Source organism: Lithobates pipiens, unplaced genomic scaffold (assembly GCF_037356315.1).
Source record: "Lithobates pipiens isolate NorthernLeopardFrog02 unplaced genomic scaffold, aLitPip1_a1.2 Scaffold_6, whole genome shotgun sequence".
NCBI lineage: Eukaryota > Metazoa > Chordata > Amphibia > Anura > Ranidae > Lithobates > Lithobates pipiens.
Window position 1 is genome coordinate 9,619,125 of NW_027507881.1, and position 72,089 is coordinate 9,691,213.

At 46.5% G+C, this 72,089-nt stretch overlaps 1 protein-coding gene across 1 annotated transcript; it reads left to right on the forward strand.

Moving 5' to 3' along the window:
- The first annotated feature begins 2,016 nt into the window (after positions 1-2,016).
- Positions 2,017-35,158, forward strand: LOC143958221 (protein mono-ADP-ribosyltransferase PARP16-like). Its single transcript, XM_077467718.1, has 7 exons — positions 2,017-2,147; positions 5,218-5,395; positions 8,755-8,892; positions 15,765-15,971; positions 18,101-18,272; positions 24,918-25,062; positions 31,235-35,158. Exons 2-7 carry the CDS (start codon positions 5,243-5,245, stop codon positions 31,374-31,376), a joined length of 957 nt encoding a protein of 318 aa, XP_077323844.1. The 5' UTR covers positions 2,017-2,147; positions 5,218-5,242; the 3' UTR covers positions 31,377-35,158.
- Positions 35,159-72,089: the final 36,931 nt, after the last annotated feature.

Here is a 72,089-nt window from a genome sequence, read left to right on the forward strand (position 1 = left end):
GCATTGATGGACACTAGTGAGGCTGCATTGATGGACACTGGTGACGATGCATTGCAAATCTTTTCAGGTGTGCCACAAGATTTTTTGGATCTTTTTGGTACGCCGCAGGACAAAAAAGTTTGAAAAACACTGTGTTACAGTTACCCCAAACCCTGGAGGGTCAGACATGGTCCTCAGCTATCACTAGGGGGGGTCAGTTGGGAGAATGAGGTGCAGACATGGTCCTCAGCTATCACTAGGGGGGGTCAGTTGGGAGAATGAGGTGCAGACATGGTCCTCAGCTATCACTGGGGGGGTCAGTTGGGAGAATGAGGTGCAGACATGGTCCTCCGCTGTCACGGGGGGGTGGTCAGTTCAGGGAATGAGGTGCAGGCATGGTCCTCCGCTGTCACTAGGGGAGTCAGTTCAGGGAATGAGGTGCAGACATGGTCCTCCGCTGTCACTGGGGGGGTCAGTTCGGGGAATGAGGTGCAGGCATGGTCCTCCGCTGTCACTAGGGGAGTCAGTTCAGGGAATGAGGTGCAGACATGGTCCTCCGCTGTCACTGGGGGGGTCAGTTCGGGGAATGAGGTGCAGGCATGGTCCTCCGCTGTCACTAGGGGAGTCAGTTCAGGGAATGAGGTGCAGACATGGTCCTCCGCTGTCACTGGGGGGGTCAGTTCGGGGAATGAGGTGCAGGCATGGTCCTCCGCTGTCACTAGGGGAGTCAGTTCAGGGAATGAGGTGCAGACATGGTCCTCCGCTGTCACTAGGGGAGTCAGTTCAGGGAATGAGGTGCAGACATGGTCCTCCGCTGTCACTGGGGGGGGGTCAGTTCAGGGAATGAGGTGCAGACATGGTCCTCCGCTGTCACTAGGGGAGTCAGTTCAGGGAATGAGGTGCAGACATGGTCCTCCGCTGTCAGTAGGGGAGTCAGTTCAGGGAATGAGGTGCAGACATGGTCCTCCGCTGTCACGGGGGGGGGGGGGGGTGGTCAGTTCAGGGAATGAGGTGCAGACATGGTCCTCCGCTGTCACTAGGGGAGTCAGTTCAGGGAATGAGGTGCAGACATGGTCCTCCGCTGTCACTGGGGGGGTCAGTTCGGGGAATGAGGTGCAGACATGGTCCTCCGCTGTCACTAGGGGAGTCAGTTCAGGGAATGAGGTGCAGACATGGTCCTCCGCTGTCACTGGGGGGGTCAGTTCGGGGAATGAGGTGCAGACCTGGTCCTCCGCTGTCACTGGGGGGGTCAGTTCAGGGAATGAGGTGCAGACATGGTCCTCCGCTGTCACTGGGGGGGTCAGTTCGGGGAATGAGGTGCAGACCTGGTCCTCCGCTGTCACTGGGGGAGTCAGTTCGGGGAATGAGGTGCAGACCTGGTCCTCTGCTGTCACTGGGGGGGTCAGTTCGGGGAATGAGGTGCAGACATGGTCCTCCGCTGTCACTGGGGGGGTCAGTTCAGGGAATGAGGTGCAGACATGGTCTTCCGCTGTCACTGGGGGGGTCAGTTCGGGGAATGAGGTGCAGACATGGTCTTCCGCTGTCACTGGGGGGGGTCAGTTCGGGGAATGAGGTGCAGACATGGTCTTCCGCTGTCACTGGGGGGGGTCAGTTCGGGGAATGAGGTGCAGACATGGTCTTCCGCTGTCACTGGGGGGGGTCAGTTCGGGGAATGAGGTGCAGACATGGTCCTCCGCTGTCACTGGGGGGGTCAGTTCAGGGAATGAGGTGCAGACATTATGGATGGAGGATGTTTTTATATATGAAGGGTCTCACATAAAACAAGAAAGTGAAAAGAATGTTTTATTACAATGAAATGCTTTATAATACACGGTGACTACACTGAATGTCCTATGAGGGGTTCCAGCCATTAATCAGACTCTCAGGTTTCTCTGGGAGGGGGAGGGGCTCTGTCACCAGGGCAACGCTTTACTTTCACTTTACCACGCAGCTCTGCATGTGAGTGTTTCGCCTCAGAACTACAACTCCCAGACTGCTCCGTGGTGGGGGGCCCTCGTTGGGTCTGTCTTGGGCTGCCTGCAGCTCGCAACAGCCCGTATTCAAGTGTTAGAGAGTGACAGGCAGTGCTGGGGACAGCCGGACACAGAGAGGACACGTCACCTGTGAGGGGAATGAGAGAGATCAGAGTGTGAGGAGAGGAAGGAGAGGTGAGAGGGATCTCTATGGGATCCATATATTGTATATATTGTATGGGAGATCATGTAGGGGGGTGTATGGGGGGAGAATTACTAACAGATAAAATTGGAGAGTGCAGAATGTGGTGCAGCTCTGCAGAGTAACCAATCAGATTCCAGGTTTTATTGTCAAAGCTTTACTGAACAAACTGAAGCTGGAAGCTGATTGGCTGCCATGCAGAGCTGCACCAAATTTTGCACTCTCCAGATTTAGTAAATCTCATCCCAATGTGTATGGCATGGTTGTGATCTGTGGGAGATCGGCGGGGGGTCTATTGATTTGTGGGGATTGTCATGGCTACTGAAAGTGCTATTTCATCACTCGACCTCCGGAAGATTTACCCCCCCTTCATGATCAGACACTTCCGGGGCCTGGGGGCGCACACGCTCGCTGTGATCGGACACGTCTGGGGCCACACGCGCCTGCTGTGATCGGACACTTCCGGGGGTGCACGTGCTGCTGTGATCCGACACTTCCCGGGGTCTGTGGACGCACACGGCCGCTGTGATCGGACACTTGCGGGGTCTGGGGGGCGCGCGCGCCCGCTGTGATCGGACACTTGCGGGGTCTGGGGGGCGCGCGCGCCCGCTGTGATCGGACACTTGCGGGGTCTGGAGGCGCACGCGCCCGCTGTGATCGGACACTTGCGGGGTCTGGGGGGCGCACGCGCCCGCTGTGATCGGACACTTGCGGGGTCTGGGGGCGCACGCGCCCGCTGTGATCGGACACTTGCGGGGTCTGGGGGGCGCGCGCGCCCGCTGTGATCGGACACTTGCGGGGTCTGGAGGCGCACGCGCCCGCTGTGATCGGACACTTGCGGGGTCTGGGGGGCGCGCGCGCCCGCTGTGATCGGACACTTGCGGGGTCTGGAGGCGCACGCGCCCGCTGTGATCGGACACTTGCGGGGTCTGGGGGGCGCACGCGCCCGCTGTGATCGGACACTTGCGGGGTCTGGGGGGCGCACGCGCCCGCTGTGATCGGACACTTGCGGGGTCTGGGGGCGCACGCGCCCGCTGTGATCAGACACTTGCGGGGTCTGGGGGGCGCGCGCGCCCGCTGTGATCAGACACTTGCGGGGTCTGGGGGCGCGTGCGCCCGCTGTGATCAGACACTTGCGGGGTCTGGGGGGCGCGTGCGCCCGCTGTGATCAGACACTTGCGGGGTCTGGGGGCGCGTGCGCCCGCTGTGATCAGACACTTGCGGGGTCTGGGGGGCGCGTGCGCCCGCTGTGATCAGACACTTGCGGGGTCTGGGGGCGCACGCGCCCGCTGTGATCGGACACTTGCGGGGTCTGGGGGGCGCGTGCGCCCGCTGTGATCGGACACTTGCGGGGTCTGGGGGGCGCGTGCGCCCGCTGTGATCGGACACTTGCGGGGTCTGGGGGGCGCGTGCGCCCGCTGTGATCGAACACTTGCGGGGTCTGGGGGGCGCGTGCGCCCGCTGTGATCGGACACTTGCGGGGTCTGGGGGGCGCACGCGCCCGCTGTGATCGGACACTTGCGGGGTCTGGGGGCGCACGCGCCCGCTGTGATCAGACACTTGCGGGGTCTGGGGGGCGCGCGCGCCCGCTGTGATCAGACACTTGCGGGGTCTGGGGGCGCACGCGCCCGCTGTGATCAGACACTTACGGGGTCTGGGGGGCGCGAGGGCCCGCTGTGATCAGACACTTGCGGGGTCTGGGGGGGCGCACGCGCCCGCTGTGATCGGACACTTGCGGGGTCTGGGGGGGCACACGCGCCCGCTGTGATCGGACACTTGCGGGGGTCTGGGGGCGCACGCGTCCGCTGTGATCGGACACTTGCGGGGTCTGGGGGGGCGCACGCGCCCGCTGTGATCGGAGGCTTCCGGGCTTTGGGGCCCCACGCGCCCGCTGTGATCGGACACTTGCGGGGGTCTGGGGGCGCACGCGTCCGCTGTGATCGGACACTTCCGGGGTCTGGGGGCGCACGCGCCCACTGTGATCGGACACATCCAGGGTCTGGGGGTGCATGCGCCCGCTGTGCTTGACACAGCGGGAGCCAATCAGCGGGACCCGCCAATTGTTCAGGAGAAAGACAGACTATGTAAACAAGGCAGATCGGCGTTCTGTGAGAGGGGAATGCACTGATCCTTTACCAAAAATATGTAGAAGAATACATATTGTCCTAAACTGATAAAAAAAAAAAAAAAAAAAGTTGAAAAAAAAATGGGGATATTTATTATAGCAAAAAGTACAAAATATTGTTTTTTTTTTTTTTTTCAAAATTGTCACTCTTGTTTTTGTTTATAGCGCAAAAAATAAAAACCGCAGAGGTGATCAAATACCACCAAAAGAAAGCTCTATTTTTGGGAAAAAAAGGACGTCAATTTTGTTTGGGTACAACGTCGCACGACCGCGCAATTGTCAGTTAAAGCGACGCAGTGCCGTATCCCAAGAAGTACTCTGGTCAGAAAGGGGGGTAAAATCTTCCCGGGCTGAAGTGGTTAAATAAGGTCTATCATGATATATATTTTGTTACTGTTCAGTCCCCTATGGGACAAAGTTCATGTGGTACTTTGTCCCATATTGCCAGGTGCTACCTAAACCTAGCTATGCGATCCGAACTGCACCCCCTCCCCCTCCCCTTCCTGTCACGGCTGATCTGACAACAGCTAGGAAGGAGACGGACTTTTCATAAAGGCGGTTTGTCTGGGCCCTGAGCACTTTCCTGAGACAAGAAGTGGCAAGAGGAATGCAGAGCCCTTCATGTTCTCCGTCCCTGTGCATTCCTCTTGCCGCTGCTTGTCTCAGGAAGGTGCTCAGTGCCGAGACTAGTGGCCATTATCAAATGTCCGTCTCCTTCCCGGTTGTTGCTGGATCGGCTGAGGCAGGAAGAGGGCAGTTCGGACCTCCATAGCTAGGGGGTGGGCAACGTGGTACAAAGTACTAAATGTACGTTATCCCATAGGGCACAGAAGAATTGCAAGGGTAGACGTTTTCCAAGCTCTCCTGTCCTTTGCTTCTTTAGCGATCACTGTTGGTGTGAAGCCCCTTCTTGTCATTTTGTGTTTCTCTTTTTGCAGGGACGCCTGTGGCTGGGATAAAGCGATGGTGGAGCACGTTATCGCCAGGGACCCACTAGCGGCGGATTTGAAACTTAGCCTCTTCATGTCTGCCCTTAGGAGCTATAAAAGAGACTCGGTGCTAAGGCCGTTCCCTCCGTTCTATGCCAGCGACCAGTACAAGGATTTCGATGCCCTGGTAGGAAACAACAACTGAAATGAATTCCTATTATTTCCCCGAGATCTCCGCTTTATCGCAGATGTTTTATTTCTGTTCAGTTCCAAATCTTTTCCAAAAACATTTTGTCAATATGCCCACAAACTACAGCGCTATCCACAACCTGAAAATTGGGAAAAGGTTAAATAAATTGAAAATGTATAAAAGTGAATACATTAAAGACCACAATATGTATAGACACTATATTACCAAAAGTATTGGGACACCTGCCTTTAATGGCATCCCAGTCTTAGTCCGTAGGGTTCAATATTGAGTTGGCCCACCCTTTGCAGCTATAACAGCTTCAACTCTTCTGGGAAGGCCATCCACAAGGTTTAGGAGTGTGTCTATGGGAATGTTTGACCATTCTTCCAGAAGTGTATTTGTGAGGTCAGGCACTGATCTTGGATGAGGTGGTCTGGCTTGCAGTCTCCGCTCTTATTCAACCCCAAGGTGTTCTATTGGGTTGAGATCAGGACTCTGTGCAGGCCAGTCAAGTTCCTCCAACCCAAACTCACTCATCCATGTTTTTATGGACCTTGCTTTGTGCACTGGTCCAAACCATTTAGTGGGGGGGGGGGATTATGGAGTGGGGTTGTTTTTCAGGAGTTGGGCTTGGTCCCTTAGTTCCAGTGAAGGGAACCCTTGAAGGGACACTAAAGGTTCCCTTTTTTTTTTTCTTTTAAAATAACAAACATGTTATACTTACGTCCTCTGTGCAGTTTGTTTTGCACAGAGTGACCCCCCATCCTCCTCTTCTGTGGTCCCACCCTGCGCTCCTGGCTCCTCCCCGCCCCGTGACCAATCTGAGAAGCATTTTTCTTCGGGGGAACCTGTGCGGGTGCGCTTCCGTGTCCTGCTGCTGCGTCCATAGACACAGACAGCAGGACTCGGCACCACCCCACGGTGCCAACATCATTGAATTTGATTGACAGCAGTGGGATCTAATGGCTGCGCTGCTATCAATCTATCCAATTAGGAGCCGAGAAACCAGCCAGAGAAGGTGTGCGCATCTCCGGTGTGGGAAAGCATGGACTCAGGTGAGTAAACTGGGGGGGCTGGTGTACTACAATAGGTTTTTCACCTTAATGCATTGAGTTAAAAAACCGGGAGGGTTTACAACCCCTTTAAGGCGTCAGCATACCAAGACATTTTGGACAGTTTCATTCTCCCAACAGGTATTACTGCAAATGTTAGAGCAAAAACAATAGTTCTAGCACTAAACCTTCTTTGTAACTCTAAACTGGTAACCTGTAAACGTTTTTAAAGCGTCTGCCTATGGAGATTTTTAAGTAGCGAAGTTTGTCATCATTCCACATGCGTGTTCAGTTTTAAAGTGTGACGTTTTTGATATCTTCTTACTCGGAGTAACATTATTAGCACCATTATTTAAAAAGGGTCCAAAATACATCCCTGGGAATTACAGACCAGTTAGCCTAACATCAATAGTATGTAAGCTCTTGGAGGGGATGATAAGGGACTATATACACGATTTTAGTAATGAGAACGATATCATTAGCAGTAATCAGCATGGATTCATGAAGAATCGTTCTTGCCAAACCAATCTACTAACCTTCTATGAGGAGGTGAGTTGCCATCTAGATAAAGGAAGACCCGTAGACGTGGTATATCTGGATTTTGCAAAAGCAGTTGACACAGTTCCCCATAAATGTTTACCGTACAAAATAAGGTCCGTTGGCATGGACCATAGGGGGAGTACATGGATTGAAAACTGGCTACAAGGGCGAGTTCAGAGGGTGGTGATAAATGGGGAGTACTCGGAATGGTCAGGGGTGGGTAGTGGGGTCCCCCAGGGTTCTGTGCTGGGACCAGTCCTGTTTAATTTATTCATAAAAGACCTGGAGGATGTGGATGGGGTAAACAGTTCAATCTCTGTATTTGCGGATGATACTAAGCTAAGCAGGGCAATAACTTCTCCGCAATATGTGGAAACCTTGCAAAAAGATCTGAACAAATGAATGGGGAGGGGCAACTACATGGCAAATGAGGTTTCGTGTAGAACATGTAAAATAATGCATTTGGGTGGCAAAAATAGGAATACAATCTATACACTGGGAGGAGAACCTCGGGGGGAATCTAGGATGGAAAGGGACCAGGGGGTCCTAATAGATGATAGGCTCAGCAATGGAATGCAATGCCAAGCTGCTGCTAACAAAGCAAACAGAATATTGGCATTAAAAAGGGGATCAACTCCAGAGATAAAACTATAATTCTTCCGCTCTACAAGACTCTGGTCCGGCCGCACCTGGAGTATACTGTCCAGTTCTGGGCACCAGTCCTCAGGAAGGATGTACTGGAAATGGAGCGAGTACAAAGAAGGGCAACAAAGCTAATAAAGGGTCTGGAGGATATTAGTTATGAGGAAAGGTTGGGAGCACTGAACTTATTCTCTCTGGAGAAGAGACGCTTGAGAGGGGATATGATTTCAATTTACAAATACCATACTGGTGACCCCACAATAGGGAGAAAACTTTTTCGCAAAAGGTAGTTTAACAAGACACGTGGCCACTCATTAATATGAGAAGAAAAGAGGTTTAACCTTAAACTACGTAGAGGGTTCTTTACTGTAAGAGCGGCAAGGATGTGGAATTCCCTTCCACAGGCAGTGGTCTCAGCGGGAAGCATCGATAGTTTCAAGAAACTATTAGATAACCACCTGAACAACCGCAACATACAGGGATATACAATGTAATACTGACATATAATCACACACATAGGTTGGACTTGATGGATCTTTTTTTAAACTCGCCTACTATGTGATCATGTTTTATACTTTACCAACAAATTGAGTTATATATTGTGTTTTTTTTTTGCATTAAAACTCATTTAAAAAAAAATTGCATTTTGAAAAACCACTGAGCAAGTACCGTGTGACATAAAATGGTGGACGTTGCAATTTTTTTATTTTTCAGGGTCTCTGCTAAAAAAAAAATATATATATATATATATATATATATATATATATATATATATATATATATGTTTGGGGGTTCTAAGTAATCTAATTTTCCAGCAAAAAATATAGATTTTTACATGTAGGAGAGAAGTGTCAGAATAGGCCCGGTCTTCAAGTGGTTAACGAGCGGATGATCAGCACCTCTGTCTACCATAAAAAACAATCAGTGGTTCCTTTGGTGGTCACATCTATGTAATGTAAACTGATGAGGTAAACGCAGCGGATTCTGTCAGGTTTCTGAATGTAAAACCTAAAAAAAAAAAAAAAACGGATTCTTCCAGACATGAACATTCAATTTTTCTTGTGCACACTTCATGTTGTACTCTGTATTTTCCAGCGTCTATTAATGTTGATGTCTTCTTAGATCGGCGACACGAACACCCTGCCCAACCTGCAAGAATTCCTCCAGAACAAGACAAAGGTAGATCAGAAAGTCCAGGATCTGCTGAGCTGGGTATTGTCGGAGAAACTCTTCACTATAAAAGGCCTTAAAAAGGAGAAGGTGAGATTATCAATCAGAAAATGTCCCTAGATACTATTAAATAGCTAACTGCCAATTACACTTTAGATTCAGGGAGGGGGGCTCAGACAGTGGTCATCAACCCTGTCCTCAGGGCCCACTAACAGGCAACATTTTATGTATTACCTTGGGGGGGAGATGCAGACTAGAATACTGCAATCACTGAGCAGCAAATGATATCACCTGTTATGTATTTCAGTTATCTTGCAAACCTGGCCTGTTAGTGGGTCCTGAGGACAGGGTTGATGACCTCTGATTTAAAGGATTTAGACCCCTTTCACACTGGGGTGTTTTTCATGCGCTTTAGCGTTGAAAAAAGTGCCTGAAAGAAGCTGCAACTGCAATCCCAATGTAAAAGCCCGAGTGCTTTCACACTGAGGCGCTGCGCTGGCAGAGCGTCAAAAAAAGTCCTGCAAGCACTTTCTTTGCAGCGCTTTTGGAGTGGTGAATACAATGCTCCTAAAGCGCCCCTTCCCATTGAAATCAATGGGAAGCGCCTGAAAAACGCTATTGGCAGCAGCGTTTTGTGGGCGCTTTTAACCCTTTATTTGGCCACTAGCAGGGGTTAAAAGCGCCCCAATAACGCTCAAAAAACGCTGGTAAAGCGCTGCTAGTTTAAGCGGCACTTTACGAGCATTTTTCGGGCGCTGACATTGTGAAAGGGCTCTTAAAGCACTTGGGCTTTCACATTGGGACTGCAGATGAGGCTTCTTTCAAGAGCTTTACAGGCGCTTTTTTTAACGCTAAAGCGCCTGAAAAACGCCCCAGTGTGAAAGGGGTCTTAGGGTGTAACATGCTTTTACTAACCTGCTACCAAAGAGCCCCCCCCCCCCCTCCCTGTGTCAGTGGGTGGGGGTTCCTCTACCTGCACCTACTGTCACATTTTGAAAACAGCGGGGCTTCGCTTGCACAGCTGCATCATTCATTTACAACAATCTGTGAATGAAAGATCTACAAGTCGCCGTCTTCCACCACGGCAAGCAGACTTGTAGTTTCAATGTACTGTAAGTTTGCTGATCAGCGCGGTTGTACTCCATTCACACTCCCTACAGCTCTGTAACTGAAAGTCACAGTACAGAAGTACGTTGTGTTTTTTTCCCTGCAAAAATATGTGCATTTATTTTTTTCATGAACTTGGTGTTTAAGGCCGGGTTCACACTATTGTGAATTGGATGCAGAATCTCTGCATCCAATTCGCAATAGCAGGAGATTGTGACCGGCTCACATATCTCCAATGCAGCTCCGGTGCGAAGTTGCACAGGGGTCCTGTGCGTCTTTCGGTCTGTCTCAGGTCCGAATTCAGCCCAAATTTCGGGCTGAAATCAGACCTGAAACTGTGAACCAGGACACACCGGACCCCTGCTGGGAGCCGCATTAGGTGTGAACTGAGCCTAAAGGCTAACAGAATATTTGGAAAGGCAACTTACCCCAGCCCACTCAGCCGCTCTTCTGACAGAAGGCCTGAAGTTGTTTATACTCCCAGATAACTTCTCCTGCCCTTAGAAACGCTAATTACAGGAGTAACAGTGTGAATGAGGCATAACATGTATTTGTGAATGAATTCTCTTTAGGGTTGATAGAATTTTTACTTTTTGCGTTGTAATCTTTCATACAAATGTGGCTTTTACTATCTTGTGTCTGTGGATAGCCTAGACCAGTGTTTCTCAACCAAGGCGCCACTTTGGGGGGGGGGGGGGCACGAGCACGAGACTCAATTTCCTCTGGATCAGAGATGGATGCATGGGGGACTCGATTGTGATAGGGAAACTTTGCCATAGGGGTACTCTTATGGGATGGGAGGCTGTCATGTATAGGGGGGACTTTGATGTGATGGGAGGCCTCTGACTCAATGATGAGAGTACTGTATGGTAATAGGAGGCCTCTGATGTATGAGGGGGACTTTGTTGTGATGGGCGTCCCTGAAGTGAGGACCCCTGATGTGATGGAGGAAGGAGGGCTCAGATATGATGGGAGACCTCTGATGTGATGAGAGAACGTCTGATGTGATGGCGGGGGGGGGGAACCTCTGACGTTCTGGGGGACCTCTGATGTGAAGAGAGACTCTGGATGTAATGGGGGACTTTTGATGTGGTGGGTGGGGTCCTCTGATGTGAAGGGAGACATTGATGTAATGGGGTGACCTCTGATGTGATGGGAGGACTGTCTGATGTTAAGGGTGACATTGATGTGATCAGAGGACGTCTGATCTGATGGGGGATCTCTGATGTGACCTCTGATGTGATGGGGGACATCTGATTTGATATGGGGGGGGGACCTGATGTGAAGGGGGAAATAACAAAAACAGTCTGGCGACAGGAAACTGGGGCATATGCTGCATGGAAACCTTGGGAGTATCCTGCAAGAGCCCAAAGAGCAGCTGTGTGGATGAGCACAGGAGGGGGTGTGAATACAAGTACAAACATTCAGGGGCAACCACAATTAAAAGCACTGATCGGGACAGTCTTGTGTGGACAAATGATCGAAAAGCTCAATGGGATAAAAACATGTGCCAATTTATTGATAACATGTGCTTAAATTACCAATTAGCTTAAAATCTCCTTGCATAGATGGAACAACTGGAAAGCTTGCTCCTCATTGTAACCACACCTTGAGAAGCGGTCGGTGATGGACTGGCTTGGTAAAGCAATGCCGCGATGGCAAAACCTTCATGTGTTCCTGGATGTCACTAGGAGGAAAGAAACCAGCTTATGCAGAGCTGGATGGACAACGTGAGGCCTCGATCGAATCCCCGGTGGTTAGTGGCGAGGATGATAGAACAGCCACGGAACAAAAAAGGACAGAGAGGCTTGAACAACCACCGACAGGAGGTGGTAGGCGGAAACACCCGAGCGTGAAGTCATATGGTCGGGGAACACAGGCTTGAAACACGGGTGAAGAGCAAGCCAAGGTAAATGGGGAGGGAGGATAGCTGTGGTCTTGACAACGCGTTTCAGGGCGTGGCCCTTCTTCAAGTCATGTGAGATAGACAACCAATGGGATTTAAATAGGGGTGGACCGTGGGAGGAATTGTATATTTAAAGGAACCATGGCTGGTTTCTCCACCGCAGCAATACTTCCATTGTTGAAGCAACCTGATGACAATAGCTCAATCTACATAAACTGCAAATGCTCAGAGACAAGGGGGACAATAAAAGCAATTGACAAGAAAACTGGTTAAAGTATGATTGGCAGACGATGAATTAAATCATTATCAAAAAAAAAGTATAAAAAATAAATATAGAAAATAAAAACAATCAATTTAAAATAAAAATAAAACAAATTTATTAAAAAAAGGAAGTATTAGATAAGCGCTATACTAAATGTGATAGCCCAAAATGCATGGTCGCACAGGCTGAGGTTGTTCATCCGAATGAAGGAGCGCGGCTGTCAAACAACCTCAGCCTGTACGCTCACGAAACCGGTCGCACCCACCTCATGATGTCATCTCTCTCCGCCGGCGCTCCAGACTTCGTTCTGCTTTGAACTGCGCTCCACGGCCGGTGTCTGTGCCACTTCCTGGCCGCTAGCGGCTACAGCGCCTCAGCTTGACGGACTATCAGATGACCACATCCATGCTCAGCTTTTAAAAAGTGACTGAATGCTCATAGATCACATCCAAAATGTGAGTTGCCTGTATTAAATAAGTTTTCATAATTAAAGTGTATGTTATCTCTACACCAAGAGGCGCCTCTTCCTTTGCTTTTTTTTTAATTAGTGGACCTCCAGCTGTTGCAAAACTACAAGTCCCATCATGCCTCTGCCTCTGGGTATCACGCTTGTGGCTCTCAGTCTTGCTATGCCTCATGGGACTTATAGTTGTGCAACAGCTGGAGGTCTGCTAATTGCATATCCCTGTTGTAGGGGATCAGGGGGGTGAAGAGCTGGCTCAGAGGCAGTCCAGTAAAATAAAAGTGGCTTTATTCAGCAAAATAGCAAAAAAATAAAAATAAACATAAGACCAGACAGTCTTATCACACTGATGTGCACACAGGTACAGCTCACAGTTCAGCAGCACACAGGCTTACAGGTAAGAGTTCATGGCTCCAATCGGAGCTACAGTCTTTTTGTGGTTAAGCTCACCCAGCAGGTACACCATCCAGCAATGGACATTTCCACACAGCGTGCTGCTGTGTCTCTCTCTCCTACTCAACAGCTCCACACTGATACTCTCAGCACACCTGATAATAAGCAGGTCTGAAGGGGAAGTACCTGCCTTCTTCGATTAACCCCTTCTTAACCCTGCCCCAGGCTGACCCTCTACTAATATATATATATATATATATATATATATATATATATATATATATATATATATATATATATATATATATATATATATATATATATATTGTGTGTGTGTGTTTATATGTATATAAATGAAAAACTATAAGAAAAAAATTATAATGAAAAATAAATAATACATAATTGGAAGCCATATGAAAAAGGACACATGATTATTATTATTATTATTATTATTATTATACAGGATTTATATAGCGCCGACAATTTACACAGCGCTTTACAACATTGGGGTAGACATTACAATACAATTCAAGACAAGGGGAACCAGAGGGTCCTGCTCGTTAGAGATTACAATCACATGATGCCTAACGCCATGTACTATATATTACTATAATACCCTCAATATGTAGCCCTGTGGGTACACACTGAAGGTATACAGACTGGAGAACGATATTGTGTATAGCCAAATGTAAGGATTGTGGTAGCAAGACAGTAAGGAACAATAGCAGAGGGAATCTAGACGAATCTCTAGACCTTCGTTCAACCCATTGGGAGATAGGGAGGCCAGTTTGTAGATCCAGAATGATTCTCGTTTACATAATAGGGAGAACCTCTCATTGTCAGTTGGAGAACCACCTGGAATGCATTCAATGGCTATGACCTTTTAAGCAATGAATATTTTTAGCATGGTGAGTTTTGACGTGGCGGGGAACACTGTGTTTGTGAAGTCCCTTTTTGTATAAACCGTCGGTGCTCCCCTACCCGTTTTTGTAGGGTTTGTATCGTACGGCCCACGTATAACAACAAGTTGCATAGGCATATAAGTTTGTATATCACATACTTAGTAGAGCAGATAATAAATTACTTTATGTCATTTTTTTTTTATCGCCCCTATCAGAAAAGGAGGGTTGGCCATGTTGGATAAACTGGCAAGTCAAACATCCCCTTTTCTTACACAGGAATATATCAGTTCTGTTGTCAAAATAGGACCTAATGTCCATGATGCTCTCCTTTTCAAGGATTTTTTAGTTTGCTAGGGGCAACAATGTTCTTCAGAGTATGTGTTCTTTTAAACGTAACCTGTGGTTGCCCCTGAATGTTTGATGTGAAGTGTGGACTGTCTGATGTTAAAGAAGACATTGATGTGATGGGAGGACCTCTGATGTTATTGGGGGGGGGGGGGTCTCTGATGTGATGGGAGGACCTCTGATGTGATGGGAGGACCTCTGATGTGATGGGAGGACCTCTGATGTGATGGGAGAGCCTCTGATGTGATGGGAGGACCTCCTGATGTGATGGGAGGACCTCCTGATGTGATGGGAGGGCCTCCTGATGTGATGGGAGGGCCTCTGATGTGATGGGAGGGCCTCTGATGTGATGGGGGGGCCTCTGATGTGATGGGGGGACCTCTGATGTGATGGGGGGGCCTCTGATGTGATGGGGGGGCCTCTGATGTGATGGGGGGGCCTCTGATGTGATGGGGGGGCCTCTGATGTGATGGGGGGGCCTCTGATGTGATGGGAGGGCCTCTGATGTGATGGGAGGGCCTCTGATGTGATGGGAGGGCCTCTGATGTGATGGGAGGGCCTCTGATGTGATGGGAGGGCCTCTGATGTGATGGGAGGGCCTCTGATGTGATGGGAGAGCCTCTGATGTGATTGGGGGGGGCTCTGACATTATGGAGGACCTCTGATGTGATGGGAGAGCCTCTGATGTGATGGGAGAGCCTCTGATGTGATTTGGGGGGCTCTGACATTATGGAGGACCTCTGATGTGAAGGGAAACATTTGATGTGATGGGGGACCTCTGATTTGAAGGGAGGATGCCTGATGAGAATGGAAACATTGATGTGATGGGTGGATGTCTGATGTGAAGGGAGGACTGTCTGATGTTAAGGGAGACATTAATGTTAAGGGGGAACCTATCATGTTGTGAAGGGAGACTGATGTAATGGGGGGGTCTCTGATGTAAAGGGAGACCTTGATGTGATCGGAGGACGTCTGATGTTATGGGGGTACCTCTGATCTGATTGGGGGGGGGTCTCTGATGTGAAAGAAAAAAACATTGATATGATTGGGGACCTCTGATCTGAAGGGGGGCTTCCATGAAGTTAATTCCATCAAGGTGGTTGTGTGCATTGTCCCAGGCTCAGGTTGCATACTTATAAAGGGTGCTTCCATTGACAAAAGGTTGGAAAACACTGGTCTAGACTACCACTTATGTGATTATAAGATTAATGTAAGAAATCTCTTTTATATGTCATACTTGCTCCTCCACCTCCTGTTCTACAGCAAACATCAGAGGAGAGATGGAGAGAACAAGGTGGTGTACACAGGCTATAATGAAGGACAGCCAGTACATACAGTAGGTAACAAAAGCTGCTATTGTTGTAACTGGAATAGATCCTGGTTATGCAAATCTGTTAATGAAAGTACAGAGAGCTTTATTATGCTTCAGCTTTGCAGTGTGTGCTTATTGATGCTTTACAACTGTAGTAAGCCATAACCTCATATGTATATCCAGCGGTGGGGCGGTGGCGTCATGTCTGTACTAACCATATTGAAAACTCACCCCAGCCTTATATTAAGGCTGCCCTTCCCTTGCTGTTTTAGTTTGAGGAGGTCCAAGCCTTGCCAGGTTCTCCCACTCTTGCTCTGCCCACTCCTGACTTCCTGTTTGAAATAGAATACTGCGAGAAGCTGAACGCCAAATTCCAGGAGACGCGTGGAGAGAGAGACGTCATTTATGCTCTGCATGGCAGCCGGCTGGAGAATTTCCACTCAATACTGCACAATGGCTTGCACTGTCACCTAAACAAGGTGAGGCATGGTAATAGTTCCAGGTCACTATAAAATATTTGTGTGTAAGTATACAATAACTCCAGCACTAAAGCAGCACTAGTGGGCTATATACTAGTAGATTTTTTTTTGTTCAGCCCGCAGAGTAAATGAAAAAACACTAAAATATTCCTCCATCCACACTATACAGTGCAGATAAATTGATCTCCTGCTGTGCCTATTGTATTTTTAACAACTGACTCCACCGGCCAATAATTTTCTGCCCGGCTCCTTTAATTTTGCAGTGGAGGGATGCTGTGCTGTAGCTCCACCCAAAGCTAAAGCCCAAATTATGGGCATTCCTGGGGGGAAGTTGAGCCCCAGCCTCCTTTCTAAGCTGACTTTTTTTACTGACTTTTATGAATGATCAGTCAGCACTGGCGAGGCTGAGTGATAAAGCTACCGGCTGCCCGTAAACATATGGGGCAAGGACAGATCTATCACACAGCCCTGGCTGTTTATTCATAGTTGTAAATGATCGTTCAATGCTGCAGCTGTGAGATGTATCTGCTGGCTTCTAGTAAACATGCATGGCACCGGCAGACCAGTCACACAGCCCCAATAGTGCTGACTATTTATTCACTGGCTCCACCAGCCATCAATTTTCTGCCCAGCCTCTTTGATTTTTCAGCGGAGGGATGTAAGCCGGTAGGAGACAGACTAGTGTATCTAGGTAGCTAATTGCCACATTTATCCTTTACAATGCCTCTGCAGTGCAACTATATAGACTGGCTCTGTATGTGCCCCTGCCCCCTCCTGCCCTATTACCTGTTGGTTGGTGGGGCTGCCCATTACAGTGTTGTACCAGTAGTAAATCACGTTGAATGGAAGGTAGAGGTCAGGGCTGCAGTAGACGGCAACTGGGAAGTTTGTTGGTGCTTGCACTGTGGGTTTTGGGGCAACTATTCAGAGGATGAGATATGGCAATTAAAGTAGTAGTATCATGACAAGTTTACTAAAAAGGTGGACCTTCTCTTTAAATCTAGTGACGTAATGGAGATTAAAACCGGAGAGTGCAAAATCTGGTGCAGCTCTGCATAGAAACCAATTGGCTTCCAGCTTTTTTTTTTTTTGTCAACGCTCAAAGTGATTGTAAAGTCTATTTTTTTTCCCCCTATAAAAATAACAAACCTGTTATACTTGCCTGCCCTGTGCAGTGGATTTGCACAGAGCTGCCTGGGTCCTCCTCTTCTCTGGTCCCTCTTCTGCACTCCTGGCCCCTCCCTCCTGTTGAGTGCCCCCACAGCAAACAACTTGCAATGGGGGCACCCGAGTCACGCTCTGTGTCCATTCTGACACCGAGCTGCGGTTTGTCTCTCTCTCTCTCTCTCTCTGTCTCTCTCTCTATCTGTCTCTCTCTCTATCTGTCTCTCTCTCTATCTGTCTCTCTCTCTATCTGTCTCTCTCTCTATCTGTCTCTCTCTCTCTGTCTCTCTCTCTATCTGTCTCTCTCTCTATCTGTCTCTCTCTCTCTGTCTCTCTCTGTCTCTCTCTGTCTCTCTCTGTCTGTCTCTCTCTGTCTGTCTCTCTCTGTCTGTCTCTCTCTGTCTGTCTCTCTCTGTCTGTCTCTCTCTGTCTGTCTCTCTCTGTCTGTCTCTCTCTGTCTGTCTCTCTCTGTCTGTCTCTCTCTGTCTGTCTCTCTCTGTCTGTCTCTCTCTGTCTGTCTCTCTCTGTCTGTCTCTCTCTGTCTGTCTCTCTCTGTCTGTCTCTATCTGTCTGTCTCTATCTGTCTGTCTCTATCTGTCTGTCTCTATCTGTCTGTCTCTATCTGTCTCTCTCTGTCTGTCTTTCTCTCTCTCTCTCTCTCTGTGTGTCTCTCTCTGTGTGTCTCTCTGTGTGTGTGTCTCTCTGTGTGTGTGTCTCTCTGTGTGTGTGTGTCTCTCTGTCTCTCCCCCTCTCTGTCTCCCCCTCTCTGTCTCCCCCTCTCTGTCTCCCCCTCTCTGTCTCCCCCTCTCTGTCTCCCCCTCTCCCCCTCTCTCTCCCCTCTCCCCCTCTCCCTCTCCCTCTCCCCCTCTCTCCCTCTCCGTTTTGCCTATAGTTCTACTTTTAATGTTTATATTTATCTGGAGTGTATTGTTCTTGCAAATTATGTGATTCTCCATTTCTTGCAGACATCTCTGTTTGGTGAAGGGACCTACCTGACCAGTGACCTGAGTCTGGCTCTCCTGTATAGCCCCCATGGACATGGGTGGACTCATAGCTTCCTAGGCTCTGTTTTGAGCTGCGTTGCCGTGTGTGAGATGATTGATCATCCTGATGTCAAGTGTCAGATCAAGAAAAAAGGTGAGAAAGCTCCGTGGGTGCTGCATACAGGAGGCATCTGCCCTTATAGGAGCTTTCCAAGGCTTCTACTGCAATTTTACATCTGCATTTGTAAAAACACAAATAGTTTTTTGCCCTTTTTATTGAACGTATCTTACAGACCTATATGATGAACTGAACATTTAAAATTGACTTCTTTACAGTGGCTTAGTGGTTATCACTTCTGCAATGCAGCACTGGGGTCCTCAGTACAAATCTAGAGCCAGGACACTATCTGCATTGCATTCTGTATGTTCTACAAATAAAACAAAATTATAATTGTGCAACCAAAGTAATAAAAGTGAAGTGCAGCAGCCAGCATCAATGCTGATTGGATTGTGTAGACAAAAATATAAACAAAAAATGCAGCGCTACCAGGATATATCCCCTAAGAAATATCTATTGGGGAAATTATCTCCACCAAATGGTGATCGAAATAAAATGGATAAAAATATAAACCCAAAAAAAATCCAGAAATCAGACACAGCATGAACTAACTGTGTTAGCCCTTGTACACACGGTAGGACATTCCGACGGAAAATGTTCGATCGGACCTTGTTATCGGATAATCCGAATGTGTGTGGGCTCCATTGGACTGTTTCCATCGGAATATCCGACCGACAAAGTTTTAGAGCTGGGCTATAAAACTTTCCGACAACATGATCCAATCGGAATTTGTCCGATTGTGTGTAGAGAATTCCGATCGGACAAAGTGCCACGCATGCTCAGATCAAATTCCTACACCAAAGCTAATGGCTTCTAGCCTGAACCTAGTCCCGTCGTAACGAAATAACGTTGTCATGTTACGTACGATCGGATTTTCTGAGAACTTTGTCCGACCGTGTGTATGCAACACCAGTTTCGGACAAAATCCGACGGATTTTGTTGTCGGAATGTCCGACCGTGTGTACAAGGGCTAACATATATGAAAAATAAAAGTGTCCACTATTCATCATCTCAAGTGAACATCCATATAAAGTCTCTGAATGAACAGAATAGTACAAAGTGCACAAATGATCAAATAGAGACAAAATCAATAACACAGTCACTTTAAAGTGGTTGTAAACCCTTACAACACATTTTGACCTACAGGTAAGCCTAGACCAAGGCTTACCTGTAGGTCCAAGAAATATCTCCTAAACCTATACGGTTTAGGAGATATTTGCCCAAAGACAGGCACCACCGTCTACGGAGCGCGCAGTGGTCAACAGCAAAATGCCGCGAGTGGCGGCCCCCGTGCACATGTGCGGGAGTGACGTCATCTTGGCTTCGCTGAATGACAGCGGCGGAGCAGCAAGACCCACCGAGAAGATGGATGCACCGTACTACAGGGGACAGCGGTGACTTCGCTGGCTCCTGTGTCAGGTAAGTGACACATAATGGACTACTATGTGATGCACAGTAGTCCATTATGCTTTACCTTTGCAGGGAATGAAAGAGGAAGTAAACCCATCAGGGTTTACTTCCTCTTTAAGACCCCATTCACACCTGAGTGTTTTGTAGCTTGAAGCCTGAAGCTACAAAATGCTGGAGGGGAAAAAAATCCATTATTCTCAATGGAGATGATTTACATCTCCACTCCATGTCGCCTGAAGCCGAACGCATGAAGCTCAAACAAGTTCCGGACCATTTTTTGTCGGGCAGATTTGGGCGTTTTTCTTCTTTTTACATTTGTGACCTTTTGCCCTGCACAAAATCGCGGCAAAATGGCGCGAAATCGCAGTAAAAACGCTGAAAAAATGCAGCAAACTCGGGGTTAATTCGCCTGAAAACGCTACGCTCAGGTGTGAATGCAGCCTAAAAATGCTCGGTATACCCCTCGTGACAATACGACAGGAATTCCAGCACTGTGTTCCAAGTATGTAACCCCAAGATTCAATATGTGCAATTTCTCTTCAAAGAAGGTGTGCCACTTCATGCAAAGAATCTCCAATGTATAATAAGGTATTAAATACTCTTACCCTCCGGTGTGGACACACACACATATGGTGGTGAATCAATCAGGCATGAGAGACGATCATCTCCAGTAGATCATCCGATAGATTGTCCAGGCAGGATGGTGGGACATCATATCTCATGTGAAAGAATGGGAATCCCAATTATCATGGAATAGATAACCAACTTCCAGGCTCACGTACCGATACCAATGCAGTTAACCACACCACAGATGATGAGAAAAATATAGAAAAAAAGAGAGAAAAAAAGCCTCTATATGGAGCAGGTCACTCCGATACAAAAATGATTTATTTAAAAAATGTGCAGCATAAAAAATAAAAAAAGGTAATTCGTACAATTAAGTACAGCCCGAATCATTGCAAAAGCGGGGTAGATCCAGCCAGCAGGCTATATACCCGACATGTTTCGTATAATAATACTTCAACTGGGGCATAAATATGTCTCATTCAGAGATATACAGTGCCTTGCGAAAGTATTCGGCCCCCTTGAACTTTTCAACCTTTTGCCACATTTCAGGCTTCAAACATAAAGATATAACATTTTTATTTTTTGTGAAGAATCACCAACAAGTGGGACACAATTGTGAAGTGGAACGAAATCTATTGGATTTTTGAAACTTTTTTAACTAATAAAAAAATGAAAAGTGGGGCGTGCAAAATTATTCGGCCCCCTTGCGTTAATACTTTGTAGAGCCACCTTTTGCTGCGATTACAGCTGCAAGTCGCTTGGGGTATGTCTCTATCAGTTTTGCACATCGAGAGACTGAAATTCTTGCACATTCTTCCTTGCAAAACAGCTGGAGCTCAGTGAGGTTGGATGGAGAGCGTTTGTGAACAGCAGTTTTCAGCTCTTTCCACAGATTCTCGATTGGATTCAGGTCTGGACTTTGACTTGGCCATTCTAACACCTGGATACGTTTATTTGTGAACCATTCCTTTATAGATTTTGCTGTATGTTTGGGATCATTGTCTTGTTGGAAGATAAATCTCTGTCCCAGTTTCAGGTCTTTTGCAGACTCCAACAGGTTTTCATCCAGAATGGTCCTGTATTTGGCTGCATCCATCTTCCCCTCAATTTTAACCATCTTCCCTGTCCCTGCTGAAGAAAAGCAGGCCCAAACCATGATGCTGCCACCACCATGTTTGACAGTGGGGATGGTGTGTTGAGGGTGATGAGCTGTGTTGCTTTTACGCCAAACATATCGTTTTGCATTGTGGGCAAAAAGTTTGATTTTGGTTTCATCTGACCAGAGCACCTTCTTCCACATGTTTGGTGTGTCTCCCAGGTGGCTTGTGGCAAACTTTAGACGAGACTTTTTATGGATATCTTTGAGAAATGTCTTTCTTCTTGCCACTCTTCCATAAAGGCCAGATTTGTGCAGTGTATGACTGATTGTTGTCCTATGGACAGACTCTCCCACCTCAGCTGTAGTTCTCTGCAGTTCATCCAGAGTGATCATGGGCCTCTTGGCTGCATCTCTGATCAGTCTTCTCCTTGTCTGAGCTGAAAGTTTAGAGGGACGGCCAGGTCTTGGTAGATTTGCAGTGGTCTGATACTCCTTCCATTTCAAAATGATCGCTTGCACAGTGCTCCTTGGGATGTTTAAAGCTTGGGAAATCTTTTTGTATCCAAATCCAGCTTTAAACTTCTCCACAACAGTATTACGGACCTGCCTGGTGTGTTCCTTGGTCTTCATGATGCTCTCTGCGCTTTCAACAGAACCCTGAGACTATCACAGAGCAGGTGCATTTATACAGAGACTTGATTACACACAGGTGGATTCTATTTATCACCATCAGTCATTTAGGACAACATTGGATCATTCAGAGATCCTCGCTGAACTTCTGGAGTGAGTTTGCTGCACTGAAAGTAAAGGGGCCGAATAATTTTGCACGCACCACTTTTCAGTTTTTTATTTGCTAAAAAAGTTTAAAATATCCAATAGATTTCGTTCCACTTCACAATTTTGTGTCCCACTTGTTGGTGATTCTTCACAAAAAATTTAAATTTTATATCTTTATGTTTGAAGCCTGAAATGTGGCAAAAGGTAGAAAAGTTCAAGGGGGCCGAATACTTTCGCAAGGCACTGTATATGGATGTTCACTTGAGATGATGAATAGTGGACACTTTTATTTTTCATATATGTTACACGGTTAGTTCATGCCGTGTCTGCTTTTTGGATTTGTTTTGGGTTAAAATTTTTATCCATTTTAAGTTGATCACCATTTGCTGGAGATATTTTCCCCAATAGATATTTCTCCTGGTAGCGCTGCATTTTTTGTTAATAGTTCTGTATGTTCTCCCTGTGCTTTTTATGGGTTTTCTCTAGGCACTCCAGTTTCCTCCCACACTTGAAAGACGAGCTAAAAACAAGCTGGGTGCTTAAAGCGGACCTTCAGTCATTTTTTCATCTTTCCAGCTAATAAATATTCTGCCCTTGTTGTTGTTTTAATTTTGGAGAGTAAAGCCCCATACACACTATCAGATTGTCTGCTGAGTTTTTCCTTCAGATTTACCAAAACCATGTAGTAGAAGGGCCTGCCTGATTGCATACACATTGAAACTCCTAAGGTTTGACCTCATATTATATGGTTTTGGTAAATCTGAAGGAAAAACTCAGCAGACAATCTGATAGTGTGTACGGGGCTTTAAACATTTTTTTTTTCTGCTAGTAAATCCCTTATACAGCCCACTTCTATGACATGAACAGCTCTCTCTCTCTCTCTCTCTCCTGAGAGTTTGCCAGGAAAGGGGGGGTCCTAAGAGGGCCAATGAGGGCTGCAGAGCTGGAGGCGTGCCTCTGTGTAAATCCAGGAAGTGAACAGGCGGCAGCTTCAGCTGCCCACAGTTAAAATGGATGCAGCCAGACTCAATGAAGGGAGATTTTTGCAGCATATTTGGCAAGTACAGAATCACAGTATATATAAAATAACATGCAAAGTGGTTGGGGGGAAGCTTCAGAATGGCAAAGATGTTATTGTTACAAATTATGTGTGCAGACTGCAGTTTGTTACAAATTATGTGTGCAGACTGCAGTTCCTCTTTAACCATTTCAGCCTCGGACCATTTTGCTGGCTTGAGACCAGACCACTTTTTGCGATTCGGCACTGCGTCGTTTTAACTGCGGTTGTGCGACGTGGCTCCCAAACAAAATTGACGTCCTTTTTTCTCCACAAATAGAGCTTTCTTTTGGTGGTATTTGATCACCTCTGTGGTTTTTATTTTTTGTGCTATAAACAAAAATAGAGCAGCAATTTTGAAAAAAACGCATTATTTTTTTTACTTTTTGTTATAATATCCCCTAAAAATATATATAAAAATTTTTATTTTTCCCTCAGTTTAGGCTGATGCGTATTCTACATATTTTTGGTAAAAAAAAAATCGCAATAAGCGGTTATTGATTGGTTTGCACAAAAGTTATAGCGTTTACAAAATAGGGGATAGTTTTATGGCATTTTTATTAATATATATTTTTTTTAGTAGTAATGGCGGCGATCAGCGATTTTTATTGTGACTGCGACATTATGGCGGACACATCGGACATTTTTGACACATTTTTGGGACCATTGTCATTTATACAGCAATCGGTGCTATACAAATGCAGTGATTCCTGTGTAAATGACACTGGCAGTGAAGGGGTTAACCAGGGGGTGGCAGTGTAGGGATTAAGTGTTCCTAGGGGTGTGTTACTAACTGTGGGGGGCTGGGCTTTGTGTTAGTGAACACTGATCTCTGCTCCAATCACATGGAGCAGAGATCAGTATCACTTGTTGCTAGGCAGAACGGGGAGATGCTGTTTACAACGGCATCTCCCCGTTCAGCCTCCCCGTGAGACGACCGCGGGTATGCCCACGGCAATCGAGTCCACGGGACCCGCAACTGGACTCATGGGGGTCCCGACCGGCACGCAAGCGGGGAGGCATATAGAAATGGACATACCTGTATGCCAATATGCCTGCCTGTGCCATTCTGCCGACGTATATCATCGTGCGCCGGTCGGGAACTGGTTAATGGTGTTACTGTAATCACTTTAATTGTTGCATTTTGATGAATGAGCCAAGTTGTTGTATTCTGTTGTATTGGACTCTTGGCAATTCTATGTGTCAGTGTTCTGGGTACCATGTCTGATATGCTTAACCCCTTGTCTACAAACATACGTTTATAAACGGTGTTGTATACAAAGGGTTACAGTGCAGTATAAAGGGGTTAAGCTGGAGCTTACCATTGATTTTCAGCACTGCCTGCAGCCATTTTAACTGTGGGCAGCTGAAACTGCTGCCTGTTCACTTACTGGATTTACACAGACAAACCCCTCCACCTCCGCAGCTCTCATTGGCCCTCTTATAAATCCCCTCTGCCTTCATGGCAAACTGTCATGAGAGAGAGAACTGTGTATGATGTCATAAGCCTAGGCTAATGACCAGACAAGAAACAGGAAGTGGGCTGTATAAGGGATTTATTGGCAGAAAAAAAAAAATTACTATCCAAAATTAAAACGACAACAAGGGCAGAAGATTTAATGGATGGAAAGTTAAAAAAAAAAAAAAATGACTGAAGGTTCCGCTTTAAGGTTGTTGCCAGGATGGGAAATTTTAGCAAAAAATCTGTGTGGCCGAGACCTGCAAATACAGGATCTAAAATCAGTTCTGCTTCTTCTTAAACTCAACACAGATTCGGCGGGTATAGATCGGAAGAGAGCGAGAGCGCGGAACAGCGAGGGCGGAGATGTTCCACAGAAGTACTTTGTAGTGACCAACAATGAGCTGCTGAGAGTCAAATATCTTCTGGTCTATTCTCAGGAGCAGCCACAGAGGAGGTAAGTAGTGCAGCTACCGCCTACTACTCTTTCTTCCATTGGGGTTTGTCAAGAAAATGTTTACAATGCAAAAATGTTGTGTTTTGTATGTATGTAATTAGGGCTGCAACTAACGATTATTTTCATAATCAGTTAGTTGACCGATTATTGTTTCGATTAATCGATTAATCGGTTAATAACCTTAAAAAAAAAGTGTGGTGTATAAATTAGTTAATATGTAAAGTTTTTAAAAAAAAGGCAATTTATTCTTAAATATCTCTATATGCAGTGGTAAATATACATAACTATATGGTTAGGGAGCAAAATATCTAATCCACTCTGAGAATAACAGACAGAAGAGATATACTGTATATATTAGAGGGGATATATACTGTATATACTATTAGAGGAGAGATACTGTATATACTATTATAGGCTATATACTGTATATACTATTCAAGGAGAGATATACTGCATATACTATTAGAGGAGATATACTGTATAAACTATGAGAGGAGATATACTGTATATACCATTAGAAGAGAGATACTGTATATATCATTAGAAGAGATATACTGTATATAATATTAGAGGAGAGATATACTGTATATAATATTAGAGGAGAGATATAGTGTTTATACTATTAGAGTGTATATAGTGTATATACTATTAGAGGAGATATATACTTTTAAAGGGTCAATCTGGTAAATATCAGACTCATTAACTTTAACCCCATTTTGTTACTGGCTGATTAATCAATTATGAAAATAGTAATTGATTAATTTCATAATCGATTAGTTGTCGATTAATCGATTACTTGTTTCAGCCCTATATTTAATGGTGTTGTGGATAAGTTCACCTTTTGAAAAAAAAATAAATGCACTTTTTTTTTGCAGGTAGATGCGCATGTATTCTTATTTATTTTTATTTTTTCTAAGGAGCCTGCAGAGCATTGCACCCACTATCAGCAGATTGCGGGTGCAATGTGAAGCTCCTGCAGAGTCTGTGTAGCTGTCTGCCGTACCCCCGATACGGGCAGGCAGTTACTGGAGAGCAGGAAGAGCAATGAACTACAAGAGCGCTCACCAGCGTCCTCGCAGCTCATTGCGAACTATAACTGCGTTTTTCTTTTTTGTTTGTTTCTTTTTGCGCTATAAACAAAAAGACTGACGATGTAAAAAAAAAAAAAAAAAATATTTTTTACTTTTTGCTATAATATCAAAATAAATAAATACATTTCTTCACCAGTTTAGGCCGATACGTATTCTACATATTTTTGGTAAAAAAAAAATTGCAATAAGTGTATATTGTTTGGTTTGCACAAAAGTTATAGCGTCTACAAAATAGGGGATAGATTTATGAAATTTTTAATTTATTATTATTTTTTTTTACTAATAATGGCAGCGATCAGCAATTTTTAGCGGACAGATCGGACACTTTTGACACTTTTTTTTTTTTTTTTGGACCATTGACATTTTTACAGCGATCAGAGCTAAAAAAAATAGCCACTGTATAAATGTCACTGGCAGGAAGGGGTTAACACAAGGGGTTAAATGTGTTCCCTCGTGTGTTCTAACTGTGGGGGGAGGGGACTGCCTGGAGGAGGAGACCGATCTCTGTTCGTAATCTTTAGGATCAGCAGATCTGTCTCTCCTCCCGTGACAGAACGGAGACCTGTCTGTTTACATTGACAGATCTCTGTTCTTTCAGGAGCGATTTGCGGGTGGCCGGTGGGCATTGCGACCTCCAGCTATGAGTATCGGCACCAGTGTCCCGCCGCGCGTCCCCGACAACTCTTAGAGCAGCCGATGTACAGGAACAGCGATTTTCCCAGGGGAGCCAACCTGCCGCAGTATAACTGCAGTGGCTGGTCCTTAATGAGGGATTCCACCTACAAAAAAAATATTAAAAGCCAGCGGCTATAAATACTACAGCTGCTGACTTTTAATAAATGGACACTCACCTGTCCCGGGGTCCAGCGATGCCGGCAGCCGAGGCCGATCGATCGCTCGGCTCTCGGCTGCTGCCGCCACCATTCTAGGTGAGGGAATCAGGAAGTGAAGCGTTGCGGCCTCACTTTCCGGTTCCCTACTGCGCATGCGCGGGTCGCACAGCGCAATAGGAATGGTCCGCGCTGTCTCTGGGACCCGTGTGTGTCCCAGCAGACAGCGCGGTGGGACAGGAAACAGCATAGACTCCCATGGGAGTCTATGCCTGGAAGTGGGTGCAAATACCTGTCTTAGGTATTTGCACCCCCCCCCCCCCTGAAAAGGTGCCAATTGTGACGCCGGAGGGGGGTAGGGTTCCGATGAGCGGAAGTTCCACTTTAGGGTGGAACCCCGCTTTAAGGCCCCTTTTCACACACGGGGGGGGGGGGGGTGTGGGCAACGGCGGTAAAGCGGCAATATTTTTAGCGCTGCTTTAACGTCGTTTTAGCAGCGGTATGCGGCCGCTAGCAGGGCGGTTTTAACCCCCGCTAGCGGCTGAAAAAGGGTTAAAATCGCCCACAGAGCACCACTGCAGCAGCGCTTTGCCGGCGGTTTAGCCGCGCTGCCCCGCCCCATTGGTTTCAATGGGTAGGAGTGGTTTAGGAGCGGTGAATACACCGCTCCAAAGATGCGGCTAGCGGGACTTTTTTCACCGTCCTGCCAGCGCACCGCTCCAGTGTGAAAGCCCTCCGGATTTCATACTGAAGTGAAAGGGACTGTTTTTTTTTCAGGCGCTACACAGGCGCCATTTTTAAAACAGCCTCGGTGTGAAAGGGGCCTAAGTGGTTAAAGTTATAGTAAACACTTAACAATAAACAATGTTTAGGAAATATTTATTTTACCTACAGGTGAGCTTTATTATAAGTTTTACCTGTAGGTAAAAATGTCACAAACAAGTTTACTACAACTTTAATGGTCTTGCTTTTATCGTTTATTTTTTTTTAAGCTGGCCATACACTATGCAATCTGATTGTAGCATCTCATTTAGATCTAGTAAAAGTATCTAATATAAGGACCTGTGTGATTTGGATATAAATTGATTGGATTGTACAGGTCTTCTATTACTTTGGTAACTAAGATTGTACAGTCTGATTGTAGGGTGTATAGCAACCCTAACGCTGAACTCCAGGCAAATCTAAACAGCCAATTAATGTAAGTATGGACAGTTGGACGGGTTAATTTGGTTGGTCAGCAAACTGGTGAGTTCAGCTATGGAATGTTCTGTTTTTGGCTTTCATGTGTTTGCCCTTCCATGTGCACTTTGCTGTGAAGGCCAGTTATAGGTGGGGGCAGTGGCCATGTTTTTAGGTTACTGATGTAAATTTGGTCCGGGGACACACTGGGCACCTTCGCTGCCATTGTGCTATTGTGCTATTGCTGGGTGTCCAGTGCGCTCCTGTTCCTTTAAGGCAGATTGGGCTGCCTCCAGGCTCACCTGCCCCTCATCTATCCATTTGATGCATGTGCTTCCACTGGGGAGGCTACTTTAACACTGAGGCGCTGGGCGCACTGGCGGTAAAGCGGCGCTATATTTAGAGGTGCTTTACCGTCGTTATAGCGGCGCTTTTCCACCGCTAGCGGGGCAGTTTCAACCCCCGCTAAGTGCCGAAAAAGGGTTAAAACCTGCCCCATTGTTTTCAATGGGAAGGGGCACTTTAGGAACGGTAAATACACCACTCCTGCAGCGCTCCAAAGATGCGGCTTGCAGGACATTTTTCAGCGTCCTGCAAGCGCACCGCTCCAGTGTGAGAGCCCTCGGGACTTTCACACTGGAGAGACAGCAGCGGCTGTTTGAGGGCGCTTTGCAGGCGCTATTTTTAGCACTCTAGTGCGTCAGTGTGAAAGGGGCCTTATAAATTCAGTAGTGTTAGGACTGCAAGCAATACACAGGGTGCCGTGAAGAGCCCTTGCAGCTTTCGCATGCGTTTGCGAATGTCTGCTAACTAAACCCCTGTTTTTAACAGACTGTTGGACGGGTTAATTTGGTTGGTCAGCAGACTGGTTGGTGAGTTGAGCTATGGAATGTTCTGTTTTTATCTATTACGTATGGATTAATTCAGCATTAAATGTGTGCACAGAAACACAAAATATACTGTAATGCCAAATATTTTAGTAAAATATAAAAGATGAGGTTGTGTCAAGTAAATAGATACCAAGGTGCATTTGCTAGATGCATGTGAATTGTTAATGGCACCCCCACACATCTCTAAAACGCTGGTGTGTTTGCGACCTCCAAAACGCATGCTACCTCAGCACTATGCAGTTTTGTGCGACTCGATTTTAAAAATCGTGCCTGCAGTACTTTTTGTGCATTCCAGAGTGTTTGGCGGCCCCATTGAAAACAGTGGGCTACGCGGGAACGTGCAAAAAAAAGTGTGCTCTCTGAGAAACCGGAGCTGGCATTCACACTGAACTCGTGTGAACCCAGCCTTAGAAACCCGGAGGAAGTGAGAGTGCTGATCAGCGCACTCCATAGTCAATTAACCACTTAAATACCGGGCACTTATACACCTTCCTGCCCAGGCCAATTTTGAGCTTTCAGCGCTGTCGCACTTTGAATAACAATTGCACGGTCATGCTACACTGTACCCAAACTAAATTTTTATCATTTTGTTCCCACAAATAGAGCTTTCTTTTGGTGGTATTTGATCGCCTCTGGGATTTTTATTTTCTACTAAACAAATAAAAAAAGACCGAAAATCTTGAAAAAAAAACATGTTTTTTTTTGTTTCAGTTACAAAACTTTGTAAATAAGTAAGTTTTCTCCACTGATGGGCACCGATGAGGTGGCACCAATGAAGTGGCACTGATAGGCGGCACTGATATGCGACACAGACACTGATAAGTGCCACAAATAGGCACTGATAGGTGGCATGGATTGTCATGGATAGGTGGCAGGGATTGGCGGCATGGATAGGTGGCACAAATGGGCATGGATGGGCACTGATAGGCGGCATGGATGGGCACTGATAGGCGGCATTGTAATTTAAGGTTTTGTAGGGGTGGATGCCAATCAGTGATGCCCATTGTGGGCACTGATTGGCATCCATTATGGGCACTGATTGGCATTCATTATGGGCACTGGCTGGCATCCCTGGCGCTGGGCATCTCCTGGTGGTCTGGTGGCATCCCTGGTGGTCCAGTGTGGGCATCCTCGGGGGGGGGGGGGGGGGGGCTGTGTTGATAATTGATCAGCACAGACCCCCCCCTGTCAGAGGAGCAGCCGATTGGCTCTCCTCTACTCACATCTGACAGACACGAGTGAAGAAAAGCCGATCACCGGCTCTTCCTATTAACACTGTGATCAGCCGTGATTGGACACGGCTGATCACGTGGTAAAGAGTCTCCGTCGGAGACTCTTTACCGAGATCGTAGTTGCGGGGTATCAGACTGACACACAGCAACAACGATCGCCGCGATGCGCACCCCCGGGGGCGCGCAGCGGCTTAATATGCTGATCACGTCATGTGACGTCCGGTCAGGATATTACAACCACTTTGCCACCGTCATTTTGCTATATGGCGGGCGGCAAGTGGTTAAAGCAGAATTCCGCTTGCAAATTAAAACAAAAAACACGGCAGCTGCTGACTTTTAAAATAAGGACACTTACCTATCCGGGGCCCCTGCAATGTCCTCTCCAACCCGTCTCTCGGCTCCTGGGTGGAGGTGTCGGCATCTTCAGTAAGGAAATCAGGAAGTGAAGCCTTCACTTCCCTACTGTGCATGTACGAGTAGCGCTGCACTTTCTGAATGGTCCCTGCTGTCTTCTGGGACCTGTGCGTTTCCCGGAATAGGGGTGGGCAAAGGAGGGGCCGGGCATTGTCGTAGCTCGCCACGGATTCTGCAGCAATCTTTCGCCAGAAATGGGAGCAAATACCTGTATTAGACAGCTATCTGCTCCCCCCTCCCCCTGAAAGGTGCCAAATGTGACATCGGAGGGGGGGGGGAGGAACAGGATCAGCGAAAGTTTCAATTTTGGGTGGAACTCAATTACAAGGCATCTGCTGCGGTAGAAGGTGGGACTTGTAGTTTATTCATTCACAGATCTTTGCTCATTTTTCAATGTAACAGCGGCTGCAGGGGAGATGGAATCCCCACCCGCTGTATACACCCTCCTGTAACAAGTAACAAGCTCTAAAGGTGAATTTATCCTTTTAATCCTCATTGCTTTCTATTTTCACACTCTCTGCATTTCCTCCACACAGGTCCAGGCAGCCATCTTGGTTCTCAAGCCACCGTTTTGCTATCATGATGACACTGTATCTGCTTGTCCTGATTTTCATCGGCTTAAGTAGTTCCAAGACCTTTTTGCATCATTGGAATAGAGTTGTGAGCTGGAGGACTTAAACTTCTCTATTTCCTTTTGAACTTCACCGTAAGCCTTAAAGTTGCGTCTTCCTCTTCTCTCACGTTGTTGAAGAATGCCGACATTCCAGCCGACGCCGGGACTGGACTCCTCCAACGGCGTCTCTTACGGCGGCAGCCCGCCGTTCTTTCACACTTGTAATTTTTACACATGATTATCGTCTGAATCCTACAGCAATACAGAACTTCAGAGAAGGTGATGCATGGAGCTCGACACCGTAATCGCACAAGAAGAAAAAGATCCAATCATACGCTATGGCCTTAAAGCTGGATACACACTACACAATTTTCCGTCGATTTTTTTGTTTTTCCTCCAGATTTACCGACACCATATATCAGGGATATGCAATTAGCAGACCTCCAGCTGTTGCTACAAGTCCCATGAGGCATAGCAAGACTCTGACAGCCACAAGCATGACACCCAGAGACAGAGGCATGATGGGACTTGTAGTTTTGCAACAGCTGGAGGTCCACTAATTGCATATCCCTGCCATATATTATGAGGTCAAACCTTAAGAGTTTCAATTTGTATGCAATCAGGCAGGCCCTCACACTACATGGTTTGGTAAATCTAAATCATAGAAATCAGACAACAAAAGTTGTATAGTGTGTATGGGGTTTTAGTTTTTGTTCCTTCCAGATGACCGTGCCACAAGATCTGCTGTGAAGGAAGCCATGCCTTTGACTTCAATAAGTAAGCAGAGTTCTCTTCCAACGCAGCTTAGCTCCTGTTCACACCGGTGTGCGGCTTGCAATGCGATTTGACAGGTCTAAATCGCATGGCAAGTCGCACCCCATTGTTGCCAGTGAAACCTTTCATATCTCATGTCGCAGCGATTATGAAAAAAAAAAGGTTCTTGCACTACTTTTTTGACAATGAACGAAGTCGTAATGAAATCGGTGCAAATCGCACGCACTGATCTGAGGCTTCGAAATCGCGCTGAAGTAGCTCGATTTCAAAGCTGTACCGCTGTGAACCAGGGCATAAAGTGTTTGTAAACCCTTAGGGCACTTTCACACTGGGACATTTGGGGGCGTCGGCGGTAAATCCCCCTATTTTTAGTTGCGCTTTACCGTCGTTTTAGCTGTTTTTTTTCGGCCGCTAGTGGGGTGCTTTTAACCCCCGCTAGTGGCCGAAAAGGGGTTCAAAGTGCCACTACAACGGTGCTGCCCATTGATTTCAATGGGCAGGGGTGCTTTAGGAGCAGTGTATATACCACTCCTAAAGTGCCTTAACCACTTCGCATCCAGGCCAATTCTGACATTTCTCTCCTACATGTAAAATTCATCTTTTTTTTTGCTAGAAAATTACATAGAACCCCCAAACATTATATATGTTTTTTTTAGCAAAGACCCTGGAGAATACAATGGCGGTCGTTGCACGGTATTTGCGCAGCAACTTTTCGAACACGTTTTTTCCAGAAAAAAAAACAGTTTCATGCTTTAAAAAAAAAAAGAGTAAAGTTAGCCCAATTTTTTTGCATAATGTGAAAGGTAAAGATACGCCGAGTAAATAGACACCCAACATGTTACGCTTCAAAATTGCACACACTTGTGGAATGGCGCCAAACTTTGGTATTTAAAAATCCCCATAGGCGACGCTTTAAATTCTTTTACTGGTTACATGTTTTGAGTTACAGAGGAGGTCTAGGGCTAGAATTATTGCTCTCGCTCTAACGTTTCTCGACGATACCTCACGTGTGTGATTTTAACACCTTTTTTATATGTGGGCAGGACTTACGTATGCGTTCGCTTCTGCGTATGAGCTCACGGGGACAGGGGCGCTTTACATTTTTTTTTTTTTTTATTGTTAATTTTACTTTTATTTTTTTAGTTTGACACTTTAAAAATAAAATAAAAAATTTGATTACTTTTATTATTAATGTAAACATCCCTTGTAATAGAAATATGGCACGATCGGACCTATTTACAGTGAGATATGAGGTCAATAAGACCCCACATCTCACCTCTAGGCTGGGAAGCCTAAAATAAAAAATAAAAAAACAATCCTGGCTTCCCAGCCGAGACGGCACTGTTATTTTGAATGCATAGGCCGGGCGCGACGATCATAGAGACTCCAGCGACCATCTGGTCCGCCGGAAATCTCTATGATCATTATCTGGGGCCGGCGGATCCTGTGTCCGACTCACCGATGGAAGCGGTGAGCCGGTAGAAGCACCGGAGGACGGCGGGGGGGGGGGATGTCCCCTCCCACCGCCCATAAGAACGATCAAGCGGCGGAACAGCCGCTATGATCATTCTTATGGTGCAGGGAATCGCCGGCTGAAAATGCCGATATCTGAATGATGTCTGTAGCCTCAGGCATCATTCAGATATAACCCCACAAAGCCGACGACGTCATATGACATACCTTGGGCGCCAAGTGGTTAAAGAAGCTGCTTGCAGGATTTTTTTTTTTTGGCGTCCTGCCAGCGCACTGCTCCAGTGTGAAAGCACTCGGGCTTTCACACTGGAGTGAGAGGAGAGGCGCTTTGCACGCTCTATTTTTAGTGCTATAGCGACTGTAAAGCGAACTCAGTGTGAAAGGGGTCTTAGGCTGGTTTCATACATATGCAGCCGTGGTTGCGCCAGTCCGGTGCGTTTGTTTTCCAGTTCAAGTTTTACCTGAAATCGCACCAGACCCGGACCCAAAATTGCACAGGACCCTTTTTAAAACTGCACAGACGTGTGTGAACCGACTCCATTGAAAGCCAGTCTGATTCACATGTTATGTGAATTGGATGCGGTTTAAAATCGCATCCACTTCGCATATATGTCAACCTGGCCTTACACATATAGTACCCAGTGAAGTGACTGGCCTCAGGTGATGCACACAGATATAAAACAAATCCACCTATCTAAGTTGCACCTGTTTATCTGCAGTCTTCTCGACATGCGTTTAAAAGTCCCGAATTTATAAAGCTTGTCTGACCTGTCAACAAAAGAGGGCGGTGAGCTGAAATTACACACTAAAGAGCTCAGTGAGGAGAACTCTGGGAGATGATTGGAGGAAAGGGACCCCCCTCCCCTTTTACACAGCACACAGGAACAAAGCTGAGGCTGTCAATCAGCTGGAGATCCCTCCCTCCCCTGTCACCTTTTTTCTCTTAGTGTCAGGAGTGATTCATGCTGATAGCAGAGGAACAAAGCAGCAGACAGAAATTACACTTAGTTCTCCTATTTAAGATAAGTACACACTATAGAGGGGTAAATCGTGTCTGAGGTTTTAACAACCACATTTTTACCTACAGGAAAGCCTATAATAAGGCTTACTTGTAGGTGAAATGAATATCCCTTAAACCTGCACGGTTTAGGAGATATTCAGCCGCTGACGTCAGCGGCGCATTGCTCTCTGAAGGTCCGACGGATCGCGCTGGAACGGAGGACTCTCATGCACATCCACGGAAGTGACTTCATCGCGCCTTTACATTCTTGGCTCCCTCACATGACCATGTTCAACAAAATCCCCAGACCCGAGCACTGCATCCTGGGAGGATATTGTCTGACTTCCCAGAAGTAGAAGGTATGTCTGAAGGCTCCATCAGTTCAGTAGAGTGGCGGGGAGCCCGGCAAAGTATCGGTGGGGGTAGGGTGTTTAGGTGTACTTGTAAGGCACCGGTCTTGGACAGGAGAGGATTTACATCTAGCACCGCATCCCATTTTGTTTTAGAAATACAAAGGCAAAGAAAATGGGGACTTTTAAGGTGCTAATTATCAAACAGTTGTTTAAAATGTAACAATTTTTTTTATTCTTTCCATTAAAAAACTTTTTTCTTAAAAACAATAATCAGAGATAAGTTCATTATCAGATTTAGTTTACATATTCCATATCACAGCAGATGCAACAATCTCGACATGTTTCACCAAATTGATTACGGCTTCCTCAGGAGTTTATGTAGCTATCTGGGCTGTGTAGCAAATTATCTATGAGGGCCAGTTCACACCACATGCAGAACAGTGCGTTTTTTTTTTTTTTTTTTTTGTGCATCAAAAATGCATGGAAAGTAAGTTATATGGTTTTCAATTATATAGTTCACACCAGTACTTGCAGTTCCAGTGCATTGCAGAAAAAAAAGTAGAACATGCTGCATTTTTCCTGCACTGGACTGCGCTGTAAGACTCATCAAAAATGCACTGGAAAGCACATGTCCTTATTTAAGGTTAAGAAAAAAAGAGGGGGGAAAATTGCACTGAACTGCATAAAAAACGTGCATGCAGAAAAGCATCTGGAACGCATCCAGACTACGTTTCTATGGTGCGTACTGGCCCTCAAAGAATCTATACAAAGTAAGAATTCACACAACAATGCACAATGTAAATGTTCTTATATAATTCAATTGCATTGCACATGCCCTATATTGTCAAAAGTTTTGGGGCACCTGTCTTTACACGCACATGAACTTTAATGGCATCCCAGTCTTCGGGTACCTTATTACACTGAAGCGGTGGAGGTGTCGGCACTTTTAACCCCCCTCTAGTGGCCGATTAAAGGGTTAAAAGTGCCCATGTAGCATTGCTGCCCATTGATTTCAATGGGCAGGGGCGCTTTAGGTGTAATACAATTACACCGCTCCTAAAGCGCCCCTGCCCATTGAAATCAATGGGCAGCGATGCTACATGGGCGCTTTCAACCCTTTCCTCGGCCACTAGAGGGGGGATTAAAAGCGCCAAAGATGCTGCTTGCAGGACTTTTTTAACGTTCTGCGAGCTTACCGCTCCAGTGTGAAAGCCCTCGAGCTTTCACACTGGAGTGACAGGAGAGGCGCTTTGCAGGCGCTATTTTTAGCACTAAAAAGCCTGTAAAGCATCTCAGTGTAAAGGTTGCCTAACAGCTTCAACTCTCCTGGGAAGGCCGTCCACAAGGTTTAGGAGGGTGTCTATGGGGAATGTTTGACCATTCTTCCAGAAGCGCATTTTTGAGGTCAGGCACTGATGTTGGACAAGAAGGTGTTCTATCAGGTTGAGGTCAGGACTTTGTGCAGGCCAGTCAAGTTCCTCCACCCCAAACTCGCTCATCCATGTCTTTATGGACCTTGCTTGGTGCACTGGTGCACAGACATGTTGGAACAGGAAGGGACCATCCCCATACTGTTCCTACAAAGTTGGGAGCATGACATTGTCCAAAATGTCTTGGTATGCTGACGCCTTAAGAGTTCCCTTCACTGGAACTAAGGGACCAAATCCAACCCTTGAAAACCAACCCCCACACCATAATCCCTCCTCAAATGATTTGTGCACAAAGCAAGGTCCATAAAGACATGGGTGAGTAAGTTTGGGGTGGAGGAACTTGACTGGCCTGCACAGAGTAAAATAAAGACTCTGAGTTTCCAAAAAACTTGCTTGATGTACCTTTTATTGTCACAAGTGTATTAGACAAACCCAGGACAGGCAGTTGATTCTCTGACGCGTTTCACAAGCGATAGCTAGCTTGTTCACAACGAAAGACCAGAGTCCTGACCTCAACCCGATAGAACACCTTTGGAATGAATTAGAGTGGAGACTGCGAGCCAGGCCTTCTCGCCCAACATCAATGCCTGAGCTCACAAATGGGCTTCTGGAAGAATGGTCAAACATTCACATAGACACACTCCTAAACCTTGTGGACGGCCTTCCCAGAAGAGTTGAAGCTGTTATAGCTGCAAAGGGCGGAGCCAACTCAATACTGAACCCTACGGACTAAGACTGGGATGCCATTAAATTTCATGTGCATGTAAAGTCAGGCGTCCCAATACTTTTAACAATATAGTATATACCGTATATACTCGAGTATAAGCCGAGATTTTCAGCCCCTTTTTTTAGGCTGAAAGTGCCCCCTCGGCTTATACTCGAGTCACCGCCGTCTGTCTACCCGATCAGCGTGTCGTGCAGACAGACGGCGGCCATTCCACTATTCAAAAGCCGCGCCTCCCTGTCTGTGATAGGCGGAACACTCAATTTCCCAGCAGTCAGTGGTCCGCCTATCACGGACATCCGCTCATCCTCATACTACGGACGAGGATGAGAGGATGTCCGTGATAGGCGGAACACAGACTGCTGGGAAATTGAGTGTTCCGCCTATCACAGACGGAGGTGCGGCTTTTGAACAGTGGAATGACCGCCGTCTGTCACAGACGAGAAGAGGTGCGGCGATCCTGGCATGGCCGGCGTATGTGCAGAAGGACACAGGCTCAGGACACAGGTAGGCTGGACACACAGGGCGGCTGGACACACAGGGCGGCTGGACACACAGGGATGGACGGAAACACAGGGCGGCTGGACACACAGGGATGGACGGACACACAGGGCGGCTGGACACACAGGGCGGCTGGACACACAGGGATGGACGGACACACAGGGCGGCTGGACACACAGGGCGGCTGGACACACAGGGATGGACGGACACACAGGGATGGACGGACACACAGGGCGGCTGGACACACAGGGATGGACGGACACACAGGGATGGACGGACACACAGGGATGGACGGACACACAGGGCGGCTGGACACACAGGGATGGACGGACACACAGGGATGGACAGGGATGTCTCACCCTCGGCTTATACACGAGTTAATAAGTTTTCCCATTTTTTTTGTGGTAAATTAGGGGCCTCGGCTTATATTCGGATCGACCTATACTCGAGTATATACGGTACATAAATGCTGGTTACTGCTCCGAGCACACCTCTAGAAACCAGCATTTATGGTATATGTGCAATGCAATTCTATAAGAATAAAACCCTGATGGGTTTACTTCCTCTTTGATTCCCTGCAAAGGTAAAGCATAATGGACTACTATGCATCGCATAGTATTCCATTATGTGTCACTTACCTGACACAGGAGCCAGCGAAGTCACTGCTGTCCCCTTGTGTACGGAGCCTCCATCTTCTAGGTGGGTCACACTGCTCAGGCGCTGTCATTCGGCGAAGCCGCAATGACGTTACTCCTGCGCATGCGCACGGGAGCCGCCACTCGCAGCATATCGCCGTTGACAGTGGCGTGCGCTTGCGCGCCGCTGTTTACGGCGCATGCGCCGTAGACGGTGGTGCCTGTGTTTCGGCAAATATCTCCTAAACCGTGTAGGTTTAGGAGATATTTCTTGGACCTACAGGTAAGCCTTAATCTAGGCTTACCTGTAGGTCAAAGTGGTTTGTAAGGGTTTACAACCACTTTAAGCTGTGCATTATAACATTGTGTGGACTCTTACTTTGTATATATTCTTTCATAGATAGTTTGCTACATAAACTCCTGAGGAAGCCAGAATAAATTTGGTGAAACATGTCAAGATTGTAGCATCTGCTCTAATATGGAATATGTAAACTCAATCTGTTATTACAAAAATGAATTTATCTATGATTATTGTTTTTAAGAAAAAAGTTTTTTAATTGAAAGAATAAAATAAATTGTTACATTATAAACAATTGTGTGATAATTAGCACCTTTAAAAGTCCCCATTTTCTTTGCCTTTGTATGTTTATGTGTCTCTCCAGAGCTGCCGTCTTAAAGAATACTGTACTCTGTGGTTGGCATTTCAATTGAGGAGGAGTTCTAAAAAGTGATACTAAACAGGTAGGCACGGCAGTGTCACGTTGAATATAATTTTTTACTAAACACACACTGTTTAATTCACATTGTCCCTTATTTCTGTATATGGATGATGGCGCTGCAATTATTTTAATAAAAAAAAAAATTTTAATCAAAGTATTTTTTTATTTAATTGATATCCAGCTGTCACATGACCCAGATCTCTCTCAGCCTGTCTGCAGGGAAAGATAAGCAGGAGGAGCTTCTAGTCCTCTGCTGCTGGTCACATGTTCAAAGAAAATAAAAACAGTCTTTGGAATACAAAATAGTAAAAATAAATAATCCATTTCAATAAACTGTTTTAAATTGTCATACAAATATATATTTGAAATCAAATCTTTATTATTTTTTTTAGAAATAACATAGTGTGGGTGGAATCCTGCCAGTCACGGGCTGTGTCACCCCCCCCCCCCCCCCCAGCCCATGTCTTGGAATAAGAGGGAGGTGAAGCCCTCATCAATCTACATGTAATATCCCATTGTGTTTAGCTGGTTAGTGGGTGTGGAGGAGGGAGGGAGGGCGTGGGCTGTCATTGTGTATACGCCCACATGTAACTCTATAGTCACATGGGCAGACTTCTCAGATGTGATGGGGAGGAAATGCTAAGCATAGAAACTCACTGAAAACCGAGCATGTGCAGAGTTGCCACCGCAGCTGCAAAATCCCTAGCTGAATTGGGGACATGGACAAAAGGGGGTGATAGAGAGCAGTAGGATCAACCAGGTTTTTTTTTTTTTTTTTTGCAGAATACAGAAAATGAATCTCATAGTGACTGAGTGAGTATGAACAGCATGTAATACACCATTTATTGATCGTTTTGTTATGATGTGGGTTTAGTGACACTTTAAGTGCTCCTGATATGGAGAAAATCTTTGCAATTGGGGCTCTGCCAAGCAATGGCAGGCACTTCTGGGTACCTGTATGTAGTATCAGTAGCTCAGGAAGCCTTAAACCGGTGGTCATCGACCCCCGTCCTCAGGGCCCACTAACAGGCCAGGTTTGCAAGATAACTGAAATACATGGCAGGTGATCTAATTTGCTGCTCAGTGATTGCCGTAATCTAGTCTGCATCTCCCCCAAGGTAATACATAAAACCTGGCCTGTTAGTGGGCCCTGAGGACAGGGGTTGATGACCACTGCCCTAAACCATTGGTACACTAATAAGCAATTACTGGCGTCCTCAGTGTTGTGTCCATCAGGAGGAGGTGGTGGTGGGGGGGGGGGGCCAAGCACTGACTTCCCAGTTGAAGTATTAGACCCCATTCGCATGTGCATATTATAGCATACGTCCGTGCAAAGAGCGTGTGTTACACGTGTCCCATGCATCCCTGTGCAGGCAGTTCCCTTCAAGTCAATTGGAATGGAGCGTTTGCATGAGCACAGCTGCTGTTCCCAATTTGACATCCATGCATGGCCCTGTAACACAGACGCGTGCGTTCGGGACCATGCACCCGCATGCATGCCAAATTGGTGTCTGCGCAGCTGCTGTGTCCCAATTGACATGAGCAGGACTGCCTGCACAGGGATGCACGGTACACTTGTGCATCCTGTCTGAGAAATTTTAAGCTTCTCCCTATAAGGAAATTATTTCTTTGCGCTTAAAAGCACAAAAACAGCTCTCTTGTATAATGCTGGGAAAGCGCGCTTGTATATCTCCAAGTAACACTGACACAGATGCTGGTATCACGTTGAGCTTAGCAGAATCCTCCATAGAATAGGCAGCTTTGTTTTATTTATACTATAAACATGAATAACAAAGGAAGGTGGTGGCTTCAGAATCAGCCAATCATATTCTTTCAGAAGAACCAATCACACACATGCATATATAATAGATAATAATGGAAATACAGTAGTGACGTGTGTAGATGGTTGTGTGCAGAGCCATGCGGCAACCGTCTTTGTGAGACACATTGTCTCACAATTTGAACACTACTTACATGGCTCTGAACACGATCGTGTGCACATTCCCACCACTACCAATGACACGAGCCATACTCTTATCATGGCTCAGTGGGGCATAGTTTTGTATGGTTATATTATGGTTCCCATGTAGGTAGATCTGCTTACTAGGAATGTAAATGCAGTCACCATGGAGTGGCCAGTCCCTTGGTGAGGCATGAACAAACATCCTTAAAAGAGCAAACCCATCTGCTGTGTCCACAGAAAGGTTTCCGCAGCCAATGGTCTTCCACCAACGTCTGTATGTGCGAACACGCTCGCATGAGCGTATTACAGCAAAACTGACACTGGGGGACATCTGACAACATACATTAATAAAAATGTTCACAACAATCCCCATGCGAGTAAACACAGCCCTCGCATGGGCGTACGCTGTAGGTCAGGGATATGCAATCAATGGACCTCCAGCTGTTGCGAAACTACAATTCCCATCATGCCTCTGCCTTCTGGGTGTCATGCTTGTGGCTGTCAGAGTTTTTCTATGCCTTGTGGGACTTTTAGTTCTGCAACAGCTGGAGGTCCGCTAATTGCACATCCCTGCTGTAGGTCGTAGGGCAGTGATGGGGAACCTTGGCACCCCAGATGTTTTGAAACTACATTTGTCATGATGCTTCACTACACTGCAGAGTGCATGAGCATTCTGGGAATCTGGGGGTGCCAGGGGTCACCATCACTGTCTTCGGGTGTTCTAGATTTAGGGGTTCAGACGCTATAGAAGATAATTGACTCTGGGAGGGTTGATTAAATAAGATACGCTTACAAACTCTGGTTTCTATGCAGAGCTATACCAATCGGCTTCCAGGTTTTATTGTCAAAGCTTAACCATTTGACCTCCTGAAGATTCTTCCCCCCCCCCCCCCACCCCCTTCATGACCAGGCCATTTTTTGCGATACAGCCCTGCCTTACTTTAACTGACAATTGCACGGTCATGTGATGCTGTACATAAGGGTGGCACAGTGGTGTAGTGGGTACCACTCTCACGTAGCAGTATAAAGGGTTGCTGGTTCGAATCCCAACCACGACACTACCTGCCTGGAGTTTGCATGTTCTCCCTGTGCCTGCGTGGGTTTCCTCCCACACTCCAAAGACATGCAGGTAGGCTAATTGGCCTATGTCCAAAATTGGCCCTAGTATATGAATGGGGACCTTGGCTTGTGGGCTCCTTGAGTAGGGACTGATGTAAGTGTGCAATGTACAGGGATAGGGACAATTGTAGACACTCACTCTGCATGGACTGGTGTCTTTATTCAACCTTACTGACTATATACTATAAATGAAACCCCCCCACCACCACAAAATAGGATTTTTTGTACTTCTCTGTAATTCACCGACTGACACAACTCCTCTCTTAGCCATTGGGTTGTTACGCCCACCTTTAGGAAAATACTAGGCATTACATGTTATGTAACACACAGAACTTTCCACTTCCAGCCAGGTCGCGGTCCCTTAGGTAACAACCCTCCAGTCATCAGTACGTCAACAAGCAGTATAACGGAAAGAGAAAAAGGAGGGGCGGGTGCTGTGTCGGTTGGATAATTACAGAGAAAAGGATTTTACGGTGAGTACAAAAAATCCTATTTTCTCTTATATTCACCGACCGAAACAGCTCCTCTCTTAGGCCGCGTACACACGGGCGGACTGTCTGCCCAACTTAGTCCGCTGAACAGCAAAACTTTGCGGCCAAAACAGGCATCAGCCGATGCACTGACGTCTACCTTGTAGAACTTGGTATACCTGTGGACAGACGACTAGGTCGCCGCTTTACACACTTGAGCGACAGACGCTTGGTGTCGGAAGGGCCAAGATGTTCCGATTGCCCTTGTGGAGTGGGCCGTGACCGGAAAGGGGGGCACCTGCCCCTTCAAGGCGTAGGCTTGTACTACAATCTGTCTGATCCACCTGGAAATGGTGGCCGACAAAACCAACATGCCTTTCTTTGGACCAGCCACCGGAATAAGCAGCAAGTCTGACTTCCGGAAGGGAGCCATGGCAGACAAATACACCTTCAGAGCCAGAACCACATCCAGAGCGTGAAGGGCCACCTCCTTAGGATGTGTCAGCTTAGGACACAGAGATGGTAACACAATGTCCTCATTGATGTGAAATGCCGAAACAACCTTCGGCAGAAAAGACTGTTGCTCATGCAACACCAGCTTATCCTTGTGGATAACCAGGTAGGGCGACTTGCAAGGCAAGGTCGCCAGTTCCGAAACCTTCCTGGCCGATGTGATGGCCACTAGAAAGACCACTTTCTGGGAAAGAGTCAACAGAGGGGTCTCCCTGTTCTCAATGGCGGTTTTTGCAGCACTGATAACACCAGGTTCAGATCCCACGGGGGTAACAGTGGACGCACCGGAGCGACTTCATGTCGCACCCCTTGAACAAAGGTACTCACTAGTAAGTGATACGCCAGGGGTCATTGAAAAAAGTCATTGAAAAAAGACAGCCAAGGCTGATATTTGTCCTTTAATGGTGCTCAACGCCAACTTCTGGTCTACTCCTTGCTGAGAAACAGCAGGATCCTGCATATAGCAAAGGAGCGCGGATGCCATTCTTTTTCCTTACACATGGAGATGTAGGCCTTCCAGGTACGATGATAAATCTTCCTGGAAGAGGATTTCCATGCTCTCAACATAGTGGGAATCACCGAGTCCGACAGACCCCGGTTCCTCAACACCTGGCCCCTCAAGCCAGTGATGGTAAAGCAGGATGGAGAATCGGACCTTGAGACAGAAGATCCGCTGTAACGGCAGTCGCCTGGGGGCGTCTGCCACCAGCCGCACTAGGTCTGCGTACTAAGGCCCCTGAGGCCAATCTGGGGTGACCAGAATTACTGGGATCCCCTCGACTTCCACTCTGCGGAGCAGACGTGGTAGCAGCTTTAGTGGAGGAAAAGCATAGATCAGCTGATACTGACCCCACGGTGCCACCAGCGCGTCTGACGTGTCTGCCCGAGGATCTCTTGTCCTGGACATGAATCTCGGCACCTTCCGATTGAGACGGACGGCCAGAAGATCCATGTCTGGTTTGCCCCACCACAGGCACAGCAGCCTGAACACCTCCGGATGCAACGCCCATTCTCCTGGGTCCAGCATCTGGCAACTCAGATAGTCCGCCTGCCAGTTCTCCACTCCCGGGATATAAATGGCCGACAGGGCCGGAACATGTCGCTCTGCCCACCGAAGTATGTGAGCGACCCCCCGTGCGGCAGCTGAGCTTCTTGTTCCTCCTTGGTGATTGACATATGCCACCGCAGTGGCGTTGTCTGGCTGGATCCTGATCGGACGCCCTCACAGCCTCATCGACCATGTGGAGAGGCATAGCCTGATCGCTCTCAGCTCAAGCAGATTGATCGGCAATTTGGATTCCTCCGTCGACCAGAGACCCTGAGCCAACTGAACCCCCATCACTCCACCCCAGCCGGATAGGCTGGCGTCTGTTGTGATCACTGTCCATTTCAGAGGTAGGAACGACTTCCTGGACTGAAGCACCAGGGACCTCAGCCACCAAATCAGTGAATCTCTGACTGCCTCACCTGGATCTGCCGATCCAGGGACAAAGGAGATTTGTCCCACTTTGTCAAAATCTCCTTCTGCAGAACTCTGGTGTGGAACTGGGCATATGGTACTGCCTCGAAGGAGGCCACCATGAGTCCCAGGACTCGCATGAAGAAGCAAAACGACGACCACTTGCGGTTCATCAACAGTTTTACTGCGGCTCTGAGAGTCGGCAGCTTGTCTGAGTCCAGCAGCAAGCCTAGGTACTCCAAATGCTGGGTTGGTACTACCACCGACCTTAGGTTCAACAGTCACCCAAAATCTTGCAGGGTCTGCATGGTGATCGCCACATCCTCCTCTAGCATAGTCTAGGTATCCCACGATCGCAATCCTACGTTGCCGCAGCAACGCCAACACTGGAGCCAATACCTTGGTAAAGACTCGGGGGGCCAATGCCAAACCAAAAGGGAGAGCCAGAAACTGATAGTGGGCTTCCCCGACTGCAAACCATAGAAATTTTTGATGCCGGAGGCATATGGATATGTGCAGGTACGCATCCTGGATGTCTAAGGATGCCAGGGAGTCCCCTTGATGGAGTGCAGCGAACAGATTCCATTCTGAACCTCTGCACTTTCACAAAGTGATTGAGGGCTTTTAGATCCAAGATTGGACGTACCCCTTCCTTCTTGGGAACTACAAACAGGTTTGAGTAGAACCCCTGGAAACGTTCCGATTCCGGAACAGGTACAATCACCCCGCGATTCAGCAGGTCCCTTACGGCCCCCAAGAGGGCCTCCCGGCGAGCCAGAAGAATGGGAATGCTGGAGGGGAAGAATCTGTTTGGGCGGCAAAGAGAGAAACTATCTTGTAACCTGAGGAAATCAGATCGCAGACCCATTGGTCGGACAGTCGAGAGGACCACCGGTCTGCAAATTCCAGAAGGCGACCCCCCACCCGAGACATGGGTGGGGGCAAACCTTCATGTGGTAGCACTTTTGTTCGCAGGCTTGTTAGGCTTGCACAGCCTCACAGGCACCTTCCAGGGACATAAAAAACAGGACCCAGGACACAGCCAGCCAGCGCAACCCCCCCCCCCCCCAAGGTGAGAGCCCCCCCGAAGAGCCCCTGCACAGACACACACACCGCTCTGCAGCATCCCCCACAGGGAGGGGAAGGGAGAAAGGGACAGGGAGAGGGAGGTGAGGGACCCCCGAATCGACCTCCCAGGGAATGCCCAGCTGCTCAGCCCCACCGAGGCAGGGAGAGCTGTACTTACCAGTCCTGCAGAGCTGGGAGACATTCCATCACAGACCCACTCACTGATCAGTACAGGGTGGCTGCTGGCCCGACACACTATGACGCAGACATCAGTAGCCCGGTCATATGTGTGCCCTGGAGCATAAAAGCTCACGACCACCTCTGGAGTTGAGGTTTCGTCGTGGCCAACCCAGCGCGGAGCTCTGGTCTGCACACGCTCGATGGCTGGAATGGGAAGACTACAAGGATAAGGGTATCTAGCCCGTCACCCAGCCGGCTGTTGATAGCAGATCACAGTATCTCTCATCTTGCGCAAAAAGCCAAGCTTCTGCAGAAAAAGAGACAGACTTTGATTAGTGTCCAGAAAGCTTTAACTAAGCATGTCCAAAGCCTTGTTTTGAAGCAAGTGCAATCTAGCCCTAAGGGCTCATTTACACTTGCTTCGGCTTCAACACACATTAATGGCTAGTTTACACTTTGCTTCAAAACAAGGCTTGGACACGCTTTGTTAAAACTCTCTGAACACCAGTCAAGGCTCAAGTCAAGGCTCCTGTCACTAAATAAAATGGTTAGCTTACAGTCCTGTTTACACTTTGCTTCAAAAATTATACCTGTAGCACTGACCCCCGAAGAGCTGTTGGTTTGATTTGGGCCTGCACTCTGCTAATGAACCCCCCCTGAATTGGCTTGGTCCCCTTGACACAGCTGTGGTGCAATACAATACAGTGGTGTAGTGGAAAGCACTCTCGCCTAGCATGTAAGAAGGGTCGCTGGTTCGAATCCCAACCCCGACACTACCTGCCTGGAGTTTGCATGTTCTCCCTGTACCTGCGTGGGTTTTCTCCGGGTACTCCGGTTTCCTCCCACACTCCAAAGACATGCTGGTAAGTTAATTGGATCCTGTCTAAATTGTCCCTAGTATGTATGAATGTGAGTTAGGGACCTTAGATTGTAAGCTCCTTGAGGGTAGGGACTGATGTGAATGTACAATGTATATGTAAAAGCGCTGCGTAAATTGATGGCGCTATATAAGTAACTAAAATAAATAAATATAATATAACACAATATACCTGTATTGTAACCTCAGGATCCACTGGCTCCACCTGCTGGGAGAAAAACAATACTCCACACAACTGGGTACTTAATCAACGTATATTTTACTGTAAATATATTCAAACAGGTGATTACAGTAATTTTGCTGTCATCCCAATATAGAATGACAGGACAATGAATTTTAATCAAACAGTTACAAACAACATAAATACACAGGAGCTCCCCCTACTTTTATAGCTATGCTTGAGATCTCACTTAAAGTACTCAATCTTTAGTCTTCTTGTCTTCGCTAGCTAGGATAATTCCTTGTGATTAGTAATCCAAGGGTTAAAGTAATTCAAGTTGAGCTAAAGATGCTCCTGGTGTAACTTCAGTAACTATGATACAAGGCTTGAGATGCAATAGCAGATAGGCCTTATGCCTGCCTAGTGTCAGTTGCTATACTCCCCCTCCATAGGACTACAGATCCCAGCGAGCCCTGTATATAAGTCTGACTAGGTGAAAAAGTTAATAAACTGTGGGCCGCAACCCGCTCACCAACTGGATCGGAGCTCTGTATGGTAACTTTGGTCCGGTGATTGCAGCTTGCTTCTCTGTTAACTGACTCCGTCACTCCGTTACGCTATGCTGGGTGAACCCGGTCCTCTGATGCTCAAACGAGTGTCTCTGGATCTCTCCAATCCAGTCACTGTGTCTCTGGCACCGCCAGGTCACTCACACAAACTGTTGGAATTGCGCTCTGCAATGGCTGTAGGCCGCTTCTTCTGGAAGGCCTCCTCACAAGTCCTCACAGACAGGCCATGCATTCAGAAGAGAGCTAAAATGGCTGCTCGGGCTCCTTTTATGTCCTACCCAGCATGCACTGTCAGAGAGGGTGTCCATGGGTAGGTCACCAAGCATCCTGGTTAAAGGTCAACCTTCCAAAGTAATAACAGTCACTTCCTGTATTCAGTCTTTGTGCTTTGTGAAAGCAATATTCGTTTCAGTTCACTACCTGTGTTTGGCCGCTAGATGGCGCCAAATACTAAGCTATAGAATTGTCCATAGGCTTACATTGTAAAACATCAACATTACATTAGTAGGCACACATTATCAGCACTATATACCCCATGTAGCTTTAGTGGTGCTTCAAAGCATCTTCAAAGCCTCCATAGAAGTCAATGGCACGGGTGGGGCTTCAAGCAAGCATTTCCATAAACTTCTATGGAGGCTTTGAAGCACCACTGAAGCTACATGGGGCATCATTTTGGAAGCCAAAGCAAAAGCAAGGTGTAAACAGGACTGTAAGCTAACCATTTTATTTAGTGGCAGGAGCTTTGACTGGTGTTCAGAGAGTTTTAACAAAGCGTGTCCAAGCCTTGTTTTGAAGCAAGTGTAAACCAGCCCTTCGGGCTCATTTACACTTGCCTTGGCTTCCACAAGGCTTCAGACAGGCTTTGTTAGGTTAGCTTACAGTCCTGTTTACACTTTGCTTCAAAAATGATGCCCCATGTAGTTTCAGTAGTGCATCAAAGCGTCTCCAAAGCCTCCATAAAAGTCTATGTCAAAGCTCTCTCTAAGCTCCACTAAAGCCTCATCGAAGCACCAAGCAAAAACAAGGAAGAAACAGGACTGTAAGCTAACTATTTTATTTAGTGACAAGCTTTGACTGGCATTCAGTAGACATGGGCGGCATCAAATTTTTTTTTAGTTTTGTTCCATTCCGTCTTTAAAAAAAAATCGTATTTCGTAATTCGTGTACGAAATTTAATTCGTTTTCGTAGGAAATCCGAATTTTCACTAGATTCGTAAACTTTTCGTAACAATTATGAATTTGGATCCGAAATTAGTAAACTAAATTTCGTACTTCTTAGAATTCGTATGCATAAAAATTCGGATTTCGGATTTGTACGAATGTACGAGTTTCCGGAAATTTGTATGAATTTTCAATTCGTACGAAACTAATCGGACATGTATAGTGTTCAGAGAGCTTTAACAAAGCGTGTCCGAAGCCTTGTTTTGAAGCAAAGTGTAAACTAGCCCTTAGGGTTCATTATTCTTCCTGCGTCCTGATTCTGCGTCCTGATTCCGCGTCCTGATTCTCCATCCCAGTGAGCTTGGCTCTCTGTTTCTGTGAAGACTGATGTTATGTGTCCTCTGCACAGATCAGACAAAATAAAATCCCGGCCAACATCAATTATCACACCTAATCATCGTTTGTGCTAATCATGTCCTGGAAGGGACTTTGGTAGAAGAGAAATGATATATTCCATTACCAGTGTCTAGGCGCAGAAAATTATCCTGGTTCAGTAATGAGTTTGGAATAAAAGTTCAAGCAGGCATTTACTGGTGGCAAAACGTCCACCCAAGACTATCACTATATTCAGTACTGTCTGTGATACTTTTTTTTTTTTATTTGTGCAAACATTCAATTTTTCAGGATAAGCTTTCAGGTTATGTCCCCTTCTTCAAGGTCCAAGCAGAGGCGTGCCTAGGGTCTCCAGCGCCCTTGGCGAGAATCTGTATCGGCGCACCCCCCCCCTTCATTATAGAGTTAGAATTTCAGTTGTTTGTTTTTATACATCAATTACCTTTCATTTTTAATTGTCTGCATACATCCCACCGTATTGCCATGAATGCAGCACCCGCTCCATTGCCATAAATGCAGCAACCACTGTATTGCCATGAATGCAGCACCCACCGTATTGTCATGAATGCCGCACCCACCGTTTTGCCATTAATGCCGCACCCACCGTTTTGCCATGAATGCAGCACCCACCGTTTTGCCATTAATGCCGCACCCACCGTTTTGCCATTAATGCCGCACCCACCGTATTGCCATGAATGCAACATCCACCATTTTGCCATGAATGCAGCACCACTCCATTGGCATGAATGCAGCACCCACTCCATTGCCATGCATGCAGCACCCACTCCCTTGCCATGAATGCAGCACCCACCGTATTGCTATGAATGCAGCACCCACTCCATTGCCATAAATGCAGCACCCACTGTATTGCCATAAATGCAGCACCCATTTTATTGCCATAAATGCAGCACCCACTGTATTGCCGTGAATGCAGCACCCACTGTATTGCCATGAATGCAGCACCCACCGTTTTGCTATTAATGCAGCACCCACTGTTTTGCCATGAATGCAGCACCCACCGTATTGCCATGACTGCAACATCCACTGTATTGCTATGAATGCAGCACCCACCGTATTGCCATGAATGCCGCACCCACCGTTTTGCCATGAATGCAGCACCCACCGTATTGCCATGAATGCAGCACCCACCGTTTTGCCATGAATGCCGCACCCACCGTTTTGCCATGAATGCCGCACCCACCGTTTTGCCATGAATGCAGCACCCACCGTATTGCCATGAATGCAACATCCACCGTTTTGCCATGAATGCAGCACCCACTCCCTTGCCATGAATGCAGCACCCACTCCATTGCCATAAATGCAGCACCCACTGTATTGCCATAAATGCAGCACCCATTTTATTGCCATAAATGCAGCACCCACTGTATTGCCATGAATGCAGCACCCACCGTATTGCCATGAATGCAGCACCCACCGTTTTGCTATTAGTGCAGCACCCACTGTTTTGCCATGAATGCAGCACCCACTGTTTTGCCATGAATGCAGCACCCACCGTATTGCCATGACTGCAACATCCACTGTATTGCCATGAATGCAGCACCCACCATATTGCCATGAATGCAGCAAACACCGTATTGCCATGACTGCAACATCCACTGTATTGCCATGAATGCAGCACCCACCGTATTGCCATGACTGCAACATCCACTGTATTGCCATGAATGCAGCACCCACCATATTGCCATGAATGCAGCAAACACCGTATTGCCATGACTGCAACATCCACCGTATTGCCATGACTGCAACATCCACCATATTGCCATGAATGCCATGAATGCAGAACCCACCGTATTGCCATGATTGCAGCAACCCCCGTATTGCCATGACTGCAACATCCACCGTATTGCCATGAATGCAGCACCCACTCCCTTGCCATGAATGCAGCACCCACCGTATTGCCATGAATGCAGCACCCACCGTATTGCCATGAATGCAGCACCCACCGTTTTGCTATTAGTGCAGCACCCACTGTTTTGCCATGAATGCAGCACCCACCGTATTGCCATGACTGCAACATCCACTGTATTGCCATGAATGCAGCACCCACCATATTGCCATGAATGCAGCAAACACCGTATTGCCATGACTGCAACATCCACCGTATTGCCATGACTGCAACATCCACCATATTGCCATGACTGCAACATCCACTGTATTGCCATGAATGCCATGAATGCAGAACCCACCGTATTGCCATGATTGCAGCAACCACCGTATTGCCATGACTGCAACATCCACCGTATTGCCATGAATGCAGCACCCACTCCATTGCCATGAATGCAGCACCCACTCCATTGCCATGAGTGACACACAAACCGGTGCAGTGCAGGAGTTCGATTTGCACCCCCCTTGGCATGTAAGGCTGTGCCCCTGGCCAGCCTCGCCTACCCCTTGGTACGCCACGTGGGTCCAAGCAGTACTGATTCACAAAAGGTTTAGCAGAATGTTAAAACAAAAAAAAAAAAATATCTCTGAGGGAAAGGAAAAAAAAAGAAAGGCAAACACATGCAAATCAATGTATTTGACAATTGTAATAAAGCTAGCAGCAAGTGAGATAAGACAGAGGGCATAGTTGCCAACGGTCCCGAATTTCCCGGGACATTCCCGGGATTAGGACATTTGTCCCGAATTAATTTTGTCCCGGGAAATGTCCCGGGAATTTTGGTTCATTTCAAATTCCCCATTTTTCGCCACCGGCCCCTAGAGGTCCGCGGCCGGAGGAGACAATGTCTCCGCTGGCCGCCATTTTAAAGAAGACCAGAAGCTGGTCTTCAATAGAGATGCTGCAGCGCCACCCACCCCCGCTGCCAGTGTGTATCATGTGAAGTGCACACACTGCACTTGGCTGTTATGCCGGAGGAGCGGGGGCGCCTCCCGTCTCCCGCCGCTCTTACCGGGGCTCCCGTTCAATCGGGAGCACCGATGCACGATCCTCCGCTTCTGGCGGCTAGGGAGGGACTGGAATGAAGCCGTAAGCGGCTTCATTACAGTCTCCTAATTGTAAACACGGAAGCGACGTCATGACGTCACTTCCGGTTTACTCGGCTGCCAATGGCGCCGGATTTAAAAATATATACAGTATTTAGAATCGCCGAAAACGGTGATCTGAATACTTTGAAGTGTAAAGGAGGGATCGGAGGTCTAAGATCCCTCCATAAAGAGTATCTGTCACCACCTATTACTGTCACAGGGGATGTTTACATTCCTTGTGACAGCAATAAAAGTGATCAAATTTTTATTTAAAAAAAAAACAAACAAGTTATTAATTTAAAAAAAAATCGAATAAATAAGAAAAAAAATTTTTTTTTTAAAGTGCTACAGATCTACATCTACATTATAAGGTAATTTGCCTAAGGCAAGAGGTTCATGTGTGCTGGTGAAACTCGTTCCAGCATCTTATGCCGCGGCCGATCGCGAGGATCTGATGGCGCGAGAGAAGGTAAGAATGGCAGGGACAGCGAGAAGGGAATTGTTCACCAACCTCAACCAGGTCTGGGCATGGTTTCCTGCTTGTACACGGTGGGGGCTTGAGCTTATGAAACGATTGAACAATTTCTCATCTGTTGTGGATGGGAGATTCAATGTAACTGTTGAAGCTACAAGGAAGTTCCCACAATCCAAGGGGGATTCCTGTGAATTCATAGGCAAGAATTGTTATACCGGGATCGGGGATACTAGTGACAAAGTTCAGGCCCATATGGATAAGGTTGAGATCCCTGCATGGAAAAGCCAGAGCTATAGCCAGTGAAGGTTGGAAGTGCTGATTCATTTCCAGGTGTAAGAAGATCAAGATTCATCGAGGGACACATGGGAGCATATGACAAGAGGAGGAACTGTTGTTGAAATGTTATGAAGATGTAATTTAATATGTATTGTCATAGTGTCTCCCAGTGTTAGTTCTCCCGCGGCCCACTCTCTGGGGCAGACTGACGCTGGTTGAGACCCGTTGGGTAGTGGAAAACTTCATAAGGTTGGAGAGAGGTGTTTGCAGAGTGGGGGTATGTCCGCCAGTGAAGGGCCCCTCTGCGATGCACAGAACGATCGTCTGGGGGATATGTTCACTCTGCAATGACGTTATCGGTTTAGCGGATGTGCGCTCCTGTCACCCTGTATGCCTGATCAACACATTTGGGGTGCCGTGGTGTACACCTGCAGATAATCTCCCATCAGCAGAGACGGTAGTAGAGTCCATTGTTCTCTGAAGAAAGCAGAATAAGGATTCACAGACAAATGGTAAAAAGGGGAGTCTTTGAGTCATTGTGGTCGGGAGCAACGCTCATGATCTCAAGCTTCCTGTTTCTAGCTGAAGATAGCTTACAGAGACAGGGGGCGGGAGATCGCACACACGCTGCCCCCGCCCAGACACGCCCATAGGACTCCCCTAGTCATTGTTCATTGGTTGTTCTATAACCCCTCCTGTTTGAGGGAATGCCTGTGCTTGATTGGTCGAAACCATCAGGCTCTATTGTTTATATGAATAAATGTGACTCCAAGGAAGGGATCAGGGCAGATGAAGGAGCAATGGAGCGTAGATGGTGACTATGTCTGTTTACTGGGCAACTGCGGGAGACATGAGTTATTTAAAGATGCATTACACCATTATACTGAAAGGGCACGTATTAGCGCAGGTGAGATTACATATAGCAAATTCTCCATGCCACAGAGGACAGGATATGGTCATAGATTGCAGACATGGTACAAGAGATCAATACAGCCTCACTGTGCCCAGCAATGCACCCTTACTGTGCCCATCAATGCAGCCAAACTTTGCCAACAATGCAGCCTCACTGTGCCCATCTGTAGCCTCATCGGTGCCAACAATGCAGCCTCCCTGTGCCCATCCGCAGCCTCGTGACTGCCAAGAATGCAGCCTGACTGTGCCCATTTGCAGCCTCATCAGTGCCAACAATACAGCCTCCCTGTGCCCATCTGCAGCCCCATGAGTGCCAACAATGCAGCCTCACTGTGCCCATTTGTAGCCTCATCAGTGCCAACAATGCAGCCTCACTGTGCCCATCTGCAGCCTCACTGTGCCCATATGCAGCCTCGTCAGTGCCCATCAATGCAGTCTCACTGTGCCCATCTGCAGCCTCATCAGTGCCAACAATGCAGCCTCACTGTACCCATCTGCAACCTCACTGTGCCAACAATGCAGCCTCACTGTGCCCATCTGTATCCTCATCAGTTTCTGTCTGAAGCCTCACTGTGCCAACAATGCAGCCTCATTGTGCCCATCTGTATCCTCATCAGTGCTTATCTACAGCCTCGCCAGTACCTTGATTACACACAGCGGATGTCACCCGTTGTGTCACACAGCTGCAGTCTTAACTGTTTGGAGGCCGGCCACTGTAACAAAGCCCCTCCTCTTCATTTGTGATAGACGAAACACTGATACAATGCTGGGAAATGTAATCAGTGTTCCCTTCTATCACGGGGGAGGAGGCGGGGCTTTGTTACAGTGGCCGGCCTCCAAACAGTTAAGACTGCAGCTGATTTACACAGAGGGAGACACCCGCTGTTTGTGATTACACAAACGGAGGTAGGGAGAGGAGGACTCTGCATTTGGATTGGCCCTGGGCGCCGCTGCAGCCGCAGCTCAAATCCTCCCCAGGGCCAGTCAGGCCCTGCTTGGATATGGTAACCAGGAAACCACGCCATGACATCGCTTCCGGTTTACTCAGGAAACAATGGTGCCAGATTCAAAAAAATCAAACATATTCAAAAACGCTGATCTGTGTGTTCAGGCGGAGACCCTAGATCCCTCCATAAAGAGTACCTGTCACCTGCCTAATGTTATCACAGGGGTTTACATTCCTTGTGACAGCAATAAATGTGATGACATTTTTTTTTTTTAAAGGGACAGTGTAAAAATAAAAAAGTTAAATAAATAAGAAAATACATTTAAATAAGGCGTCCCTTCCTATATGCTCACGCGCAGAAGAGAAGGCATATGCAAGTTGCACCCACATATGTAAACAGTGCTCAGACCACACATGTGAGGTATCACCACGATGGTTAGAGCAAAAGCAATAATTCTAGCACTAGAAGAATTATATAAGATAATAAAATAATTCTTGAGCAAGAAGAATTTATATAATAAGTTAAAAATGTTTATTTTCTTTTGGTAGGTGGCTGTTATGTCCTAATTCAGCCACTAGATGTCTCTATGCAACCTAAGAGTGTTTCTTTTTTTTCTCTTTTACTGGATGCTTGTATGCCCTTTGTAATTTATCGCCGCTCATAAACATATTTCTCCTGAATATATAGAAAATATCACATGTTAAGCTCACCTGAAATTGAAATATCAGCCATGGGTGAATGTAGCAGTAATAACCACTTGCCCACCAGGCTTTTTCTTGCGCATGCGTTTGCTTCTGGGAGCGAGCATGGAGGGACATTTTTATTTTACACTATCCCTTTAATTAATACATTTTTTTAATCAATTTTATTAGAATTACAAGTGATTTGGACCAGCGCACCAGTACACAAAGCAAGGTCCATAAAGACATGAGTGAGCGAGTTTGGGGTGGAGGAACTTGACCTGCCTGCACAGAGTCCTGACCTCAACCCTATAGAACACCTTTGGGATGATTTAGAGCGGAGGCTATGAGCCAGGCCTCCTCGTCCAACATCAGTGCCTGACCTCACAAATGCACTTCTGGAAGAACGGTCAAACATTCCCATAGACACCCTCCTAAACCTTGTGGACGGCCTTCCCATCAGAGTTGAAGCTGTTATAGCTGCAAAGGGTGGGCCAACTCAATATGGAACCCTACGGACTAAGACTGGGATGCCATTAAAGTTCATGTGCGTGTAAAGGCAAGCGTCCCAATACTTTAAACAATATAGTAAAGGCAAGTGTCCCAATACTTTTGACAATATTGTGTATGTATATCGTAGATACTGTGTGTGTGTGTGTATGTGTGTATATATATATCTATATATATATAGATATATATATATCTATATATATATAGATATATATATATCTATTGTTAGGTGTGACCTCAACAAGTCACCTATTTGTCAGGTTATGTTACCGTTTCCCAATTGTTAGTTAGAGTTCTTATCCAAGCAAAGAGACACGGAGGTACTCAGTATTTCTGCTCAGAAGTCCGTCGTTAACTCTGACTGTCTCTGACTGACTCTGGCTCTGAGGCTTCTTTATTACATCTTTTATAGACAGAAAAGAGCAAACATCAGCAAATGTAAAAAAAACAACATTTTCAAAGTAAAGACAATTCTCCGGGTGTTATCAGCTGATAAGACAATCTTCTGGGCGTAGACTGCTTTTTAGGGCTGATGCGGCCTCTTCTTGATGAGTACGTGACAATAGATGACGAATCCTTATTTTACAAAGAAGGATAGAAAAATACAAGTATTTAGTAAGACATAAGGTCAACCATTTTGTTTAGACACCCCTTAATCCTTACATTTCCCCCTTTGACATCACCCCTCCCTCTTGCCCTGGGTCCACCTGAACAAGTTCTAGTCAGCCTATATCCAGAGTACTCTCCCTGACCGCGAGTTGTCAGAGGGGTATACACCCATCCCCCTGGACAGTACCAACATCTAAAATTCAGGAAGAGTGGCTTTTCTGACAGATGGGTGATGTCAAGAAACTAAATCTACCTATCTTCACAAAAGTTCCATCTTTTCCGCATCATTTACCTTGGCTTTCTTGCAAAAGCACATAAACAACTTAAAGCATGCATAAAAGAAAAATACGAATAAGAGCACCACTATAATCGTCATTGCTGCCTTCTTAACCCAAGAGAATAACCCTGAGAAACTAAAAGTTCCACCAAACGGATCCCAGTCGCGACCAATATTTCGGGCCTTCTCTTGTAAATTCTTTACTTCCGTACGGTGTTGTGCAATGATGTCATAATAGTCAGGTACCTCAATGCTGGTGTTATGTATCCAAGTACAGCACTCATAGTCCTCAGTAGTTTCACAGAGTCCTGTCAGTGCTGCACTCATACTTTCAATTGCTAATTCATGTAATTCTAATTGTTGTCTGATGGCTCTGGTCTCCAGATTTAACTTAGTAATATCATCAGAGTTTTTCTCCAAAACATCATTAATAATTCCTGTATAGTTATTTAGTCTTTTCATTAAGTCTATACCCCATCCTGTCCAGGACGGGAACCAAGCCCATGCCATGTCCTTCTTCAGGAATATTTCTCTTTTACTACGATACCTGAGGGGATATCTAGGATGCATGCTAGCTTCTAATAGGTGATCACCTCGTTCATCACCTACTACTCCCATTACTGGTACTAAACTTGCGAGGTAGCACCATCCCTGAGCCCTTCTAGGTATCCAAGTATAACATTTATCCTCACAACAGATGTATATATTGTTTCCCAGTGCTACTGATCTTGAACTGATATCATTTCTATAACGAGAGGTGTATCCATAGAGGGATAAGTTGGATACTAACCACCTAACATTATTATCCACAATGTTAGTGAGGAAGTCAGATAATGTCTGGTGTGTGCTGGAATTACTGGGATAGAAGCTTCCATTTAATACGACAATGGACAAATTAAACTTGCTGTCTTGGCATTCTCCATTTCCTCCCGTTGTGTTCCCTAAGTTGAAACACCAATCAGGGGAAAAGGCGAGACCATTCGACTTAAACATTACTGTCTCACTGGTATTTGTTCTAATTATGTTAATGCTACTGTTAGCAAGATCAGTATAGTTTATAGGAACTGCCATCAGTGGTATACTTGCTGTGCTGGGGTGTAATTTGCTACAAATCCAACATTTCTCATATCCTGACTTCTGGGCATAAGCATATTTAAACTTCAGTAATAACATTTTTTTAGAAAATCCTTCATCCTTGTATATTTTATTCTGTGAGGTAACCAAACTATTAGCCAGAATTACTGAAACAATAAAAAGATACATGTTGTCATTTGCCAACTGGCTCCTTTTTACAGTGAGAAGCGTGGATCCAGGTAGGTTTCCCTTCCAATTTCACTGAGGTTGCTGTAATCAATAGCACCTGGAAAGGACCTTCAAACCTTGGTTCCAGTGTCTTTCTGGTATGTTTCTTTACATACACATAGTCTCCTGGTTGTAGATCGTGAGTACCTGTGACAGAATTAGGGTCTGGAAGAGAAGAATACACACTCTTGTGGATTTTAGTCAGACGCTGTTGCAACTGTATTACATACGTAGTTAACCTATCACATTGTAATTGCATACTTTGAGGAAAATATAAACCTAATCTAGGTGCACTTCCAAACAGTATTTCATATGGGGATAACCCTGTTTTTCCTGTTGGGGTGTACCTAATAGAGAACAAAGCTAAGGGTAGGCACTCAGGCCATGGTTTGTTCAACTCCTGCATAGCTTTTTGTATTTTCAGCTTGATTGTACCATTTACTCTTTCTACTGATCCTGAACTCTGTGGGTGGTAAGGAGTATGAAAACTTTGTTGAACCCCTAACATTGCCATCACATTTTGCATTATTTCTCCCGTGAAATGTGTCCCCCTATCTGATTCTATTGTTTCTGGGAGACCAAACCTAGGTATCAGCTCAGTAATCAGTTTCTTGGCGGTGGCTTTTGCCGTAGCTGATTTCACAGGATAACTTTCGGGCAGCCTGAAAATAGGCAGATGCACACGAGAACAAATTCAAAGGGGCCGCTCTTAGGCATTTGTATGTAGTCAATCTGCAGTCTCTGAAAGGGATATTGGGCCCGGACCTGATGTTTACGTGGGGTTTTCACTCTCTGTCCTGGGTTATTAATCAGACAGATTTGGCATGCAGCACAGTAGTTCCTTGCAGTACTACTGAATCCAGGGGCTAGCCATCCTTGGCTTACAATCCTATACATAGAATTGGAGCTGACATGAGTGGGTAAGTGGACAGCCGCTGCCATTGCTGGGTATAGAGAAGCGGGTAGACATATTTTGTCTCCTTCTCTCCATACATTGTCAAGGCCTGGTGCAGCTCCCTCCTTAACCCAACGGTCCTTCTCAATAGCCCCTGCTTGTTCCTGTAGTTCGATTAGCTGCTGCCATGTGGTTTCGGGCATACTCACCTGTACCGTGGCTAAGGTCTCAGGGCTTACTTCCCCTAGAGCTGCCTTCTTTGCAGTTAAATCTGCAAATGCGTTTCCTTTTGCCTCAGTTGTTTTTGCGCTCGTGTGTGCCGCTATCTTCATGATGGCTACTCTTATAACCTTTTGAAGATTGTTCAGGACTCTTTTGATTCCTTCACCATGTTTAACAGGTGTGCCTGCTGCTGTAAGGTAACCTCTAGCTTTCCATATGTGGCCATAATCATGTGCAACACCGTAGGCGTATGCGGAATCAGTGTAAATGTTCCCTTCTTGTCCCTCTAAGTGTTCTAGGGCTTTCTCTAGAGCGGTTAGTTCCGCTTCTTGTGCCGACATGTGTGCTGGTAGTGACTTTGCCTCAATTACCTGTGTGTCCGTTACCACAGCATAACCTGTGTGATATTTACCTTTGTCATCGGCAAATCTACTACCATCTATGTACAGTGTGTGTTCTGCATTTGCAATGGGTATGTCTGTGACATGTGGGAACCCCGTGGTTTCTTGTTCCATAAGTTGGAAACAATCGTGTTCATCAGATGTTATGTCATGAAATGAAAGTGTGTCAGAATCCTGAGTATCTTGTGCTGTGTCTACACCATTATCATCATTACTCCCCCCTGTCAAATCTGTCTGTAATGGTAAAAGCTGTGCTAAGTTAAAAGAAGTGCATCGCTGAAAGGTAACATTGGGGGGTAGGAGCAAAGTGCATTGTAGACGCAGCTGCCTTGCCATTGATATGTGTTTTGGTTGGACCTGTGATAAGATGGCGTGTATGTCATGTGTGGTATGTACCACTACAGGATTGTCTAAGACAATTTCTGAGGATTTGTCAATGATAATTGACACTGCTGCAACTGCTTGTACACAGGACGGTGATCCTCTAGAGACAGGATCGAGAGCCGCCGAGAAGTATGCTACCGGCCTTTGTTTGATGTGTTGTTGTGTCAACACCCCTGTTGCGTGTCCCGTGATTTCAGCAATGTACAAATGAAATGTTTTGGTATAATCAGGGATCCCGATCGCAGGTGCCGAAATTAGTAACCTTTTTAAGGTGCTAAAAGATTCATGACCTGCTTCTGTGAGTACATAGGGTACTATTTTCAAGCAATCATATAATGGCTGCATCAGAGAACTGGCATGTGGTATCCATTGTCTACAATATGACACCATTCCCAGAAACATACGAAGTTGCTTAAAGTTGCGTGGAATATTCATTTGTCTTATGGCCTGGACTCGGTCTTCAGTGAGGTGTCGAGTACCCTGGGATATACAGTGGCCCAAAAAGACAACCTTTTTCTGACATACCTGTAACTTATTTCTATTCACCTTGCACCCTTTTTCAGCCAGGAATTGTAACAATGATAGAGTGGCTTTTAAACAAGTATCGTTATCCGGACAACATAACAATAGGTCATCTACATATTGCAACAATACACAAGTATCAGGTGGTTGCCATTCCCTATTTTTACTTTTTAAGGTTTAGTCAGTGGGGCATCAGTCAGGAGTCCGTCATAACCACTTATGGGTATGGTGTCACGGGACGTCATGTGTGGAGGGACTACTGAATCAGACAACAGACTGCGTGACGCTCCTGTGTCAACCAAACAAGGAATATGTTTACCTTCCACCTTCATCAACATGTGGAGCATTTTGTTCTCTGATTCAGCTAGGACTGGGGCAAGTCATGCGGTCGGATCGTCCCTATCATTGGTACGCCTCTGTCTGTAGTCCCTCGTGTCTCTGTCCGTGTTTCCTTCCTGTTCGTCTTTTATCCTTTTCCTACAGTCTCTTTTTATATGTCCCACCTTGTTGCAGTAATAACAGGTAAGAGGTTTACGGGAGGAATTCCCTCCTTCATTGACCCGGGCAACAGTGTTAACTCCCGGTGTCCTTCTGGGTTTAGTTTCTGCTAAATCAGCCTCTATGCCTTGTGCTTTCTGCAACAATGTTCCTCTGTCCCGTATGGCTCTCCATTCGGGAGTACATGCCTTCAGTTTGTCACCTATTTGGGGTACTAGTCCTTCCATAAACTGTCGATTGAAAGCCCTAATGGTGACGGGTAAGGCTAAATCTAGACCTTCGTCAGCCATCATGCTTTCCATGTTGAGGTAAAATTCTGTAACAGTCTGACCTGGGGCCTGTTTTATGGGCGCTGTCGAACCCCTTTCCTGCTGTTTCCCTTGGCAAAATTCTCGTAACTGAGCTATAAACAGGGGTCTAGAGTCTATATGACGGGGGTGTACTCCTGGCGGATCTGCCGCTGGATCCCCTTGTGGTCTATGTGGAGCAATTTCATTCATAAATTGATTAAACATTGTCAGTGTCATTTTATGTCTACACAAATCTTCCCCATCTTGCCAAGTTGCTTCATGTGTGTCTAGTAATTGTGTCACGAATCTACAGAATGCGGCAGGTTTTGCTACGGGAGCAGGAGCATTCTGTATTAATGCCATAAGAGTGTCAGCCGACCAAGGTGTCCATGTCCTCAGAACGACTTGTCGGGTCACTGTAGGTGGCTGTCCTGCTTGACCCGCATTTGGATTATTTACTTGTATTACCCTAGTCCGACTATGGACTGGAGCTAGGGGCTCTGGTCTTTGAGCGCCGCAATGTACACATTCCTGTGCCCAGTCTGGGTTCTGGGTACCGCATACTCGGCATACCCATCCTCTTCCTCTTAAGGAAGGATAAAGTTTTGGTCTTTCGCTACCTGGTGTGGTAGTGTTATAAGGAGGTGGAGTATCTCCCGTATTTACCCTATCGCCGGGAGCAGAAGGAAGACTTTTGTGTCGGACCTTCATATCCCATCCACCCTTTTCCTGACAATACTCCCATCCCTCCTCTTTAGCCCTGTTGGAAACCTTAATTAAACATTGTATTTGTGATACCCATCTGTTCTGCAATATCTCTCCCTGTCTGTCTTTCTTTATTTCTTCCCAACCTTCTACACTTAATCCATTTTCTCCATCCATCCCCAATTTCTTGAGAATCCTATTTGTGCCCTGTGCCTTATCCTTCCCATACAACATTGTAATTATGTCTTTAACAGCATAACATTTCTGAGATTCCTCCTGGGGTTTACCATGTGTCTGGCCCATTTTGACAGTCCTGCCTAGGTGGCGTTTGGATCACTTACTAAGTGTCTCGTTGCCTTCTCCTCCTAGGGTGCCAAAATACTAAAAACCCTCTCCTATATGAGATTTCTGAAATCGAATTACCTTATATGCTAGCCAACTGACAAATATTATGACCAGACTGACAGCTACAACATATACAAGCATTCCCTTTTGGTGGCCAAACACATATGACTAGGTCTCCGGGACTTTGTGGAGACCTTATTTCCCTTCCCATTACCATGGAATCTCTCAGCATTCGTTTCTTATTCCTGCTTTATCGAGGCAGTCAGGACTTATACTTTCAACCCGTTTTTAGGCTCATGAATCAAAAAGCGTATATCAAACTTAAGTGTCGGACCCCCAAAGTACTCTTACGAGTTAAGGGCGCATTCCGTTACCCATTGGGATGATATATGTTTCAATTCACACCATACAAACAGGGCTTATCTCATTCACAACAGACAGATGACAAGTAGACAGACAAGAAACAACGGTAACATAAGCCAAAATATTAAGTTCAAGACCCGCTTACTACAGAGGTTGGTTTTTACCTGAAGAACAATTCAGACAGATCAGGTGGGCACAGATCTAAGAAGCACAGAGTTTATAAGAAAATAAAGCTTTTCTTACCTGCGCAGGATTTGTCTGTGGTTCTTGATGTGCCCGACCATTTCGTTCCGTCCTTATGTTCGTTCGCCTCTTGTAGTTTCTTCAGCGAGTCCCTATTCGCGGCGCCAGAAATGTTAGGTGTGACCTCAACAAGTCACCTATTTGTCAGGTTATGTAACCGTTTCCCAATTGTTAGTTAGAGTTCTTATCCAAGCAAAGAGACACGGAGATATTATTCAGTATTTCTGCTCAGAAGTCCGTCGTTAACTCTGACTGTCTCTGACTGACTCTGGCTCTGAGGCTTCTTTATTACATCTTTTATAGACAGAAAAGAGCAAACATCAGCAAATGTAAAAAAAAAAACATTTTCAAAGAAAAGACAATTCTCCGGGTGTTATCAGCTGATAAGACAATCTTCTGGGCGTAGACTGCTTTTTAGGGCTGATGCGGCCTCTTCTTGATGAGTACGTGACTAAAGATGACTAGTTCTTATTTTAAAGAGAAGGATAGAAAAATACATGTATTTAGTAAGACATAAGGTCAACCATTTTGTTTTGACACCCCTTAATCCTTACACTATATATATATATATATATATATATATATAGATAGATATAGATATATATATATATATATATATATATATACTTTTTTTCCTGTATTTTCACCTGTTGATCCTGCCAGTAAGTCTGTTTTTTTGTCAACATCATACAACAGACCAAGCTGTCCTGCAAAAATGGCAGTTAGAGGATTGGGACAAAACATACCACCAGCAGGGGTGCTTATAATGATCAGCTTTTATTGATTTATCTGCATATGAAATGTTCAGCGCTAGGAATGATAATATAAGACAGCTGGCAATAGGTAAGTATACAAACCCCAGAAGCACAGTAATGGACTTTGACAGACTAGGTCCGACGGACTTTCGATGGACTTTCCAAATGAACGGACTTGGCCACACACAATCACACCAAAGTCCGACGGATTGGAACGTGATGACGTACGACTGGACTAGAATAAGGAAGTTCATAGCCAGTAGCCAATCGCTTCCCTATCGTCTGTTTTCGTCCGTCAGACTAGCATACAGACCAATGGATTTTTCGACCGGACTCGAGTCCGTCAGAAAAGATTTGAAACATCTAAATTCTAAATCTAAAGTCCGTCTGATTTTTCGACAGCAAATGTCCGATGAAGCCCACACACGGTCGAATTGTCTGACGGATTCGTTCCGTTGGAACTTTGCTGTCGAAAAAGTCCGGCCGTGTGTACACGGCATAAAAAGTCAAAATTGCAGCACCTAAGTGTAAAAATAATTACTAATAATTTATCAAAGAGTTATTAAGAAGATACTATACTATACTATAGTACTACAGAAGAAACTACAATTCCCATCATGCCTCTGCCTGTGGGAGTCATGCTTGTAGCTGTCAGCCTTGCAATGCCTCATGGGACTTGTAGTTTTGCAAAACAGCTGGAGGGCCACCAGTTTGAAACCCCTTGCGGCTTAGACTATTTATGTGCCCCCTCCAGTCACCTGCTGGGCACACCTCCCCAGGGATAGCAGATTGACATCCGGGAAGTGGTTCTGTTATCCTGACTGGGCGTCATATGACGTCCAGTAGGACAACATGCCGGAGCGCGCCCGCGGGGGTGCGCATTGTGGCGTGTCAGTCTGACATGGCGCATCTCCGATCGTGATAAGAAGCCTCTGTCAGGGGTTTCTTACCTCGTGATCAGCTTTGACCTATCACAGCTGATCACAGCGTGAACCAGGAAGTGCCGATAAACGGCATTCCTTGGTTCACGCTGACGGGGAGAGCCGATCGGCGTCTCTCCCTGTCAGAGGGGGGGTCTGTGCTGATAATCAGCACATTAATTATCAACACAGCCCCATCAGATGTAATTAAAAGCTGCCAATAGGCGCCCAGTCAGTGCCCCATCATAACCCCCTGCCAGTGCCCAATAAAGTGCCAATCAGTACCCACCACAGTGCCCATCAAAGCCCACAACAGTGCCCATTTCAGTGCCCATCAGTAACACCTGTCAGTAACTAATCTGTACCTGCCCATCAGTGCCACCTGCCAGTGTCAATCAGTACCACCTATCAGTGCCAATCACAGCCGCCTGTCAGTGCCCATCACAGTCGCCTGTCAGTGCCCATCACAGTCGCCTGTCAGTGCCCATCAGTGCCGCCTGTCAGTGCCCATCAGTGCTGCATTTCAGTGCCGCCTATTGGTGCCCATCAGTGCTGCATATCAGTGCCGCCTATCAGTACCCATCAATTCTAAATATCAGTGCCTCCTCATCAGTGCTCCCTCATCAGTGCCCTTCAGTGCCGCCTCATCAGCTCCATTCATCTGTCCATCTACCGCGTTTCCCCCGAAAATAAGCCCGGGTCTTATATCAATTTTGGGTACAAAAAAATACACTAGGGCTTATTTTCAGGGGATGTCTTAAAAAAGTTTCATGTCTTCTCCCCCCCCTGTCAGGTCAGGAGTTGTTTTTTTGGGGGGGGGAATTAAAATGTCAAAATACTATCTTAGTTAAAAAAAAAACCTTATACAATTCTGTGGTCTGTTTTATAGGGAAGTTGAGCTGGTGTAGGGTGCTGTGTGTCTCCATTTGTGGCAGTTTTATGAAAAAAAAATACTTTTATTTTTTTTATTTTTTTTACAGCTCTGCTTGGGGCTCTTCTCCAGTCTGAGAACCCCGCTGACGTCAGCCCGTCAGCCGGGAGGAGCAGAGAAGGAAGAGCCATCATCCCCGCTGACGTCAGCCCGCTCCAAGCACTAAATAGGGAGGTGCGGTCAGCCCGTATGGAGAAGGAGAGGAGAAGATCTCTGTCGGTTACAAATGGGGTATTTTACATGGTGGGAGACACACTGCACCTGGGATCTCTTTCCAAAACGGATTACAGCTTTTTGCATTATTTTTACTAGGGCTTATTTTCGGGGTAGGGCTTATATTGCAGCCCTCCCTGATAAACAAGATAGGTCTTATTTTCGGGGTTAGGGCTTATTTTCGGGGGAAACACGGTATGGTATTCTTGTCACAGTTTCCACTCTGCACCACTAGGGGGCGTCTGAATCACATCTACACTGTATAGCAGGGGCTCTTCAAACTACGGCCCTCCAGTTGTTCAGGAACTACAATTCCCATCACTACTAGTCATGTCTGTGAATGTCAGAGTTTTACAATGCCTCATGGGATGTGTAGTTCTGCAACAGCTGGAGGGCCGTAGTTTGAAGATCCCTGCTGTATAGGAAGAAGATTGCTCCCCGCAGGGGGGGAGGATATAGTGTAGAATTTGATCAAATTAACTTCACAAGCAGATAAAATTGATAAAAAAAAAACAAAAAATGCATCCAGATGCTCAGTATGTGTCAAAAAAAGTGTTACACATACCCCAATGGCCTCCAATGCCCATCAGCTGGTAGCCCCTCTCCAACGCGTTTCGTGCCACGTCTTAGGCGGTTGCAACTTTGATGTTTATTGATTTATGTAGAACCTTTTTATGCCAAAAGGAAACAAAACGGTTTACTGTAACTGATTAAAAAGTGTTGGCTGGAGTTCGGCTTTGTTAGTCAAGTCCATCTAAATCTGCTAGTCCGTCTAACACTACCCCCACCCCCAAACCCCCCCCCCCTCCCCCCAGACTGACAATGCTGCTGTCCAAGGATGCCTCCATGGCTCCTCCATCCAGAGTGGAGCCACCCTAAAGAAAAGAAGTGTGTTACTGGCTGAAGACAAGGTGATCACAAGGTGAAAATAAAGGAGGAAAGGCTACAAAAGAAAACAAATGCAGATACCTAAGCTGCAATATATTAATTTTTTTTGCTTTTGGGTTTAATACCACTTTAAGGGCACTTTCACACTTTTAGAGGCGCTGTACCATCGTTTTAGCTGTGCTTTTCGGCCGCTAGCGGGGCGCCTTTAACCCCCAGCTAGCGGCTGAAGAAGGGGTTAATCGCGCCCGTGTAGCGACACTGCCAAAGCGATTTGCAGACGCTTCAGCAGCGGTGCCCATTCATTTCAGTGGGCATGGGTATTTTAGGAGCGGTGTATACAAAAATTCTCCTTTAGGCCGGGTTCACACCGCTGCGATGCGGGAACGCCGCGAATCCGCAGCGTTTTCCCGCATCGCACACCTCCCGCCGGCAGTTCACACTGCCCTATGCGGACGGCTGGGAGTGTCAATGTTATGTTAATGACACCCCCAGATCCGTCCGCATATCGCAGTGCGATCTGCCGACTCGCACAGGAATCGAATCGCATGGTGTGAACCCCCATGCGACCCGATTCTGTTGCGGACCAAAAAAAGGGTCCCGTGCGAGTTTGCTGCGGGAGCGCTGCGAATTCAGCCATACTATCTGTATGGCTGAACTCGCATCGCTACGGAGATCGGATGTGATTTGCGGTGCGAATCACATCCGGATCTCCCCCCGCAGCAGTGTGAACCCAGCCTTAAGAGCTATGGGCAGAAGTGGCGTTTGACGTGGCTTCCGCCCTCCCATGCTATGGAGCCGAGCGGGGGGGGGGACAATCTTCCCCTCAGTCAGCAGCCAGGCATCCACGGGAAAGGATGCAATCATCTTCACCACTACTGGTGGGTCCGGTAAGCGGGCGGAGACTACCAGAGCGCGGAGGGAAGAGGAAGGGGTCGGGGCACCTCTCCCGCCACCGCTAAAGGTCATCTTGCGGCGAATCCACAGCGGATACCACTTTTACCTTAAAGAGAAATGCACGGTGTTCCCGAAAATACCAGGGTTATGGCAGCTAGCTGATGCCATAACCCCGGCATTTAGCGTCGAAGTACCAACGTTACGGGAACGCCGTTTTGCGTGAAGTAATTAAACTATTGTAGGGGAGCCCCGGATAGCTGTAAAAAGTCAACTGAGGTTCTAATCCTTAAAGAGGAAGTAAACCCTGATGAGTTTACTTCCTCTTTTTTTCCCTGCAAAGGTAAAGCATGGACTGCATCACATAGTAGCCCATTATGTGTCACTTACCTGACACAGGCGCCAGCGAAGTCACCGCTGTCCCCTGTAGTCCGCCGCATCCATCTTGCTGGTGGCGTCTCGCAGCTCCGCCGAATGACAGCGGCGAAGCCGCGATGACGTCACTCCTGCGCATGCGCACGGGAGTCGTATCTCGCAGCTCCGCCGCTGTCATTCGGCGAAGCCGCGATGACGTCACTCCCGCGCATGCGCACGGGAGTCGACAAATGCGGCAGCTCCATTCTTGGAACTGCCGCGTTTAGTGCGCCTGCGCGCCGCTGTCTACGGCGCATGCGCCGTAGACAGCGGTGCCCATTTTCGGGCAAATATCTCCTAAACCATATAGGTTTAGGAGATATTGCTTGGACCTACAGGTAAGCCTTAATCTAGGCTTACCTATAGGTCCAAGTTGTTTGTAAGGGTTTACAACCACTTTAAGCCTCATACACACGATCGGACTTTGTACAAACTTTCCCGTGGACTTTTGTACAAAGGGCATAGTCCACAAGTTTGTATTGCATACACACGATCAGACTTTTTGACAACAAACACGAACGTAGTGACGTCACAACGTAATGATGACACTTCAAAAGAGGACGTTCAATGACTCCAGCGCCACCTTTGGTCAACTTCTGAATTGTAGTCTGATCTTTTGCATTGGTTCTGAGCATGCGTGTTTGTACCTTGTACAAAAGTCCGATGGTTTTGCGTACACACGATCGGACTTTGCTCCATCGGACTTTTGTTGCCAGAAAGTTTGTCCGTTCGCACAGCCATCAAAAGTCCGATGAAAACAGAAAAAGTTTGTCCGATGGAGCGTACACACGGTCGGATGTTGCTCCAAAACAGCTAATTTGCATGTTTGTTGTCAAAAAGTCTGATCGTGTGTACGGGCCTTTATAATCACTCTTATGGGTTTGGTTTTCTGAGGATAGCACAATGGATCACAATTCTATGGAACCCTCCTAGGTACGGTGCTAGGATGCTAGGATATCAAGGCAAATTTTAGTCCTTTTTGTCTCCTCTGTAATCATTGGGGTCGTTGTTGATTGCTTTGGGCTGTTCTGTGGTTTACAGGCTGCAGGTTTGATTATTCCCCCTCCCTGCATTCTAGATTTCTAGAACATAGTGGGATGGAAAGTCAAATAAGCAGTCTGAATATTTATGGGACTTCAGCCAACCTCTGAGGAGGTGTGCCCAGCAGGTGACTGGAGGGGGGCACATAAATAGTCTAAGCCGCAAGGGTCTCAAACTGGTGCCCCTCCAGCTGTTGCGAAACTACAAGTCCCATGAGGCATTGCAAGGCTGACAGCTACAAGCATGACTCTCACAGGCAGAGGCATGATGGGAATTGTAGTTTCGCAACAGCTGGGGGGACAGCAGTTTGAGACCCCCCTGGTCTAAGGCCTGGAGCAGCTGTGTTTTTGTCTTACTGGAGGAGTTCCCAGCCTCCTTTTGGGCAGACTGCTGGAGTTTGCTGCATGTTCACCTAGGTCTATGTGGCATAGCTTGGAGGGGGGGGGGGGGGGGGGGGGCACTACTTCTAATGATCCTTTTCTGGAGCCAAAGGATTTTGTCCAAGGACCTGGTCTGGAGAGCTTAAAGTGGGGTGCCCCTAAAAAAAAAAAATTAAATGTCAGCAGCTACAAATACTGCAGCTGCTGACTTTTAATAATCGGACACTTACCTGTCCCAGGGTCCAGCGATGTGGGGGAACGAAGCCCCCCCTCGTTCCCCGCTCCACTCGTGGCACCGTCATTCGTACTGTGGGCACCGTGATACGCCGCACAGTCATCTGTGACACGTGACAGGTCCCAGATGACTGTGCGGCGCGAGGGGAAGTGATGTCACCAGCCCGGGCAAGGAAGAAGGCAGACTACGAGGGAGCCCCTAGCAACAGGTATTTAGAGGTGAGTAAAAAAAAAACTTTTTTCCAATTATTTTTTTTATTTTTTTAAAGATTTTTAAAAACTTTTTTATTTTTTTGGTGGCAACACCACTTTAAGAGTGCCTGGCATTGTGAGCATTAACCTCTCCCTCACTGAAGAGTGTCCGGCGGACACTGGAAGGAGGCATCCCGTAATCCTGTGACCTGAGCTCAGGGTCCTCCTGACTGTATGCTCTTTCCTTTGGGTGGCAGAGCCAGTGGCAGATCAGACTGGGATAGCTTTTAAAAAGGACTCAGTTCTGCCATACGTACTTGCTCCTGCAGAGAGACTGTTCAGGGAGACTTAACAAAGTGGAGTGTCCTCCTGGAGTATCCCATCTTACCCTACACCCCTACAATGGACACACAAGTGCCTACAATGGACACACAAGTGCCTACAATGGACACACATACGCCTACAATGGACACACATACTCCTACAATGGACACACATACTCCTACAATGGACACACATACTCCTACAATGGACACACATACTCCTACAATGGACACACATACGCCTACAATGGACACACGTACGCCTACAATGGACACACATACTCCTACAATGGACACACATACTCCTACAATGGACACACATACTCCTACAATGGACACACATACTCCTACAATGGACACACATACGCCTACAATGGACACACATACGCCTACAATGGACACACGTACGCCTACAATGGACACACATACGCCTACAATGGACACACATACGCCTACAATGGACACATATACTCCTACAATGGACACATATACGCCTACAATGGACACATATACGCCTACAATGGACACATATACGCCTACAATGGACACACATACACCTACAATGGACACATATACGCCTACAATGGACACACATACTCCTACAATGGACACACATACTCCTACAATGGACACATATACGCCTACATTGGACACATATACTCCTACAATGGACACATATACGCCTACAATGGACACATATACGCCTACAATGGACACATATACGCCTACAATGGACACACATACGCCTACAATAGACACACATACGCCTACAATGGACACACATACGCCTACAATGGACACACATACGCCTACAATGGACACACATACGCCTACAATGGACACATATACGCCTACAATGGACACATATACGCCTACAATGGACACACATACTCCTACAATGGACACATATACGCCTACAATGGACACACATACTCCTACAATGGACACACATACGCCTACAATGGACACATATACGCCTACAATGGACACACATACGCCTACAATGGACACACATACTCCTACAATGGACACACATACTCCTACAATGGACACACATACGCCTACAATGGACACACATACTCCTACAATGGACACATATACGCCTACAATGGACACACATACGCCTACAATGGACACATATACGCCTACAATGGACACACATACGCCTACAATGGACACACATACTCCTGCAATGGACACACATACTCCTGCAATGGACACATATACGCCTACAATGGACACACATACGCCTACAATGGACACATATACGCCTACAATGGACACACATACGCCTACAATGGACACACATACTCCTACAATGGACACATATACGCCTACAATGGACACACATACACCTACAATGGACACACATACTCTTGCAATGGACACACATACTCCTACAATGGACACATATACTCCTACAATGGACACACATACGCCTACAATGGACACATACGCCTACAATGGACACATATACGCCTACAATGGACACACATACGCCTACAATGGACACACATACGCCTACAATGGACACACATACTCCTACAATGGACACATATACGCCTACAATGGACACACATACGCCTACAATGGACACACATACGCCTACAATGGACACACATACTCCTACAATGGACACACATACGCCTACAATGGACACACATACGCCTACAATGGACACACATACGCCTACAATGGACACACATACGCCTACAATGGACACACATACGCCTACATTGGACACACATACGCCTACAATGGACACACATACGCCTACAATGGACACACATACGCCTACAATGGACACACATACGCCTACATTGGACACACATACTCCTACAATGGACACACATACGCCTACAATGGACACACATACGCCTACAATGGACACACATACGCCTACATTGGACACACATACGCCTACAATGGACACACATACTCCTACAATGGACACACATACTCCTACAATGGACACATATACGCCTACAATGGACACACATACGCCTACAATGGACACACATACGCCTACATTGGACACACATACGCCTACAATGGACACACATACGCCTACAATGGACACACATACGCCTACAATGGACACATATACGCCTACAATGGACACACATACTCCTACAATGGACACATATACGCCTACAATGGACACACATACTCCTACAATGGACACACATACTCCTACAATGGACACAC

What these genes read in the sequence shown, in the direction of transcription:
- LOC143958221 (XM_077467718.1), top strand. Translation starts at nt 5,243, where the DNA reads ATGGTGGAGCACGTTATCGCCAGGGACCCACTAGCGGCGGATTTGAAA. An exon ending in ACAAGGATTTCGATGCCCTG is followed by an intron (nt 5,396 to 8,754) that starts GTAGGAAACAAC and finishes ATGTCTTCTTAG; the next exon opens with ATCGGCGACACGAACACCCT. An exon ending in GTGTCAGATCAAGAAAAAAG is followed by an intron (nt 18,273 to 24,917) that starts GTGAGAAAGCTC and finishes AACTCAACACAG; the next exon opens with ATTCGGCGGGTATAGATCGG.